This window comes from Acomys minous (genome assembly GCF_964271855.1).
Source record: "Acomys minous genome assembly, chromosome: 19".
Taxonomy (NCBI): Eukaryota; Metazoa; Chordata; class Mammalia; order Rodentia; family Muridae; genus Acomys; species Acomys minous.
Genome location: NC_140499.1, coordinates 48,389,047 through 48,461,135, shown reverse-complemented (window position 1 = coordinate 48,461,135; position 72,089 = coordinate 48,389,047). Strand labels below are relative to the sequence as shown.

The 72,089-nt window shown below is 36.8% G+C and overlaps 1 long non-coding RNA gene across 1 annotated transcript; it reads right to left on the bottom strand.

Moving 5' to 3' along the window:
• Nucleotides 1-29,180: 29,180 nt before the first annotated feature.
• On the bottom strand, nt 29,181-45,680 carry LOC311590181. Its single transcript, XR_014776798.1, has 3 exons — nt 45,618-45,680; nt 32,649-32,787; nt 29,181-29,245 (listed from the first exon to the last, which is right to left on the bottom strand). It is a non-coding gene; the product is annotated as an uncharacterized lncRNA (long non-coding RNA).
• Between the last annotated feature and the right edge of the window lie 26,409 nt (nt 45,681-72,089).

Here is a 72,089-nt window from a genome sequence, read left to right as displayed (position 1 = left end):
TTATGTATTCATGTATGTGCAATTTAGACTTTCTGTCTCTTTTACAAATGTGTGTGTCTTTTTTTTCCTTTTTTTATTAGTTTATTCTTGTTACATCTCAATGGTTATCCCATCCCTTGTATCCTCCCATTCTTCCCTCCCTCCCATTTTCCCCTTATTCCCCTCCCCTATGACTGTTCCTGAGGGGGATTACCTCCCCCTGTATATGCTCATAGGGTATAAAGTCTCTTCTTGGTAACCTGCTGTCCTTCCTCTGAGTGCCACCAGGTCTTGTTTTAACCATACATGTTCAGAATTGAAATGTCATCTTGGGTGAAGTTTTCATTTGATGAATATGAAGTACCCTTCCCTATCTCTTTTGATTAATGCTGGTTCGATGTCAACTTTGTTAGATATTAGAATGGCAAAACTAGCTTGTGACCTAGGTTTATTTGCTTAGAAAATATTTTTGAACCTTTTACTTAAGGTAATTTTTATCTGTGATGCTGAAGTGTGTTTCTTGTATGCAGAAGAATGGTGGAACATGTTTTTGCATCCATTCTGTTGGCCTGTGACTTTTTTATTAGGGCATTATTCTATTGATATTGAGATAAATTAATGACAAATCAATGTTAATCATTATTATTTTGCTGTTGATTGTAGGTGTGTGTGTGTGTGTGTGTGTGTGTGTGTGTGTGTGTGTGTGTGTATGTATGGTTCTGTGTAAATGTTGTTTTTAATTCTTCAGACTTGGGGATGATATTAGAATCAATTCTAAGCCATTCTACATCTTCCTGAACTCTCACTGACTGGTTCATCTCAGCTATTCTGGCCTAAACTCCTACTCAAGCTAATTGATGTAAACTGTCTTCCCTTGGTTTCTGACTGAATTTCCCTACATTTACTCAAACTAATTCTGACATTCTTCAATAAGTACAAATAAATTCTTTTTTTTTTCAGAGACACATTAGAAACACTATAGAGACATATCATATATACACAATAGACAATAGTTGAGTCAGAAACCAGAAAAAATTCAGGGAAAGTGTTTCATACTAGAATGTTTATCAGTTGTCAAAGGCAGTGTCCCTGAAAAAGGTAGTTGCTCTTCTAGTGAACAAACACCAGATGTACTTTAACAAGTCTGTTTCAAGCAGACAAACAGTGCACACCTTCATACAAGTTGTTTCACTTCCCACATTTGGGTCAAAATAATAACTTATTTACATCCACTGTAGTCCTTTATTTTCTTTTTTTGTCTACATTGAAGTTGTCAAAGATTCTGGCAGCATTTCCTCTTTGTGCTAACACACATAACTTTAAAATATAACACTTTATATTTTATAAAGTTATATATATATATATATAACTTTAAATAAACACATAAAAATAGTTTATTTTTTAATAAACTATTAAGAGTCAAATGCAGGAAAGTTGTTAAATGATACCATGGTGAGAGATGACTCAGTGAGCCTGTGACCCTGGATTATGTTCTTCAAAAATGTGAATTAGTTATTGGGCTTCTCTGACATATATATATATATATATATATATATATATATATATATATATATATATATATATATTTCAGAATTATAAATGTGTCTTGACATGTTACCAATTGATTGGTTAGGCTCTGGTAAAATAGATTATCTAAACACAAGATTTGTTGAGATGAGAATACTTGAGTATATTTCAAAGTTGTTGCTGATCCCCTTCAAGAGACATGAGCATCATAAGTGTTTTCTCTGCTTCTCGTCATGGTGTTTCTACAGGTAAAATGAAAAGGTGATTTTGATCCCTTTGAAGAATGGAAACTCCACACAACACACACACACACACACACACACACACACACACACACACACACAAAACACACATGCACACACCACCTTCATACACATAAAAATATTATTTAAATTGTAGTATAATGTCAATTACACTATTGATTTATCTACCCAGTGTGTGTCTGCACAGATATTATTGTTCTTGAGCTCTATTTGCTATAATTTTTTCATCTCCTCCAGTTTCTCTTTTGTTTCAGTTCTCACATAAATCTGAAAAAGAAATCTTTTTGAGCGTTCTTTCATTCAAATCTTTTTGCTTCTGTGAATCTTAGAGATGACTACCAAACTCAAATGCTTTATCAAAAGTCATGTTACTCTATTTAATTTTATTGCTTAATAACATTCCATTGTGTGGCCTTATATGCTAAAATTGTGGGATATTAGATTTATTCCTTTTCCTATTCTTCAGTAGATTCTGGACTATATTTTTTGGAGGATAACGCAAGCATGCATGGGTGGTTGCTCCTAGAGTCATTTTGATAGCACAATTACCATTGACTGTCATAACTATAGCGTAAGAAAAAGAAGCACTTGACTATGATGAGGCAAAAGTAAATTTGAGGGTTACTTATTGAAGAATTTATTTATTTTCTTATTCTTAATAATTCCTACACTCTGGTTATGTACACAACAACTGTCTCTTTAAGAGTAACAGGACAATAAAATGATTAGCAGAGTACAACAAACAAAACATACAATAATTTTGGAAAAGATATTTCTTATACATTACATGCTGGAATCATCTCAAGCATCAAATGCATGTGCTTTGTCATTAATAATGCAAAGATGACATTCGGGACAAGCAGTAGTTTGGCTTTGAGAGTAGTGATCCAAAGACTTCATCTCTCATTTCATTATATTTTCCCATATGGCACTAAGGAAAATAATGTCTTAAAATGTATCATTTCCACAAAGTAAAATATGTTGTTTAAAATACAAATATCCAGTATTATATTAGAAGGTTTTTAGAAGTTATTCATTAATGGGGTTTTTATAGGAGTTGTTCGTATCAGGGGATATATACACTGCTGCTTGTGTGAGTCATGTGAGAAAGGGAAAACCAGTTCTTTTCAGGGATGAGTCATCAACACCCCTCAATAGATTATTGAATGCTAAGACTTTGCCTTAGACAGTATGAGCAATACTGAATGAACTATGTAGGTTTTGTTTATGAATTTATGAAGGTATGCATATAAATGTATACGATTATCATAGAATAGGGGAGCAGCAACTTGAGAAGGAGCATGAAGGAAATGGAAGAAGTTGCAGGGAACAGGAGCAGGTAAGCTATGTAAATATCATCCTCGCATATGAAATTCTCAAAAATAAATTAAACTATAAAATAATACTGAATTGTTCAAGAAACAGTTAACTCAGAGATTGGCGAGATGGCTCAATGGTTAAGAGCATGTCTTGCACTTACGAAGTACCCCAGTTTGACTTCTAGCACCTAAATTAGGTGATTTGTAATGCCCTAAAGCTCTATCTCCATTAAAATGCTTGCTGTCCGTGCACACACACACACACACACACACACACACACACACACACACACACACTTTAATATAAAACTAAAATTTTCCATAAAAAAACTAAATTTGGAATTCTGTTGTTGCCACTTGGCCACCACTAGGGACCAACTGCAATTCAACAATTATTTTGTGAAGGAGGATATGTACTTTCTGTAGAAAGAATGACTGTGCTCCAAGACAACAAAGCCCCACTTTTGTGACCATGTTTTTTCTGTGGGGGGTTTACCAAGGATCAATATACTGTCTTGATAATTTCTAGATGCTGTGCACATTTTTTCTAATTTGTTTCCTTCTTTCAGCCCCTTTCGAACTCCTGACACCTGTCCACTGTGAGTTTGTACATTTTCCGCTCATTACCGGCAACACACTTCCAGATTCCCAATTGACTTTCCAAAGATGGCTTTCACTTTCTTCCTTCAAGGAACCTGGCACTCTCTGAAGACACTGCGGATGCTTGCTTTTTAAAAGGGTTTTGTGCCTTGTCTCTTTATGTCTAAGGGGAAAATGAAGGTAGGAGATGTGAGTAACTATATGTTCTTTGCTTCTTTTGCCCTCCTCACTACAACCCATCTGATTGGTTTTATAGTATTGGGACAGCATTGGCTTTAATTGCTGTAGTCACCTCTTAATTACTATAAGTCCCTACTCATATTTTGTGATATTACGTTATCTTCACAACCGTTCTACCCATTATTATCTCAGTTCTCCATTCATTTTTATTCTCTGCTCAATTGTAAATTTTTTTTTCAATTTACACTGGAGTGTCTTATCATTCCAAGATACTCCCCTTAATGCTACTACTTTGATGTATTTCTGTCACTCCAAGACATAAAATCCCCCTCAGTCACAGTCATAGGGGAGGGGAATAAGGGGAAAATGGGAGAGAGGGAAGAATGGGAGGATACAAGGGATGGGATAACCATTGAGAAGTAACAAGAATAAATTAATAAAAAAATTTTTTAAAAAGACATAAAATCTGCTAACCTTGCATGTTTTTAGTTTTTAAACGTATGATTATGTACATTTCTTGCTTAAATTGTACAGTAAATATTTATTTAGTCCCTTAATATGTCTTTGAACTTGGATATCTTACTTCTCCAAAAATATAACTCTTTAGGTTTTCCTTGCCTACTTGTCCAATTAAAACTGACAAGAATTTGTGTACAATAAAGGAATCTGACCATAAATTTATGTAGAGTTTTTAAAAACCTGGAGTTGTGGTATATGAGTGTGTGAAAGCATATTGTTATGTTTTCTTAACTTGAAGCTATTGCCCTTAGGAGACTCTACCTTCTTTTCCTTTGCTAGGATTAAAAGTGGGTGTGACAGTACCCCTTTAATAATTTATCTAAATATTTGTGATGGTTTATTTCATCTCCAGTATATTGTACATAATAGGAAGACACTCTAATACTAAGATAAACACTTAACCCTTGCTTTTTCTTAATATTCAACAGTTATTTCCTTTACATTTTACTACTTCTCTCCAGGAAGACAGTGCATTCTACTGTCCATCAAAATCAGTCCTACTTAAAAATAATATATAACAAGTTTTCATAAAAATATAGATTAGAAAACAGAGTTTTGATACAAAAGATTTAAAAGTTCAACAAACTGAACCATAAAGGTGATAGATCTTCTCTTAATTTATTCAATTTGCTACAAGGTATTTGTGAAATCAATAAGGTGTGAGGGCTAGTTTTAATTGCCAACTTGACAAAGGTGTCAAGCTCCTTGGGGAAAGAGTTTCATTTAGAGATAATGCAGATCACGCTGACATTTGAGCATGTTTGTTAAGGATTGTCTTCTTTTGTTAATTGAAATGGGAAGCCTCATGCACTCTGATGACACCATTCCATAAAGGAGGAAAAATATTTAACTATCTATGTGTAGGAAAGCTAAGCATACAGAGCAAAACCATCATAGATTAATTCTTTCCTTGCTGCTTCTTGACTAAAAATGGGAAGTAAACAGTTCTCTTGAGTTCCTGCCATAGTGACTTCCTTGAAATAATAGACTGCAACCTGAAACTCTAAGCTTAAATAAACATATTCTTCCAAGTCACTTTGTCAAGTTATCTCATTTTCTTCCTTCCTTCCTTCCTTCCTTCCTTCCTTCCTTTCTTCCTCCCTTCCTTCTTTTTCTTCTTTCCATCTTTCTTTCTTTCTTTCTTTCTTGTTGGAAGCCGCGCTCACATTCGCCATTACAAGATGGCGCTGACACCCTGTGTCCCATGCTGACAAACAACTAATCTGCTCATGTGCGAAGGGATTTTCCACTGTTGTGCTCTGCCTCTCCCGTGGCATCATCTCGCCCGATGAGCAACAGCCAATCAGGGACTGACACGTCCTAAGCGGAGGACAGTTTCCTATATAAGGGAGGGGTTTCTGCTGTTTGCTCTCTCTGTCTCCGTTTTTCGTGTTGTAAGCTTATGCTCTTCCTCTCAAGAGGCATTAAAGCTTTACTGCAGAAGGATCCTGTTTGTGTGTGCAGCGTCGTTCTTGCTGACGAGATGGTAACGCTAGCCACATATGGTGCCGAAACCCGGGAAGACCACACCATCGTCAGCACCTTCGGAGAGCCCCTGACTACAGGGAGGATTCAGAACTGCAGGGTTGGTAAGTTCAGAGAGGTATGCATATTTCTGAAATTCTTGGGCTGATTCTAGCTGTAATGTTTACTGCCGTAATTGTCAAGAGGGCAGTAGATGAAGGACAGGTCGCCCTAGAAGTTCAGGATAGCATGTCAGAAACCGAACGTAGTGAGAGGTTGGGTGCGGGCGGGAAGAAGAATGCCCATAAAAAGAAAAAAGTGGGCGGGAAGAAGAATGCCCGTAAAAAGAAAAAAGCTCAGGACCCTCCTGTAAAAGGAGTGCAACCCCCCTCAGGACCTAGTTCACCGCCAGGAAAAATATCGCAAAGGTTTTATCCTTTAAAGGATCTTGAGGCATTGGATATTGATAGCTCTACAAGCTTTAATACCTCTGACAATGAGACTCCTGATTCGGAGGAAGAAGCCGAATTAGAGGAAGAGGCAGTCAGGTATGAGGAAGAGAGATACCACCTAGATGAACGAGAGGGTAATAAAAAACCCTCCCTCAATTCATCTCGCAGGGTGGCACCCACTGCTCCTCCACCCTACGAGCTGCAGTCTGGATTTTCCTTCTGGCCGGAAAAGATTCGTAAAAAATTACATAATTTTTTTCCTGTGTTTGAAACAGAGAACGGGGGTCGAGTCCATGCGCCAGTGGAGTTCAATCTAATAAAGGACTTGGCTGAATCTGTTCGCAAATATGGGGTTAATGCAAATTTCACCCTGGTAATGTTAGAAAGAATTGGCGCTGGTGCCCTAACTCCTTCTGATTGGCAGATGGTGGCCAAGGCTGCACTTCCAGATATGGGCCATTATATGGAATGGAGAGCCCTGTGGTTTGAGGCCGCTCAAACACAGGCTCGGGCCAATGCCCTTGCACTTACCCCTGAACAGAGGGATTGGACCTTTGATTTGTTAACAGGTCAAGGTCAATTTACTGCAAATCAGATAAATTACCATTGGGGAGCTTATGCTCAGATGTCACAGACTACAATTAGACAAGTTTTTCAGTCCGTGGTAAAGCGGGGCACGTTCGGAGACCCTTTAAAAGTGGGAAACTCTTCATCATGTCTGATCAGGGCGGCTCAGAAAGGGCTGCTGAAAACTAAAGGATTGAGACTCATGCTAAAAATGGAGTCGCTCGCGCAGAAACAGCATGAGGAGGGTAGGAGGAGGAAGAAGGCGGAAGAGGCCGCGCCCAAACGAGATAATCCGCCATCTTGGCGTGCCTCGGAACTGGCACCGCCGCCTTATGCGGACACTTCACCTTTATCAGCACCACAGGGGAACTATCATTCTCTGTGCCCAGAGGTTTGGAAACAGGCTCGTGCCACCTTCCCAGTGTTTGAGGATGCCAACACCAATGGCCATGATTAATGGAGGAGCATTTGGTAATGCTACTCTCAGCTGGAATACATCTGACCTTTTTGAAACTTCTAACAGGTGATTCGGCTCAGATGCGAATGGAAATGTCAGGGTTATGCATTACATCTGTGCCATATAACAATTTTACACGTGCTGCTAATTTGTCTAAGAGTCTTTCAGCTTATCTCCAGGGGAACTGGTCCGCAGAGTTTGAACATACCCTAAGAGATCTGCGCCTCGCCATTGTCACTGTGAATTCCACTCCAGTACACATTACCACCGCTGAAGGCCTTGCCTCCTGGATTCAACAAGCTATGCATCATCTTAAGGAGTGGGCAGGTATCGGGGCTTTAGCTATGACCCTTCTGATTACCAGCTTCCTCTGCCTTGTGTTCCTTCGGCGCTTGGTCATATCCCGAAACAGAGACCGTGCCCTAATTGCACAAGCCTTCTATGCTATTGAGGCTGGACAGTCCCCTCAGGTTTGGCTGGCGGCCTTTAAGTCCTGATCCTCGTCACGTTCGGGGTGCAAGGCAAAGCACTGCACAGGAGGTACATTGTTTGCAGTTAATGGCTTCCTGGAGAGCACGTCTGATTGCATGTGGGCTGACACCCAAAATCCCACCTCCAGAAAAAGGTGTCGGTCGGGTCCAGAGCTAGGCTGGGGCCGAGCCCCTAGCTGAGTTCTGTTGTACATCAGTGGCCAAACTTCAGGGCGGGTTCCGCACATGATCAAGGTGAATAACCTGGGTTATGGGCGGTCATACATCAGTGCCCTCTGGAGATCAGACCTCTACTCTCACCCGTTTCGTACAAAATAAAACAGGGGGGACTGTGGAGAGCTGCGATGTGCCGTGCCTTAACAAGGCGCAGGTTTCCGCCATCCCGACGGTGAGCGCTCTCTAAGATAAACAAGTCCTTATATGGCAAAAGGCTGTGCAAGGGTAACTGGTGATCTGATGACGAGTAGCCCTGCTCTGACGTGGACCTATGAGGAGGTGACACCTGGCATGAGCTAATTGGCCCTTGAGTTGTACTTAAGCTTGGCCCTTCCTTTCTTCGGGGCCATTCCCACTGAGCTTAATCCTGAGTAAAGATCTCGAGTAGTCTGGTTGTTGGCGTCTTATTTCCGCTGGACAGTCCGGCGCCGACAAGTGGTTTTAACTGGCCCAACTGGGCTGTGAACAAAAATTCCCTGGATTATGTGTTATCTCGGTTCAATATGAAAATTTCACTATAGCAGCTAATCTGTCAAAGAGTCTCAGTTTATTTTACAGAATTGGACAGCGGAGTTTGAACAGACCTTAAGAGAATTGCGGACTGCTATCATTCAAGTCAATTCCACACGGCTGGATCTGTCACTTACTGAGGGATTCTCGTCGTGGATATCCTCAGCCTCCTTCTTTAAAGAATGGGTTGGGGTTGGATTGTTTGGAGCTGTAATCTGCTGTGGATTAGTGTTGACCCTATGGTTGGTCTGTAAACTCAGGGCTCAAAACAAAAAGAGACAAGGTGGTTATCACCCAAGCACTTGCTGCTTTAGAGTCTGGGACCTCCCCTGATATATGGTTAACCATGCTTAAGCAATAAGTCGCTGGCTGCTCAGCTCTTGCACCCTCAGAGTCTCATCTCATTGCACGAGGTAGAGTGAGTAAGCTTCAGCAGCCCTGGAGAGTTGCATAGCGCAGCATTGCAGTAGAATGGCTCTGCGGCATATATGAGCTAATTCTAGGGAGGCATGTCATCTTGCATGAAGGTTGCGTGCCCCAGTGTCCTTCCCCCAGAAAAAACGGCACAGGGCCAGGCTATGACCTCTCCGGGTGAAGAGCTTAGGGGAGAGTTGTGTATGCAGGCCTGATATTTTGTTTGGGGATTTGACCTCTGTCTTCACACTCCTTGTTGGGTGTCTTATTGCTTCTTAATAATAAGAAAAGGGGGAGATGTGGGAAGCCATGCTCACATTCGCCATTACAAGATGGCGCTGACACCCTGTGTCCCATGCTGACAAACAACTAATCTGCGCATGTGCGAAGGGATTTTCCTCTCGTTGTGCTCTGCCTCTCCCGTGGCATCATCTCGCCCGATGAGCAACAGCCAATCAGGGACTGACACGTCCTAAGCGGAGGACAGTTTCCTATATAAGGGAGGGGTTTCTGCTGTTTGCTCTCTCTGTCTCCGTTTTTCGTGTTGTAAGCTTATGCTCTTCCTTTCAAGAGGCATTAAAGCTTTACTGCAGAAGGATCCTGTTTGTGTGTGCAGCGTCGTTCTTGCTGACGAGACGGTAACGCTAGCCACACTTTCTTTCTTTCTTTCTTTCTTTCTTTCTTTCTTTTGAAAGCAATAAAGCCAAACCTAAGACAGCAGGGAAACCTTAGTTCGTGCCAGTAGGTTGATATCACAGGGAAGAAGAGTAGCTAGGGGTCACGGGACTGCTGTACACAGAGTCCAATTTCTACAACTGCAGAGGAAGGAAATTCCAGAAAGCTGTAAAACAAGCATTTGATAGAAGCACAGTAAACATTGCTTAATGCATGTAATAATATGCTCCCTTCAAACAAACAGGAAATACCATGTAATTTATGGTAAACAGCACAACACTTGAAAAGAGAGGTGTTTTTTCAAGTGACTGTAGGCAGCTCCAGAATAAAGTCTGTCCTGGTAAATATAATCCAGCAGTTCACAGCCTGAAACTAACATGGACTAAAGCTCTCTCTAGTAACTAAAATCACTTTAGAAACACATCTAAAGAATTAACATTAGATGTGTGGTACTATAAAAAGAAAAAATATAAATAAGCCAGGAGAAGAAGAGTACAATTTGAGAAGTAATGAGAAGTACATTCAAATAACTAAAATTGTCTCAGATCCAGTTAGATATTAAAGATACCAAACATATTTGTGTTTAGTCTCAAACAAAGGGAGAAATGGTTGAGGTTCATACTCAACTTATCAAAGCAGACCTGACCACCAGATTCTTCCAGCACTCCTTTGTCCACACCTGTTATAGAGCATGGCTGCCATACAGTGCCCTTTACCCTGAACACTAAAACCTAGGGCTTGGGTTGTCCCACCTCCAGATACTTTTCCCTTTACAATGCAGACATTCTGATTACCTGCCTCTCTTACTTTTGCCCTCTTGCCTGCTGCATATGGCTCACCTCTTTTTCCTCTCTTTCTCTCTCCCCTCTCTCCAGACATGGTTTGGAGGGTGCATTGGGAGAATACAAGAGAATACACTGTATTCTCCCAGGTTGTCTCTGCCTCTGACTGTGCTCTCCCTTTTATCTATAGCACACTTTCTCCAACACGGTTCCTAGGAATACTCATGTCCTTTCATTTTATTTTATTTTTTGATTCAATTAGAGTACTCTTAATAACTGAAGAGCACGTACTATATACAAATGTAGTTATTATAATTGCCTCGGTCATGGTTTTTATTCACAGCAATAGAATTGATAACAAAGACAGACGTTACGATCAGGGAGCAGGGCTTTGCTGTGGCAGGCCTGACTGCGTTGTTTACTCATAGGAATATGGAAGAATTTCAGACTTTGGACTAAAAGTAGTTGAAATTTTAAATGGGGCTTACTGGGCCGTCCTGAAAAAAAGTATTGAATATAGTTGTCTTGGGAGTGATGTAGATTATGATGGCCTGGATCCAGAAGCTTCAGACAGGGAGAAGATTAGTCAGAGGCCTAGAGACTGTTTTGTGATATTTGGAGAAGAATATAGCTTTTTTCTGCTCTTGTTCAAAAACTATGCCTAAAATGAAATGTTTAAGTTAACAGCACTGGCACAGAAGACAGCTTTCTGTTGACTATGCAGCAAGGTTATTATTGGTCACTCTCATGCAAATATATAAAGAAACAGAGAAAGCTAGATAAAGAGAAATACAACATGTACAATGTGAGGACAAAAGATTTACCAAGAAGTATGATGGAGCTAAGAAGGAAAAGAATGAACTAGAAGGGGCGTGTCCCACGGAAGCCTTCACTCAACAGGAAATGGGGACAGAGGGGAGGACATCCTAATGGGACTCAAGATGAGAGAAGCATGGGAGAATGGCAAAGTAGAAGGATCCAGAGGGTCCTAGAAACCTTCAAGTAGAACATTACGCTAGGCAGATTTGGGCCCAGGGGTCCCGCTCAAACTAAGGCACCAGCCAAGGACAATACAGGCGGTAAACCTTAAACCCCTACCCAGATCTAGCCAATGGACAGAACACTCTCCACAGTAGAGTGGAGAGTGGGATATTACTTTCTCACATACTCTGGTGCCTCACCTTTGACTATGTCCCCTGGAGGGGGAGACCTGGTGGCACTCAGAGGAAGGACAGCAGGTTACCAAGAATAGACTTGATACCCTATGAGCATATACAGGGGGAGGTAATCCCCCTCAGGAACAGTTATAGGGGAGGGGAATAAGGGGAAAATGGGAGGGAGGGAAGAATGGGAGGATACAAGGGATGGGATAACCATTGAGATGTAAAAAGAATAAATTAATAAAAAAAAAGAAAAAAGAGAAAAAAGAGAAAAAAAAAGAAAGTTTAAAGAAAAGTTTGATGATGAATGGAATAAAAAGGGTAGTGATCTCATGACAAGATCCCATCCAGCTAAGCTTCCAACTTATACAAAGAATCAAAGAAAGGCTTCAACAGTGAAGGAAACCCTCCAAAACAGAAAGCTGATACAAATATAATTAAACAAGGAGGCCATGTTCCAGCTTCACCAAATAGCAAAACTTTGGAGTGTCAGCCATATGGTTCTGCTTTTATAGTCGTGGACACAAGAAAGATGTTGTGTAACAGCCCAATGTCTAGAAAAACTGATGAGGTCATATATGTGTCAGGGGTGTCGTCTACAGATGCTCAGAAAGGTCATTACATGAAGCTGTTAAAGTAAAGCTTTAATTGTGCTTAAAACTCAAGGATATTGGAGATGATAATGTCATGAGATACCTGTCAAGGGAGGTTGCTAACAAGATGTGAAACCATCCCAAGAGAGGGAAGTATGTTGCAGTCAACAAAGCTAAAGGAGGTGGAATATCTGAAGAGCACATTGAAATCAAACACAGTGCTGCAGAGGTTGAAAGTTGCCCTCTTTGTTTTAGGTCTTGCTATGCCCCAATATTTCGTATTCTTTCTTTTCTCCCTTTTAGAATGCTAAGATATATTCTGTGCAATTTTATTTTAGAATTATGTGATCTGCTTTTTTATTTTTATTTTAGAGAGGGTGACCATTAAAAGATTGCCACAAGTATCAGAAGAGACCTTTAGACTTTTAAATCATGTAGAGTTTTAAACCATGTAAGTTACTGAGATCTTTGATGTTGGGATGAACATATTTTTTTTTGTCTTAGGATGTGACAACAAGCCTATTTGTACCAGGGAGTGGAATAGGGTGCTTTGAATGAAAACCTACCATACAAGCGCATATGTATTAACGCTCAGTCACCAAAGAATGGCATTATTTCAAAGGAAGGATTATGAGGCTAAGGTAAAAAATATTTATATTAAGTGCATATCAGTCAACTAAGCTGAAAGGAGTTGGAGATCTGAAGTATGTTTTGATATCAGTCATGGAGATACAAAGTTTGGAGTGTTCCAAGCTGGTTTTAAGTCTTGCTTTGGTCCAGCATTTCCTTACTACATTCCTTTTCCTACATTTTGGAATGGTATTTTATATGCTATGCCATTATATGAAAGAATTATGTGATCTGCTTTTTTATTTTGATTTTATAGGTGATTACAGTTAAGAGATTACATGAGTCAGAAGAAACTTTGAAATTTGGACTCTTAAGCAAGTTGCCAATTTTATAGACTATGGCAACATTTGAAATTGGACTAAATGCATGGTACATTATAATATAGTCACAAGATTATGGGACCAGGGAATGGAATGTGATTGTATTTGACATCCAGTTGACCTCAGTAATCACTTAGGGAGCTGCACTATTAGGAAATGCGGCCTTGTTGGAGTAGGAGTGGCCTTGTTGGAGGAAGTGTGTCACTGTGGAGGCAGGCTTTGATGTTACATATGCTCAAGCTATGACCAGCAACAGGGTCTCCTTAGGCTGCCTGAAAATAAAGATGTAGAACTCTCAGCTCCTAGAGTATCATGACTACCTGCATGTTGCTATGCTTCCCCCCATGATGCTAATGTACTGAAACTCTGAAACTGTAAGCCAGCCCCAATCAAATATTTTCCTTTATAAGAGTTGCCCTGGTCATGGTGTATATTCACAGTAATGGAAGCCTTTAGAAAGGCACTATGCCAAGACCAGTGTCTGCTGAGAATTAGGATGTAGCTCCCAACTATTTCTCCAGTTGCATACCTGCCATGTCATCTGTAATGGTTCCCAATAAACCAAACCTATAAAACTATATGTGAGTCTCTAATGAAATGCATTCTCTTATTACAGATGCTTTAGTCATGGTATCTCTTCACGGTAGTGACTAAAATAGCTATGCAATATGCAAAGAAGACCAAGACCAAACTTATAAAAGTATTTCCTGATATTAAAGTTATAATTACAGGGATTAAAAGCCATTTGAAAACATAAGTCGTGAATTGATACATACAGCCATAAAACCTATCTAAAATGATTATTATAAATTAAATAATTTGAATCATTTTAAAAGATCACTGAGCTGCTTGACAATGCAATGTATTAAATACATTGTCACTGCTCTATAGGCAGTGGGACCCAGGAGAATGGAGGCAATAAATGAAGTGGACTAAAGTCTTATGTTATAGCCAACTTTATTCAGTGCATCAGACACTTATACTCTAAGGCTTAAGCAAGGTCACCTGAGTAAAATTCTAAGTTCTTCAGGTAAAGTTACTCAAAGTTCTTGTCTTGTTTTCTTTAGGTTTTCTCACAAGCACTCAAACTTCTCGTATGATTCCATTCTTGTTCTGTGTTCAGACATCTCTCCTCTTATTTTTTAACAGCAAGCTATGCAGAGTTGTAGGCTTATATTTTTCAAAACCTACTTAATTCAGGATTCCTAAACATTTATATCTCCCTTCTAGCCCAATGACCAGAGACGAAGGTTAGTAAGAAAAGGGAGTTGTGGACCTGCTTAGAAGTAGTTCCTTAGATAAATTCCACTCTGAATTGTCAGGATACCAGGAGAGCACAATTAAATAGCAAACAACAAACAGCAACATGAATCACTACCAGATTCAGGATCCAAAAGAAAGAGCAAGGCTCTGCCAAATCTGCTTGAGTCAGTGAAAGCAGCCAGAATCAGCTGGAGTGCCATGAGGGGTTCTCTGGCATATTTCTATGAAATGCAAACCAGGGAAGACCAGTGAATCATTGCATGTCATAGCAATGCAAAAGTGTTGTCTAACTGTCTGTGAGGTTCTATTTATATTCTTTCTAAACATACCACATCCTTTCAGGTGTCTGATTCCAGAAAAACATCACATGCCCTCTCACAAGACAAATTCCAGAAAAACATCACATGCCACAACTGAATTTCTAAAGAAACCAGAAACTTCCACTTCATACGGTAATTGGAATTTGAAATGATGGATATATATTTAATTGTCATTTGATGCATAAATATCCTACAAGTGAGCACATAATAAATATAATGAATAACATTTGATTAATGAAAGCATTTTCAATTTTATTGGTTATTATTATATTGATCAGAAAAAGTCTAGAGAATAGATTGAAAAGGGACTCACATAGGATTAGTAGTTATTGTAGCTTGTAGAATGTAAACTGATATTTGCCTGCAATAGAAATATAGATGTTATGATATCCTATGCAAATAGAAAATGAATAAAATCCCAAGCAAATAATAAATGTAGTCGATTTTCCAGATGAATGAATGAGTCTATTACAGTCTCAAGATTTAATCGGAAGTACAGATTTATTATAAAAAATAACAGGAGCTGGGTCTATCTAATATAGAAGTTTAACAAAGGAGGATGAGAAATATGAGATCTATATAGTTGTTCAGAGGCACTTATTGCAGATCTACAGGACAAAGCAGATAACATTGCTGAAGTGAGACTTCCTTGTGACATGAAGCTCTGTGTTTTGTACAATAATATGTTCCTTACTAGGGCCTTATCTTGGCTCCAGCTGAGAAGACTTGACTTCTGATAATATAGTAGACGTCACATTTTGCTGTTTAAATGGAGGTTTACTACCTTTCTGTAACTCCCACTGTCTTCTCACCCTACTCTTTTGTCCATGATGAACCAAGGATGGAGGACTGGAAGAGAAATCCATACTTTTTCAATGAATCCAACTTTTTAAACTATCCCATCATTCATCTACAGTTCATTATTTTGAAAACCCAGGATTACAAATCATTAATACTTGAAAGCAATCTAACAGTTGTGATTTTAATACTTTTGTCCCTCTCCTTTCTTTAAAGAATTATACACAATCTTGATGAAAAGCAAAGGGTGCCCTTTCTGCCCTTCTCTGAGAGTCTCTACTCTTCTCTCTTATCTGACTTCAGCCTCCTACTCATGTGGCACTGGTTTACTGATCCAGAGGCAGCAGGACGTGGGAGGATGGAGCCAGTAATAAGGCAGACTAAAGTCCCATGCAATTGCCAACTTTATTCCAACCATAAGATAATTTATATTATAAGAGCTAAGCAAGGTTATCTGAGGAAATTTTTTATGAGTTTAAATTATATACAATCAAAAGGATAAGCAGCACTAGCAAAAATATGTTTTTATATAGACATATTTGAAAAACATAAGCAAGAATTATGAGTAATCTGAAGTGAACTCATTCTTATCTGCTACACCAGATTTGCACACACAAATATCTCAAGAACAATTCCTTGTTCTGAGGAAACTGAGATCACAGGACTCTTGTCTTGTTTGCTTGGAGTTTTCTCACAAGCACTCATAATTCTTCTCACATGTCTGCATTTTTGGATCCTGTGCCAATGATACATGGACAAATTTTCAATGAATATAATGTGCCCAACAAAACAAAATAAGATTGGAGACCTAGGAATGAATCTTATATAAGCACATTGATTTTTTTTTACTTCATCATAAAATTATGTGTGAACCAATTGGGAATGAACTAAAATTGTTACTCTATACTGTGGTATACTCTTAAGCATGGCTTTAACTTTGTTGTTTAGGAAATTAATTCATATTTCTATATCAAGGTAAATGAATTAGATATTTAAAGAATCCTTATGTATATATTTTAGTGATACTTAAAAATATGTTTTATCATCTATATAATCAATATTTGTTTAAAATATTTATATAACCATCCATATGTATATATGTGTGTGTATTTATATGAAGATAATTATACAGAGAGCTAGTTTTTTCTATATACAAATGCATCAAATTATTGGGTAAAATTAGCAAACCAATGTAAATTAGGCTTAAATTTAAACTTGAACCTATAAAATTCTAAAATTATCAGGTAAAATATAAAAATACTTCTGAATTCTCTGAAACGTTAGATCATGGACTTAGTTTAAAAACCCTGCATAATAATATGCCAGAGGTGAAATGCACAATGATTTAATACATTCATTTTAGTAGAAAAGCTCTATGAATTAGAGCTCATGTTTCATGTTCTATAATTAGTCATTAACAAAAGACTCTCTCAGAAGGAGGAAATATTAGTGTTTGGAATGTCTTACACCAAAGCTTAACAAAGGGTAAAGCATGTCTTATGCTAAACACAGCATGCCAGAAATGCATAAAATCTCTAGTCTTCAAGAGTACCATTTGAACAAGCCATTTAAATACCCAAGTACAAATTGTTTAAGTTTTTAATCTTATTGAATATTAAGACTCTTATTCAGTATAGGAGTAGGGCTGCCTTTTGCACATGGGCATTAACTTCAAGAAGTTCATGTTAGATACAGAAAATAACATGTCAAGCAATAATTTGTTTAGAAACAGACGTAAACACAATAAATGATCGCCGGTGCTAGATACAAGTAAATTCATGTGAGCATGATTAGACTTACTCCTTCTTGTCTTGCCTTCAGCCCTATTCACTTACAGTATTTCCTTCTCCCCCAGCCCATGTTTTTTGTTTTTTTTTTTGTTTTTTTTTGTTTTTGTTTTTGTTTTTTTTTTGCTATGAGCTGAAAGGAAAAAGGTTTATCCTCAGATATGTGCATCATATCTGTTTCCCCAAATTAATGCTTTTTGCTGCCTGTATTCATAAAATTAAGAATGCCACTGTCTATGCAAAATTAATAGTATAACTTTTCAGAACATAGATCTGAAGTAAAATTGGGTATGTTAATTTAACCAATAGTAATCTGTATTCATTGTAGGGTAGGAGGCAGAGTTCTCTCCTCCCCTGACCTGGGATCCCCAGATACTCTCAGGTGAATTACATAGCCCTTAGGTAAGATTATAGACCTTACTCAACCCTTTCCTGCTAAGAAACCTGTTCTCCATCCTAATTTTCTCCATGCTCCCTCTCCTTCTCCTACCTCATCCCCTTTCTTTATTCTTTTCATTATATTCTATTTCCTCTTCTGAGTGAGGTTCAAACATCTTCTCTTGTGTCCTCCTTCTTACTTATCTCAAGACCCAGCTAGTCCACTCCTGGCCATATACTCTAAAGATGCTCCACCACACAACAAGGACACTAGCTCCATTATATTCATAACATCTTTATTCATTATAACCACAATCTGGAAACAACCTAGATGCCCCTCAACTGAAGAATGGATAAAGAAACTGTGGAACATTTACACAATGGAATATTGCTCAGATATTAAAAACAAGGACATCATGACATTTTTCAGGCAGTGGATGAAATTAGAAATGACCACCCTGAGTGAAGTAAGCCAGACCCAGAAAGACACACATGGTATGTGCTCAGTTACAAGTGGATTTTAGGTACATAGTACAGGACAAACATACTGCAGTTCTCAATTTTCTGGGAAAGCACCAGGTTGATTTCCAAAGTTGTTGTATAAATTTGCAATCCCAACAACAATGGTGGAGTAGTCTCTTTTCTCCACAAGCTTGCCAGCATGTGCTGTACCTTCAGTTTTTGATCTTAGCATTTTGATGGGTATAAGATAGAATCTCAGAGTCATTTGGATTTGCATTTTCCTGAGGACTAAGGACTTTGAGCATTTCTTTAAGTGCTTCTCTGCCATTAGAGAGTCCTCTGTTGAGAATCCTTTGTTTAGCTCTGTACTCCGTGTTTAAATTGGATTATTTGTGTTTGATTTCTTTAGTTTTTAAATATATTTTGGATATTAGCCCTCTGTTGGACTTACAGAAGCTTATCAGTTATGTGACGTCCCACTTATTTTTTTAAAGATTTATTTATTTTATTTATTGCATATGAGTGCTTTATCTGCAGAAGAGGGTATCAGATTACATTATACATGGTTGTGAGCCACCATGTAGTTGCTGGGAATTGAACTCAGGACCTCTGGAAGAGCAGGTGGCACTCTTAACCACTGAGCCACCTCTCCAGCCCCATCGTTCCATTTATTAATAGTTGGCCTTAGAGTTTTAGCTGTTGGTGTTCTGTTAACTATGTTATCTCTTAAAAACATTTAAAAATATTCCTGTGGCTCAAGTATATAATCCCAATACTTAGGAGGTTTAAGTAAGAGGATTACAACAATTTTGCAAGCCTATCTGCATTGCAGAGTATAAACTTGTATATAAACAAACAAACAGAAACCTAAAATAACAAAGAACACTCAAAAATTTGTCATAATTATTATCAGATCATTAATCATGTGTATATAAATAATATTTTCTGTTAACATTTCTAGTTTCTTTGAAATATCAATATTTATTTAACTTTAAAGGGGAAAAATTGGTAAATTACACAATTAAAACTCAAGTTTACTGTTTTACTATTCTTCATGGAAAGATAGCATTTTAAACAATGTAAGAGAAACAATAATCAACATTTGGACATAGAAATGAGCAAATAAACGTGTAATTTTTCAAAGCTGTTAACTGAATTAAAAACAGATGAGCTGTTTTATTGTTGCAAGAGAAATAAAAACAATATATCAATGCCATATTTAAAATTTTATTCTGAAATAGAAATTTTATTATAGTATCAATTAGTCAAGTTATGTGGTTTAATCAGTTTTCAGAACAGTAAAATATTTGAAAGAATCCTCTCCTAACAACCATCTTTATTATGTCTGGTGTGGGATAGGTTCAGGCGATACTCTGTCTAGACTCTTCATGCAAGGACTTCCTCTTTCTAAATAAGGAAATTATCACAAGGGCATATAGCTCTTCTGAAGGAACAGCCAGAATTTGTTCTACTTCTATATCACTTGTGTTCTGCTTGGTGTGAGGGATGAAGCCACGGCCTCATCAGAACCCCTTCCTCCAATAAATGCCTTTAAAAAATTAGCTACCAAACCTTCTCGCCTATGCTCTCTGATTACTTTACCTATCTGTGCTATGGCTGAGAGGAATGTGTTTTAAGATTTATTTATTATTATGTATACAGATCACATGTGGGTGCTGGGGAATTGAACTCAGGACCTCTGGAAGAGCAGGTGGTGCTCTTAACCACTGAGCCATCTATCCAGCCCTGGCTGAGAGAAATTAATGAGATAAAAACAACTACTGGACACTCCCTTTAACACATATTTTGTATTTCACATTTATTCCATCTTCATGTCTTGATTAAAGGTTCAAAGTATAAGCATGACATGGAAATACTATGTAAGAGATTAAAAAAAAAAACTTTAGGAAGTGACGTTTATGAAGAAAGGGCAATGGCCATGAAAAAGAAGCCTCAGAAACCTGCTTTTTCTTCTTCTGAACTTGAGAACTATCAAAGAGGACCTTAGAGGATAAAAACAGAGACTTAATTAGGGGGTAAATATCCCAGTCCTCAGAACAGGGACCTTCTAATCTCCAGGAATATGAGCAATTTTTTGTCTTTTATTTTTTGTAAGTTATCTAGTATAACTCACTGTATTATAACAGTCCAGTGCTATCATGTAGAGGTCACTCAGGAAATAACACGAATTTCTCAGCTCTAGCATTTTCTCTCTTCATGCTGAGCATTGCTGTGTCCTGACCATGTCACCCAGTCTATATGCAGTTGGGTATCTCCCAGGAACAATCTGAAGATATTATGTGGCTTCTGACTTTGATATAATGAGTTACTTTCATATCAGTCCCAAAGTTTTTGTTTGTTCCTCATATGGACACATACACACAGGCAATCTGTATAGGTAAACAGATTGTATAAATTATGTATAAATTATTAACTATAATTTTTATTATTTCAAAGATAAAGATTTGTTCGTAAGTACTATATGGTAAGCAATGAGCTGTTTATAGCATAACTTGAAGATGTATGTTAATAGAATTTTTCCACATTATATTATATCTTAAAATGATAAATTTGTCAAAGTCATTCAACTTTATAAAAATGTCATAAGGGAAAAATGGGAGGGAGAGAGGAATGGGAGTTTACAAGGGATGGGATAACCATTGAGATGTAACAAGAATAAATTAATAAAAAAAAGTCAGAAATTTGTTTATTTCCTAAGTGTTTATAATGTCATCAAATTTTCATATTTTGGATAAAATACTGCTGTCCCATCTTAACTATTAACAGTTATGCAAGTTAGTAACAGATAAGGTTTATAGACTACAATTTACATTTCTACAAACTATAAATGAAATAATGCAACGTGAACATAGACACACACACACGTGTGTGTGTGTGTGTGTGTGTGTGTGTGTGTGTGTGTGCTTCTATATGCATGTGAAGATGTACTTAAAGGAATGCTTAAAAAATACTTGTAGGATATTTATATATACAGCTGCAATATATTGGCAGAATCCATTGCTTGATTTTAAGGTGATATCAAATTATAGATTCCTATATTAATGTGACATTTTTCTCATATTTACAAAGCCTTCCATTCAAGCTCAAGCATTGTAAAATTATAAGCACTGAAGCAAAATAGAGAAAATTATGAATTCATATACTGCTCATTTATTTTTGACGATGTTACATAATAAACTTAAGATAATGGCAAGGCCTCTTATTTAATGTTGCTGAGGCCACTTGGTAATACTGTCTTCTTCTCCCCACATTGCACACTTCTAGGTCTGTGTCTGGAGTATATAAAAATACTAGCTAATATTTTCAAAATTAATCACATTTTTGTGTGTATGAATTTTAACTCACTAGAATTCAGTAGTAATATATTAATTATGAAGCAACATTTTTAAACAGAAAAAGTTATGAGTTTCATAGTCTGATCAAACTGGGTTTAAGATAAAACCTTTATCAGGACTATAATTATTAAATTTAATTGTTCTCTTAGAGGTCCAATTATATTTTTACAAAACTATGAAAACCATTCCTATTTCATAGGTAACAATATATTTAAGGGGAATCATTTCTGTGGACTATAATTTAAAAATTATAATGAGTCTGTGTTGTGTATTAGTATATTAGGTGTTTCAATTCTTTTGTGCCTTAGGCAGCACAGTCTCTTTGTGAGTCCCACAATATGAGGAGGATGGACTACTTCTGACATGGACTCTGGCCTCCTAATGTTGATCACTTCCCCCTGGCAGGGTGGTAATGCCAGGCCACAAAGGTAGAAGACACAGGTAGTACAGATGATACTTGATAGGCTAAGGTCAGATGTGAGGGGAGGAGGGCTCCCCTTTCTGAGGAGTAGGGAGGAGAAGGAGAGGGAGATCAGAGGCAATGGAGGATGGGGCCCTAATCTGGATATGTAGAATTCATACTGCAGAATAAACAGGTCACTTATATTGATAATCCCTCTATGTTATAATAGCTCTGAGACTCTGAGACTGGCTGAGACATGAATGTCTATGCTTAGATAATTGTTTCTTATTGGTTACAGAACACCTGTGATTTATTATTAGATGACATTCTTCATATGGTATGAATGAAGATTTACATATGTCTTTCTTCTGCTCATACAAAGAGCAGAGAGCTGGCCTGAATTGTTCTGTGCATCACACACATCTCCTTCATTTAAAACTTTAGGACTGTATAATGCTTGTGAGAAATTATATGTTTTCAGTACAAAAGAAACAGACACTGATGCTGGATCAGACCTGACAGGATTCATTCCTCTCAGCATGCAGGGCACTGACATCCTGCATCCTTCATGTTCCAGCACAAAATGCTTCAGTCGGCTTGTCATCAGAACAAGACAACTCCTAGGACAGCTTCAAAGAAAGCTTCCAATCCCGATTGGCCCACATTTCAGACAGTCCTTCAAAAGGCTCTAATTAAGTCTGCAATTTGTCAACATTTAGAAACTGAACCACAAATGCTATTCCTAGCTTGCTTAACCATTTCCACAATTTTATTTGGGCCCCTACAAAGATATTATTCATCCCGTTTAGGATAAGTTAGTTATACAAGTAAATATTTAGTTGATCAAATCATGGTTGTATTAATTGCTATTCTATTTTTATCACAAGAATATACATCCTAGGTGTAACAAATAGATATGATTCTATAGATAGATAAGGTAAAGTAGTTAGATAAGAATTCAAAAACCTCAAAGACATATGGAATATGGCATTTAAAGATCTTTTTATTATTTTAAATATTCATTGACAATGATGCAGGTAAACTTCTGGCAATACCCAGCCAACCTCAAAGAGGAGATAGCTTCAAATATGGCAAACAAGCAATTGAGAAAAATGTTTTTGTTTCTACCAGAGACAGAATTCTGCCTAATAAAGAGCAAGCTTGGTTGCAGGCATTGTGGACAGCTGAATTCTGCCAAGACAAGGTTAGCAAGTCCTCAATAATTCCTTCCTCACAAGTACATCTGTCAGATATATTAGTCCAGAAGGCTGAAGATGATGCTCCAACGTTATAGAGAGTTTTGGGTGACTGTGCAGGCTGCAGACTGTCTCTGTCATCCTCATATTTGGGAAGGTGCTTACCTGTACTCCCTGTATACTCAGGTAATTAATTTTATTCTATTTCAGGTCTCTGATGGGGATTAAGACCAGATAGTTTATTTTAAAAATTAATCTTAGTTCTTCAGGGGTTAAGAGGAATTTAAGTCAAGATAGATATTTTAAGTTGACAATGATGAGATATGATAGATATTGATTTACATTCAGAACTTTAGAGTCACCAAGATAGGAAAGATATTTTTTTCAAGGTTGCCAGATACAAATAGCCAAAACACTATGAATGTAACATTTATATGATTCATGATTTTTTCATGGTTCTTCTTGTGGTATGTAATTTATTTTATTCATGTGTAATAATATAAACACATATTTAAAAAAGAACTATAATAAAAAAAGAAAAAAGAAATGTATCATAAGCAACCCTCCCTCCACATTCAACATGAAAAAATGAAGGATAAAGAAATTGAGGAACATGTTTATATTAATAAATTGATAACTGTTAGCACTAGAATGCAGGTCTTACTGAAAGATATCTTTGAGAATTAATTACTTTGTGTCAAATTAACATAGTGATATACTTCAGTAATGTGTGTTTAGTATATAAATAAGAGTATGTATAACTTGTTTATGACATTATCTACCATGAATTGTTTTCCAAAAATATTACTTAAAATTCTGTTATAAATCAGCATTATTGAAATTTATTTACTATTTTTAATGTAACTTTTAAACTGGTATAGATTATTTTTAACTAATCATGGCATGAGATGTGTTATTTGGGACTTTATTATATTCTCTTTTTTTCCTTCAGTTTATCACTTAATCTGCTAATTGTTGCATTTGTTGCATCATATTATATCTTAATAAAATCTCTTTTGTCTTTCAAGGACTTTTCTCACTTATATGCCCAAACATACAATTTAAACTTTATAATATTAGTAATTATTATATATCATGGAGATCATTTTATATAGGGTCCATTAAATTACCTTGTTTTGAGTGGATTTATCGACTTTGAATTTTTTCCTGATAAAGCCTGACAATATAATGTAGGTGTAATAAGCCACAATTGATTTAAGAACAAGCCATCTTTAAAGAGTGAAGGTCATTAAAAATATTTTTTATGTACATGAGTGTGTTTGCCTGGATGTGTATATGTGCACCATTCGTAAAGATGGTGTTCACAAAGGTCAGAATAGGGCATCAAATTCGCTGGAAATGGAATTACAGAAAATTGCAAGCTGCTATGTGGGTTCTGATGATCAAACCTGGCTTCTCTAGGAAAGTAGGAAAGCAGCCAGAGCTATTAACAAGTAAACCATCTATCCAGCTCCTTAGAACACATTCTTAACAGCAGTAAGTTTTACTACTTATATTCTAATGGAAATAACCCTGTGAAATTAAATTACCTATCAAAGAAACTCTCCATCTTACGATAACTTCTTGTGTTCTTAGTGTTAGGTAGTCTTATTTCGCTAAAGCCTCAAAAGGTGTTTCTAAAGAAAATGAAATTTTTAGGGGGAATACAAGAGAGCAGAGGGCTAATAACTGACATGGACAACTTGAGTTTTCAATCTGTATTTTTACATTAATATTATTACAATCATGAAAAATACTAATTAAAAAGAAAATACTAATTAAAAATGTATAGTGGGAGTTATTTTTGAAACTTTCTAACTACTGAGTTACGATTGTACATCAAGATTTCAAATATCATTCAGTTTTATTTATATCTAGCATGCAATACTTTAATGTTCTATGTAGTGTTTTGCAGTGAAAAGATAAATTATTTCATGTCTAGTCTCTTAAGTTAACCTAACATACAGATACAATATTTCTGAAGACTAATAACTCTATCACAGAATACTCTGCTTTAAAAGGAATATTTTAGAGTAATTTCAGTGACAGAATTGGTAGATTTCTCCCATGATTCTCCTCTACAATGACTGGAAATGGCTCTAGAAAATGTACCTAAAAGTGTAAAAGTATTAGACGCTATTATTGCTTAATTCAATGTAAATATTGTACTCAATGTGTAAAATTAATTTTCCAATAAAATTTAAGGAATGCTCATGAATGTTTTATTTGGACTATAGACTTGTTCAATTTTCAATTTTCAAAATATTCTTCTGAATCAAATAGTTAATTCATACACACAAAGTAAAATTCAACAAGTATGTGGGGAGGGGAAATGGCTTTTCTTCAAATATAAGTTGTATTGAGGCAACAATACAATAATTTATCATCCATTAATAAAAATAAGCACAGTTCAGAGTAATAAAATAAGTGATACAACTATTTTATTGATTTTTTACTGTGTCTACTTAATTGAGAAATATTAAAAACTTAGTCATGGTTTTTACTCCTCAGGCCATCAATGTAAGTGAAGGATTAAGTCGCCAACTTCTATGGGAGAAGTGTATAAATGAGCACTGAACATAAGACGATGTTCTGTTAAACATGGTATGATTATAATTTTGTAGAAGATCTCCCCTACTGTTCTGTAGATAAATTCTTCACTCATAATCCATTGTCAGTTACTCTGGGAAAAGCAGAAAAGACGGACCGATAAAATCTCTTTGTGAACTTGATCAGAAAATTCCTCCCCCCCCCAAAAAAAAATGGCATTATCTATGTGAATCTGGTCTATTGGGAGCTGTGGAAACTGACAATCTATCAGTTAATGGAAATGACTTCAGAAGAAAAGCCGGCATAGTACTTCTTATGGTGGAAGGTGGAATGGGGAAGGGTTACCTCATGTTAGGATGGAGCACTGGGCCTGCTGGACTGTTGTATTAAAGGGAATGGGGGAGATGGGGCCAGTAGTTAATGGTGCTCACAGAATTTGTTTTGCAGTAGTGGCAGTGGGGTGGGGAGGTAGGGAAGAGCTGTGTATTGAATTGGTCCTAAGCGCTGGCAGATCATGTTTAACATGAATGAAAATTAAGGAGATGTTTTTCCTCCATGACTCTCTCTATTTTGAGAGAGAGAAGCAACTTGAGGTCATGTGTAAGAGTCATAAATAATACAGCTGCTCATAAAGAGGCACTATTTGGATTAATTCCCCCCCCCCCAAATGAGGAAATCTCTTTTGGATTAATTCTTCCACAAATGAGGAAATCTCTTTTTTGGCCAATATTATGCCCCAGCCTTTTAGGAGGTTATGTACTATCTTAACCTGAGGTTTTTCCTCTGCGATGTATTGGAAGTGTCACTAATGATGGTCAGTGTTCTCCAGGCACATTTGCCAGGAGGGATTGGCACTCCTCACCAGACACAAGCCTGACCTCAGATGTAAGAGCCTATCAACCATCCTAATGACTTTAACATGGTCGCTGCATTACCAGTTGTTGTTGTTTAGAGAGACTATAAAGTCATTACCTACACCCAGTTGGGCTGTCAGGGTTAGGAGATAGGGTTAAAGGAACCTTAGGTCTATATGAGGGAATGCCCTGACCAGGAGGCTTCAATTATTTCACAAACCCTATCTGGTTCCTCTTGAGGGAGCTTCGAAGGAGGACCAGGCAAACTGGATGAACAGATGTCAGGGGTCACTGTATCCTAGAGTTTAGGATTATATGGAACACTGTTGCGACTCTCCTGGAGGGAGTGCAGGGTTTTACCAGGATTTGCACTCTCCAACAGAATGAATCCAGGGTTTTACCATGGTTCTTACACCTCTCTAAGGGAAGCAGCTCATGCAGTTTCTCTTAAGCATGGAGGGAAGATAGGGCTTGGAAAGTGCAGAAAGTGCAGCCACCAGAATCACGAGCCGGAAAGAAGTAGTTGGAAAAGCTAGAAGCATAGCACATTAGTTATAGAAGAGTCAAAGCTAACCCAAAAGCTAAAAACAAAAAGGGACCACAAAGGCAGGACAAACAACCCAGCTGCCCACAGTGCTCCATCATAACATAAATAAATATCTTGTCTTGGGAAGGGAAAACAGCCCTTGGCAATCTGGAGGTGGCTTTGACGGTTTAATTAGAGCAGGACCAGGTCTCTGACACCTTATCAGATGGGATTTACAGGCCTGGTTGGATCAAAAGGGAGTCGCCCTCTTTTCTCAGTGCTTTAGAATGGGTAACCAGAGGAGGGTGGACCTCTATAAGCAATGCCCCACAGAACCTCATCGGGATTCCTCTTAGATATCTTTTTACTACCCTGTGTCTTAGAGGGTTTACTACCCTGTGTCTTAGAGAGATTCTAAAGTTTGGATCTGCAGTACCAGCCTCTTCATGCAGTCCAGTAGTTTATAGATGGGGTGGGCCAATTCGAAGCCTTGCATCTTGGCCTGAGACATATCTGAACTGCTCAACCCAGATGCTATCCCACTCTCACACCCCTGAGGGTCAGGTCTACTTTGTTGGCCAGGCAAGGTGCAGGGCAGTTCTCCTGCCTGCCTCTGGTGGTGGGGAAGGCAAAATGTGGGAGGTGATTTCTCTCTTGCCCATGCCACTACATAGAGGACAAGAGACAGGATAGCTCTCCCACACATACACACTTGGCTCAGGATCACTGAAAACCCCCACATCGAGGGCCAGTTCCACTGTGCTGCCCAGGTGAGGGGCAGGGCCTATTCTCCAGCTGGTGAGGGGCAGAAATAGCTCTCCTGCTCTCATGACTCCAGGGACATATTTCTCTCCTGCCTGAATGTGTTTAGGTTTGACTGAGGTGGAAAGTATCTCTTTCCTGTCCACACCATCTAATAGGAGGTGAGTGGTAGTGCCAACTATTTGATGCTCTTGTCCTCAGGCCAGGCCACTTGCATCTCTGATAAAGTGCAGGGACTGCCCTTCTGAGTACTGCAGCTAACTAGGGGCAGGGTCAGCTCTCCTGTTTTCATGCCCTCAGGGACATCTCTCCTAAGAAGCCCAGGTGAGGAGCAGATCCAGTTCTGTACAGGCTCAGACATCAACATCACCCCAGGCTGCAGCCCAGATTAGGTATACTCGCAGGCATTTGGTGATAACAGACTTCTGTTGCTAGAAGTCCGCAGACCCAAACCTATACTCCAGTGACAGCACAGGCCAGAGCCCCACCATGGTCCAAGGTGGCATCACTGGCTACTCACATTAGTCTTTTCCTCACTACCCTCATGTCTCCAATTTTGTCATTTTTTGTTGTGCCCAAATCCTTCTGTATCTCCTTCTCTTCCATTTCTTCACCACCAACTTTCCCTTCTTAGTGCTGCCCTAAGTCTCTGAGTGTCTGGGGTCATCTCTGGAGTGGTCTCAGGAGTGCTATGCCCCACTTATGCATTATGGTAGCTGGCAGGCGTCATCTCAAGTGTCATCTGCTCCTGAGTCCTGCACACTGCCCAACTCATGGTCATCCAGGCTCACTCTCTGTGTCGTCCCAGTGGTTCTGCTCTAGTGATAGTCTTTGTGCTTAATTCTTGCCCAGCATGCCTGAATTGCCTCATGCAATTGTCATCTGTCTTGGTCTTATTCTTCCTGCGGCTCAGCAGAGTGACACAGCAGCCACATGTGACACAGCAACAATGCCTGCACTGTCTCTAGGGGAAGGGAAACTTTTAATTTTTTAAACAAATGAAATGCAGCATGGCATGAAACCTGGACCAGAAGTTGAACTGGGAAGGCTATTAGAAAATATGTTTTTTTTCCTCATTAGTTAATTAATTACTTTACATCCCAGTACTATGTTCCCCTCATTCCTCTTCACCCAGTCCCTACCTCACCTCCCCTACTCTCCTCCCAGTCACACCTTCTCACTTCCAATTTTCTCCACGTACCCCACCACCTCTCTTCTCAGAGGAAGATACCCATGGGTACCAACCCATGGTGTCATATCAAGTAGGATATCAAGGGCCTATCTTCTTCTATTGAGGCTAGACAAGGCTGCCCAGTTAGGGTAAAGGGATCCAAAGTTAGGCAACAGAATGAGAGGCAGCTCCCGCTTCTTCTGGTAGAGGTCCCACAGGAGGACCAAGCTGTACATCTGTTACATATAGGGGAAGAGTCCAGAAGGGTCCCATGGATGCTGTCTGGTTGGTGGTTCAATCTCTGTAGGAAAATTGAGACAGATTTATGTATGTAGAAAAAGGCTCAAAGTTTTTTATTTTACTAAATCAGAACAAAAAGATAGATAGAAAAACAAGAAATGGTGATGTTCAAAAAAACATAATCAACATATTTTAAACGGAGTGTGTAACATCCAGATCCAAGTTAGATGGTATTCATTATGAATCACTGATGAAGAAGCTTTCCATAAGAGGCAGTGGTAGGTAGAGTTTGATTTCACCAGATTGCTGGAGAGACATTGACTTTCTTTATAAAGTATCTTTAAATTTCTAACCATACCCTAGAGACTGATGGTTTCTGATTTAATTTCTTAGTGAATTCTTCTCTTTTCCCACCATTGTTCAGTATGGTAAAGTTTATATATAAAAATATATATCTCGTGAGTGAATGCTGAGATATGACATTATGTTCAATAGTAAGCAGACAAGCAGCATTCTATATCCTTTGTGTCTTTCTAAAGAATCTCAGTGGCTTTTTGCTGAGGAGTATATTATTGTTTGACACTCCACAACTACTTTCGCATTCTTCTTGAAGGTAACAATCAGAAACAACTATTTGGCCCCTCAGTACCACCTGCCAGGCTTGTTTGTCTGAGACCTTGTTTCTCAGCAGGTCCCAAGTAGTTATGTTGTTTGAAGGCATGCTTCAGTGAGTTCTGAAAATATCTCTCCTGCCTTCAATAGACACAAAGAATGGCTTTAGAAAGAAGCACATTTTTTTTTGTTTTGTGCCATGATTGAACATAGTAGAGATTCCCTTTATTATTTTATAATGTGCTTCATTCTAATTTTTGTACATATCCATAAATGTATGGTGCTAATCAGAGTTAATTTACAAGCTCATAATTTAAAAGGGAAAAGTCAAAGAAACTTACCATACTTACTATAGGATAAAATTCAGAGAAACTTACTATAATTTAAACTCAAATTAGTGTCAAAAGAATAAATAATCCAGACAAGAAAAACAACTTAGTGAGAAAAGCCATTTACCACAAAGCCTTTTGACCAGATCTAAATTCCTGGAACCTACATAGTAGGACAGATTCAAGGCCCTCAGATTGTGTTCTAACTTCTACATACATGACACATATCATGTACCACACTCACGAGACAAATAAATAACATTTACCAGAAACATATTAAAATAACAAAATTTTAAAACCATAAGGCATGAATGATTAATAAGATTACTTTTTATTATCTTCTGGGCTGGGGAAAATGGCTCAAGCTTAAGCTTATTGTGTAATTCTGAGAAACTGAATCCAGATTCCAGGTACCACATCTAGCTGGACATGCTAATGCATGTTCCTAATCTCAACATTGCTATTGAAAGATAGGAGATAGAAAAAGGAGAATCCCCACAAGTTTGCATGCCAGCTACCCTAACATACACAGTGGAAAATAGAAGACCCTGACTAAAACAAACTCCAAAGTGAAAAACACCATCACATGTTGTGTTCCAACTTTTATATGAACACTGTACCATGTACACATAAACATGTATACATATTATAAGTGTTTTTTCTTTAAGAATGAAAATGTCCTTTTGAAGCTATATTTCTGAATTCTAAAATGAAGATAATCTTCTTCTTCTTCTTCTTCTTCTTCTTCTTCTTCTTCTTCTTCTTCTTCTCTTTCTCCTTCTCCTTCTCCTCCTCCTCCTCCTTCTCCTCCTCCTCCTCCTCCTCCTCCTCCTCCTCCTCCTCCTCCTCCTCCTCCTTCTTCTTCTTCTTCTTCTTCTTCTTCTTCTTCTTTCTCTCTCTCTCTCTCTCTCTCTCTCTCTCTCTCTCTCTCTCTCTCTCTCTCTCTCTCCAACACATTTTGGCCACATTTTCTTCCTCCTTCCCACCTCCCAGGCCACTATATTTCTCCCAGCTCCCAGTCTTCTTCCACAACTCCCTTCTCTCCCAAATCTACTGTTTTTTATCAGAAAAGAAGAGGACTCTTAGAGATATGCACTGAACAGGGCATAATAAGATACAATAACTCTAGGTACATAGGCACAACCTCTCATTTCAACGCTGGTCAAAGCAACCCATTAGGAGTAGAAGGATCCCAAGAGCAGATGAAGGAGTCAGTGCTACCTTCATTCTCACTGTTAGAAGTCCCACAAAATACCATACTAAAAACCATAGCATATATTCAGAGGTCTTAGTGCAGACCCAGGCAGGCTCCATGTTTTCAGCTTCACTCTATGTGACTCCCTATGAGTTCAAATTAGTTGATGTATCTGGACCTATTCTTTACTGATATCCTTGACCCTTCTGGCTCCTATGCTTTTTCCTACCTCTCCTCCACGGGGTTCCCTTGGCTGCAAGGTGCGGGTACTACTAGAGATCTCCAGGTTGGGCTATCTATCAGTTTAACATTTTGGTGAGGGTCTCTGTATCTCCTACCACCAGGACGAGGTCTGAGGAAGTCTCTCTTCCAGGCAAGGTACCAATCTATAAGTATATAAAACTATCATTAACAATTATTTTGTTGATTATTTCTCTATCATAGTTCCCTGAACTCTCCAGCCTCTGGTTCCTGGTCATCCAGGCAGTGTCAGCCATGGGCTCCCTTTTGTGGTGTGGGGCTAAATTAGATCAGTCAATGGTTGGTCAATCTCATACGTTTTGAAAATACATTGTCCAACCAATCGTACAGGCTGGATAGATAGTAGGTTGACAACCTGGCTCATGAACTTACTTTGGAAATATATTTTATATTTCTTTAGTTTTAAAAGGCATTAACAAAAAATTAGAAAGAAAATGAATGAAGAACTGATGGTCTCAGGTCACCTCTTGGCACTCAAGGACAGTTTTAGCAAAAACATTAAAAAGATTATTTGAGGGTTACATGAATGGGAAGGCTTGAATCAGGTGGGTATGTTTCTGCCTTCTCATAAGAATAATTTATTTGACAGTTTGATACTTTTAAAGAATCTCTCATAGATAAGGCAAAAGGATGGAGAAATACTCTCTTCTTTCTTCTTTCTGTCCTCACCATTTTTATTATAAATATCTACAAACATAAATATACATATGTTAACATTAAATTGTTGTATAACATTCTTCATTATCACATATATGTCAGTATCAACATTTTTTATTTAATTTTAAACAGTAAGCTTAATAATTCTTACAGAATATCATATAACATATTTACCCCACCCACTGTCTTTTTTAATAGAGAGGACTCTGTAGCTCTGATTCTCTGCCTATTTGCTGTGTAGCATAAGATATTTCATATTCCCAATTCTACTCTTGTTCCTAAACACTGCTGTTACATATGTATACTATCACAATGGCACATGGAACTGAATCCAAGTCTTTATGCATACTCTGTAATCACTCTACCAACAGTGCTTCTTCACCAGCATCATTATAATGATGTAATCTCACCTCATTAACACCACTGTATGTAGAAATTGATGATATCTTCTTGTCAAAATGTGAGGTCTGGGTGTTAAATGTTCTTACAAAGCAATATGAATTGCAGGATTCGGCTCTCAAGTAATCGATGATCAGCTGCGGGTACTTTCTAGGTGGAAGGAACATAAAGATTCTAACACCACCTATGAATTAAACCATTAACAGAGTAGTAATACTTAAAAGTGTTAAGCACATGACTAATTTATAATCATTAATCATACCTACTATTATTACTATTATATTATATTAATAATTCATTGTTTCTCTCTGTACTTCATGGTAAAACCCTGAAACAAGTAGAAAAATTTGCTTACAAACAGCTCCATCAGCATGTAGGACTAAGAAACAGTTATTTTTCACATCTTACGTGTTCATAACTATGAGTTGGTGAAGAGATTATTTAAAACTTCTGCAATTTTGTGTTTGAACTAAAATACAAGGCAATTAGTCAAAGACTGACTGTACAAGAATAAAGAAAATTAAATAGAGTTCTTTAGTTCCCAAAGAAACTATAGGGATTCATCAGTAGATACTAGAGAGTCAGCCCCTCGTTAAATCGGTCACTTCTAATACATTTCTGAATAATCAGCTGTCAGGACAGCGTAATGATAGATTATGATATTCATTTTCACCGGACGTTTTCCCTGTCCCTGACCTTCATAAGTATTTTGTTCAGAAAGTAAATGAATGACTGGCTTGTCAGAAAAAAGAAGTAAAAGAAGAGACATGTGTGTAGAGAGTAATGGTTTTAGATGTAGAAGTGGAGCTGTTTCAGAAGGTGTGAAGGTCCTATTCTCAAACCAAACGTTCTGAGGGAGCTATGTGATGACTATTCAAGAAGTTTGAATAGCTGAAAGTAAGAGAACACAACTATTCCTGGCTTTGGAAGAAGCACCTCTGACATCCAAAACTTTTATTTTCCAGATGCAATAATATAGACCTATCAAAGAAGGACCAAGCACCTACCTCACCCAAACCTACGAATTAGTTTGAAGCCAAGCAAACATAGTAAGTCTTTGCAGAGAGTTTAGTGCTTAAATGAGGTAACTATGTAACTGGATTCAGTCTTAACCCTATGAGAGCAAGAGCATCAATTTGGGAGTTTGCTAATAATTAGGTTGGTGTAGATCTATCTGAATGTCAATGAAAAAAATGATGGATCTGTAACGTTTTTAGTTAATAGTGTCCCACAAGTAAATACATGGCTAACAAAATGAGGCAATGAACAAAACTACATGTAAAGTGTTTACTGTTATACAGAAATAATGAATGTGCAATAAAGTTCTTCTGTCATGATAAATAACATTGTCTTCGTCAAACTCAAAATATGAATGAATTTATATTAATTGGATCATTGTAAAACATGATCAACATCCAGAAATGTGTTCTCTGTTTTAGTTATATTATCAAACAGACATTGCATACACTCTATTCACTTTAGCTTCTCTTTAAATCTTCTTAATTAATTAGCCATTTGATATAGTGAAAGTCACTTGAAATGTTCAACTGCTCACTTAATTTCTAAGACCTAACACCATGCTCTTACAATATGATTTATTCTTCCTGGATCATTACACCCTGTATCAGTGATTTCTGTGATCATCCAGGACTCATACTCTTATCTTTTTCCTATAAATGGTGATTTAGCCTTACAGATGATGTACGTTGACAGAAGTACAATGTCAGTTACCAGGACAAGTGAAGAAGAAGATGACATTGGCAGAGCTATTATTTTCATATTATAGTTTTTTTCTAAATATTGTCAATATACTCTAAAAGTTGATTTTATTTTCTCAAATGAGGGTATGAGCTGAGAGACATTCCAAACCCTTTCAAACTTTTTCTGAACTCTGACTGGCTGGTTCAACTCAGCTGTTCTAGCCTAAACTCCTCTCCAAGACGACTGATTCAAGCTAACATCTCTCGGCTTCTGACTGAATTGTTCTGCATGGCCTCAAACGAATTCTGGCAGTATGTTTTAATCTTCTGGCTCCTTCTCAATCTATGGCTCATTCTATCTTTACCAGTGTCTAGCTTTTCTACCTGGAACTTGTCTCTATAAAACTATCCTGGTTAAAGAAAAAACAAACCTCTCCCCGTGTACTGCTCTTAATGTAGTCTCTCCTTTCTGTCCTGTTCTTGTGAGAGTTGGGCAAGTCATATCTCTGACTCATTCTAACAGGTCTTTCTCTGGTTCATTACTTTTCTTGCCCCTCAAATAGATATCACTTTCAAGCATGGCTGCTTCCTTCTAAAAATTAACCTTGCCATCATTGTTAGGGATTGAAGGTGTGTGCTAAGGCTGTGTCTCTACTCCAGCCATATTACACTACTAGATTAATCGATTAATCTCAGAATTATGTGGCATCTGATCTGATTCTGTTCTTAGGAGAAACCCAACCAGATTTCTGTGATCTAATGTTAGAATCACTAATGAAGATGATTTACAGACCAAAATTCGAATCTACTGAACCACCTGATCAGTCAGCAAGTCCAGAAATCATTACATTAGTGCCTAAAGAAATTCTTCAGAACTGCTATTGATGTTATAAATTCTAAACAAACATATTATATCTAAAGTACAAAACACATGAGAAAAACATAAATTTAGCAAGATTTTATTCCTCAGAGATAAGATTTTATTTTTCCTGATAACTACTGAAACAATCTTTCTGAAATTAGAAAGTTATTCTCAAGAAATAAAGTTTTAAGGTTAAAATAAAGGAAATATTAATGCAACCATAGCCCACATATGTTTACCCATTCTTTTTCTTTTTTTCCATTTTTTTTGGTGTATTACTTTGCAGTATATCACATCATTACTATTTAATCAGCTTTCAGAACTTTTGCAAGTCTACTGTAGAATGATTAAAAGCATTTTTTAATCTGAGGGGAAATGCACCTTAGCAAATGTGATATATTCACATTAGAATTCATTAAACTTTTTCATTATCTCAGCTGTTGAAACTTGCCTCTGTACTTGGTCAATAAATCTATGTTATTTAAAATTTAAACTAATGATCATCTTTTGACTTTTCTCTGTAGAATATCTTACTGATTAATAACTAGTACCTCATTCCTGTCCCTCCAGGATCACCTCTTATCTGCCTTGGCAATTAACAAGTCTGCTGGGTAATTATGGTTTTATCCACCTACTCCCAGTAAATTTTTAAAAGCAGTTTTATATAAGAACTTTCATATCAGAGAAATAAATGTGGGTACATGGCATACCTCTAGATAAATTTAAATCTCCCAAATTTAAATTTAAGTGAAAAAATATTTTGTCTTCATTACAAGTTGATAACAACTATTCATATACAAACAGAAAATTTAGGTATAACAGTAGAAATGAATCACATTCAGCAGAATATATATATATATATATATATATATATATGTGTGTGTGTGTGTGTGTGTGTGTGTGTGTGTGTGTGTGTGTAAAAATTGTAACATAGATGTTTTATTTTATAAATGTACATATACAGTTTTAATGAACTTTTCTCATATGGACTAATAACACTCCCTCCAAAGATAAAAGAGACAAAGGAAGTCTAATAACAACAACAATGATAACAACAACAAGCTAATACCAGACAGGAGAAACCTTCTTTTTAAGTTGTTGGCCAGAGCTTTCTAAGAGACTCCGAAAACCTACATCTTATTGCTGTGGCCCTAGTTAACTCCCAGAAGTAGGAGACAAGTCACTATTGCTGAAGACACCACCTACTTTCAGAAACAAAACTCAAAGAACCCTGAGCAGGAACTGACCTGAAAGTACCATTCATGAGAAATAGGTTTAATGAATGGTACGAGAAAGTGCCAAGCAGGCTTCCAAAGAGAGGCAACTAATAGTCCCACCAACCCATGATGCATCTAAGCCACATCAATGGCCAGCATGGCATACTAACCACATGTACACAATAGTGGAACAAATATCTGTACAGTGTCCAATGGCTCTCTACTACAACTTAAGGCCTGCTATCAGGGAGTGTAGAATGTTATTACTGGAAACCTAGCTAACATATTAAAGCTAGTGTAATAACAATTACCGGAGTAGAAACTACAACCACTAATTTACTAAACCAGCACAACTCTTAACTAAAATCTATAAGCATTTTTCTTTATACCCACAGATAAGTGTAGTCTTAATCGCTCATTAAGGAAACTTCTTTTTGTGACAGAGACCACTATAGAAAACCACAACCAAATCAATATGCAGAGTTAGGGAGCAAAGTCCCAGGGGATACATCAGTGAAACAGTCTCATATCTATGGCTGGGGGAAACTTGGAAGATGACGAAATTGAATTATAAGAGGCAGAGTATCAGGGAGTTTTTCTGTGAGCTGTGTCTCCTAGTAACATCAGAAGCTATAACCCTAAGAACTCACCAACACGACCTCCCAATTGTGAGCAAAACAAGGAGGATGACAATGGACATGGCAAAATGCACAAAGGTAAGCTAATAAAGCCTCTACTCTACACAAATTAGTACAGACAATTGGGTATATCTGGAAGCATGAGAGATGCCACTGCCCAGGAAAGAACACACTGATTGTTTATCCAGTGTCAAAGGTCAGCCTGAAAACATAAAACAAGAAATAATGTATGAGATCAGAGGTCATACTTGGGAATTCATGTTTATATACAAATACATATACACATGCAATAACAATTGATAAAAATAAAAAGCATGCCTTTAAAGGAGAGTGTAGAAAGATATACTGGAGTGTTTGGATAGAGGTAAGAAATGAGATAAATGTAACTAAAATACACTCTCAAAATTATGGGGAGGCCTAGAGGCACTCAGAGGAAGGATAGCAGGCTGCCAAGAAGAGACTTGATACCCTATGAGCATATACAGGGGGAGGAAGTTCCCCTCAGTCACAGTCATAGAGGAAAGAAGAAATCTCTTAATTCATGAAAAGCACAGTCTACACAGAGTCTTTTTTTTTTTTTCGAAAGAGAAGGCTAGAGAGTGAGGCCTTGTCTCTAAAGGAAGAGAGAGAGATAGAGAGAGAGAAAGAGAGAAAGAGAAAGAGAGATAGAGAGAGAGAGAGAGAAAGAGGGAAAGAGAAAGAGAGAGAGAGAGAGAGAGAGAGAGAGAGAGAGAGAGAGAGAGAGAGAGAGAGAAGAGATGTTATCTAGAGAATTATATAAACACACTAGGTGGCAAAGACACAACTGCATTGCTTTTACAAATCCCACATAGTTTGATCATCATATCAGTTGTAATTTAGAAAGATTCATAACTCAGAGCAGAACAAGATTCTTGAGAATGATGAAGGCAAGTTAAAGATATGATTGATGAGATTCACAGAATACAAATGAAATTTACCTAAGCACATTGCCCGCCATTCAGAAGAGGGCATATTTTCCAAATCAATGTCCATAATCTCAAATGTCACTCATTGAAGGCCTATCTAAGTACAAAGAACAATAAACACTGGCATTTGCTCAAAGCCTCCCTTAGTTCTAGGAAATGATAAATTATTATTTTCTGGCCATGTCAGACATCTGGGCCAGTTTTAACATGTCTGGTAAGTGAGTGGAAGCTCTGATTTGATGACTCAATGCCACAAGAGACACTTGTAATGTGATCAATAAATGCCAATAACTCACTTCACTGAACATGCCTTTGCATACCAAGCCACCAATGAAGACTCCCTGCTTCTAAGAGCTAAGCAATTAAAAACTGATTATTTTATGAATACCATGCAATTAGAAGCCATCTTGTTCTATAAAAAAGTTGTGGCAAACATCCTCCTGTATAATTTACCTATCATTGGATATATTTACACCAAAAATCTACTGTAAACCAAGAATTTTCACAGATTCTGTGTGATAAAATTCTTTTAAATTTTTTATATAATATATTCTAGATTCTATTTTTATGTAATTATAAGTAAAGAATTTTGTCATTTTATAATTCTGGGAGTTATACTAAAGTCAGGGGAGACTACTGCTTAAGAAACCTTTTAAAAGACACTTGAACACACACACACACACACACACACACACACACACACACACACACACACAGCACTTTTGTCCACATTTCAGATTTTCTTTTTAAGATACAGACTTAAGAACAAATTGATATTCTTCTATAAGAATTTTAAAAAATTAGTGTGTTTGTTGCTTATTATTAGCATTAAAATTTTACATGTTATATTATACATTAATTGAAAAAACTCCACATGCCATTCCATACAATTGTGTATCGCTGCTTGAAAACTACACAGTTAGAATTTTAGTTGAGGAACTATCCCAAGGTCACATACACACTCAACAAAGAATTTATAAACAGACAGTATCCCAAGCCAGTTTCTAGTTTTGCTTTCTTCCTCCCGATTCATGATACTTGTAACTTTGTTATTGAATTGAAAAGATGTAAGTTGGATGACCACACAGAATATTGTTACCAATTCTGGTTTCTATAACCTGGCCAAATGCATCTTATTCTCACACACAGCTATAAAATCAGGCACAGTTTAAAAAGATTTATTTTATTTTCAAATTTTAGGTAAGACTTTAGGTAACTTGAACATAGTTACTTCTCCTTCTTATTTCCTATTCTCTTTCTCATAATTTGCATGTTCTATAGAGGACCAAAACATCACAAGTTTTGTAAAGGACACCAAAGCTTGGAATTTAAAATAACATTAATGTAGGACATAAGGAAAAAGCATGTTAGTTAAAAATGTAATATGCTGAACAATTGGTAGGAATTGTATTGTTAAGACACTACACACATTTTCTTATGGAAAACTAGAAGTTAATAAAATATACAAAATATAATCTTTTTTGTTAAAATTTTATTACTTATTTAATGTAGATGCGTATTCTTCTATGTTCACTTTGGTACCTGTGAATCCATGTGCGTGTGCATGTGCATGTATGAATGCATCTGTGCTTGTGACTATGTATTTTCATAAGCTAGTTCATCTTGAGTCTCAATCTCTTTTCTTTTTATTTTTGCATCAGTCTTGTAAGTGAACCTGAAATCCACTAATTTGTCTAGAATGGTTAATCAGCAACTACAGGTATCCTCTTGCCTAAGCCTTTCCAGTATTGAAATTATGGGAACATATGGTACCTGGTGGCCTCTAAAACATATATTCTTATTAGATTTTGCCTTGCATCTCAGGTTCATTCCTATTGATTTTTGCAGTTGCTCCCCTCTCCGTTCCTGAAGCAGCCAATGTGTTCAGCTTATCTAAGGAAGTGAGGATTTTCAGGAAATTTGCATGCTGCAGGGGACAAGCTTGTGGTGATGGACTTCTCCTCCACATGGTATGAAACTTGTTGTATGACCAAGCCCATTGTCCATTTTAGGAAAAGAATTCCAATGTGGGTTCCTTGAGAAAGGTGTGAACAACTGTGAGCATTTTGCTACAGACTGTGAAATCAAATTACATGTTGAACTTCTACGTTTATAAAATGGAAAGGTGGATAGATTTTCTAAAGTGGCAAGGACAAACTTGAAACTACTTTTTAATAAATGTGCCTAATTGTGTTCTTAAAAACATAAACATCTGCATGCTGTTACAAACCTGTAAATTTAAAAACATGCTAAAAAGTATGAAGTATGGAGATTGTATATTTAATTTCTATCTGACAACAAGTGATAAAATATTAATTATACATTTTAAACACATTATTGTTGTTATGAGCAATAATGTGTATGTGTATGTGTATGTGTGTGGATGTGGGTGTGGGCTTGGGTGTGGTGTGTAGTGTACCTGTGTGGATAAATATAGATAAGCAATAGTGTTCCTGAGAAGGTCACTATCCATCTTTTAGGAGACAAGTCTCTCAACTGACTCCAGGTCCCTGGGATCCAACTCAAGTCATCATGCTTGTGTAGCAAGTAATTTACCACTGAGCTATCTCAAAGTCTTTGTATGCTTTTTTGTTTTTGTTTTTTGTTGTTTTGTGGCCCACAATTTTGTGAATCAGACCCAGGTCCTCATGCTTGCATAATGAGTCCTTTTTTTTTTTTTCTTTTTTAACCCATTGAACCAGATCCCCAAATCCCTTTATACTTTTGAAAATTATTTTTGTTCATGAGTGCTTTGAGATGGTTTTGGCTGTTTTTATAAAATACAATGACCAAAGCAAGTGTGGGCAAAAAAGGATTCACTTAAGCTTGTAGTGCCACATTGTAGACCATCATCAAAAGAAGCAAGGTGGACTGAAGGTAGAAACTGAAGCAGAGGCCATGGATGAATGCTGCTAACTGGCTTGTTACTTATGGTGTGTTCAGCCTGCTTTATTATATGATTCAGTGCCACGGCAGAGGGCACTTCCACAGCAATTATGGATTAAAAGAGACCTACAGACTTTTCTTTAGGCAAACCTGGTTTTGCTTAATTTCGTTTTGTTTTGTTTTAAGACAAAGTCTCTCTGTATCCTTGGCTATCTTGGAATTCACTCTGTAGTCCAGGCTGGCCTCAAATTCAGACATCTGCCTGCCTCTGCCTCCTGAGTGTTGGGATTAAAGGCACATGCCACCACTGCCTGGCTCTATAGGAAAATTTTATAGAGGTATTTTCTCTGTCAATATTTCCTTTTCCAGGATACGTCTGGGTTTGTATAAATGGACAAAACCCAAACAGTGCAGCTGATATAATATAATTAAAAGGAAATGGTATAACTTGAATCAAATCTATATTTTTTTAAACTGTCATTGAAGTAATAATATTTTTAAAAAGATTTCTAAGATGAATATATTTTGATAAAGAAAAAGAATGAGTCATCACAATGATATATGATAATATTAAATTTTGTGATTTAAGTCTGGTAATTTTGATATTCTTTCTTTTTTTCTGTTTAAACATTTTATTTATTTTTCAAATCTAATGTTTTTATTGATTCTTTCGAGATTTCACATTTTACACTCCTATCATATTTACTTTCCAGTCCTTTCCTGTCCACTCTTCCACTGTCACTCCACACATGTCACCTCCTCCTCCAGAAAAAAAAAACTAAGCCCAATTTAGGTACTCATTGGGGCATGGGCAACCTCTCAGTGACCTGCCCCTCAATAGAGCTGAGTCTTTCACTCCTGTATCCTTGCTGGAAGTCGTCTACTGTGGAGGGTGAGAGCGCAGCATCCTATCATGGTTTTAAAGAGTTCTTTTCAATGGCTTCCTGTCTACGTTCTTATTATTGGGGCACGTGGATTGGGGTGGAGGTAGGGGTTGCCACAGAATTCTCCCATGTCCCTCTTTCTCAAATGTTCATCTACAATCATCAGTATCATTGCAAAAGTAGTTCATTTCCTCCTTATAGTCTGGAGAAGCACGGATCATGGTTTCTGGCATTAGCTCAAACCACAAACAGGGCTCCCAAATGAAGTAGGGGCACAGAGACAGATGAGGCCCTCTGATGATGCAGCTGGGATCTCAGATATCGACTTAGCTTCTGACCCCAGCACAGACCACATGCATAGCATTCATTGGTAACAAGGGCCAGGAACATCAACACAGACATGGCCACACTAAGACCATGGACCCAGGCATGGCCCTTTATCTTAAGCACAGACCTGATCATCACCAGGGCCCCAGCTGCCAGAATAGGCTGCCCACATTGATGTGGCTCTGGTGGCAGCATTGTCCATGGACATCTTGCTTTCATGCCACAGCGTAGGCTGTGGGTAGCCTTATGGCCTTCGAAGGGAGCACAATTCACAGGCATAAACACAATGAATTTCATTCTTATGATTTAAATTTTTGGAATTTCTGATATTTTCTATTGTTTGAAAGTTATGTTTGACACTATATAATTCTAAGGATGTTTATCAGTACATGAACATGGATAGTATGACTCATGGAAACATCAGGGAAATAGTAGTGATTGTGAATTGTCAGTAATGATTTTTGAGGAAAAGTTTTCAAAGTAATTTTCCAAAATAGCAAGTAGGTGGCATTGCATTCCTGCTCTTAACATTCATTAGTTACAAATTCAAAAAGAATTCTTCGAAAATTACTGTTAAATTCAAAAGTAAATAAGATCATTCTTTTTCAATAGTCTTGCCACCTGAGTGGCCCTGGATCAAACTATTGCATTTCTAGTGATTATAGTGAAATAGTTACTTTATAATCTTAACTTAATTTTAAAAAATTCTTATGTGGAAAGTAAAAGTCTCAAAAAGGAAATAAAATTACTCTAACCCCATACAAATTTGTACAAATCCTGGAGTCAAAGGGAAGAAGCCCAGTTTTCATTTCTATCACACCCTGTCATTCTTTTCAGGTGCTCTGAGGTTCACAGTTCTGCCACTCAAAGAAGTGCCAGTGTGACAGACTTCTAGTGGACTCCTGCATCTGTTAGATAAACAGTACATCAGTGAATCTACAGGAATAAAGATGAGCTATTGTGCATCAGAACTGAATACGACTGGTATGGGAGATAAACATGTTCACAGTAAAGGGGCAGGGATAACACATAGCTTGATGCTTTCTAGCAACATCTTACAGGTGTTATATGTATGAAGACATGGAGAGAAGTCCTGTCATCCAAGCCCGTGGAGGATAAAAATGTCAAACGTTTAACCTCCGGTGAGGGAAGTATTGCTTCACACTATCAAACAAGCCACCAAGCACTGACCAGGTAATAATACTGGAGAAACTTAGGGAAAGCAAACACGAGGAGGAAGACAATATTGGCATGTCACCCTGAGTTTAATTTGGACAGCCGAGGATCTAAGTCTTAGTAACTTCTCTTAGTAACTTCTCTTTGGACTTTTCCCTCAAAAGGAGCAGAATAAGAGCTGTTCTCCACTATGGGGTGGAGAAGTGGGGTGGATTGTAATGATTATGCAAACGTTTGCCCCAGGTCTTAGGGGAAAGATTACATAATTGATGAGTTGGTTTGGTTTATGTCTCCAGAGCATGCCATCTTGATGCCAAGGATCCTGCTGCTAAGGGGCTGTTTCCATGCAGTGACAAGAAGCAGCAGGGCCTGGAAAGCAGCCTCCTTAGAAAGATGGGGCAATTCCTCTACCTGAACCTCATCAGCAATTACCAGAACCTGGATGTGCTAGGTTCTTCCTACCAAAGCTTTATCACTTCACACTCCCCTTCAAATGACTTAGTCCTTATGTCGGCTTCTTCTCTGGACTCCATCCCTTTGTCTTTAGCCAAATCTTTTTGAACTCTGAAAGTGCTCTCCTATTTTTCTTTTTGTATGTCTTGGGCTAAGACGAAATTGTTGCACCTTTGGCAGTTTTTTGAGTTCTTATACAACCTGAACAATTTTTCAAACTCTTGATTTCCATAATAACTTTGCTTTTCAAACACACACGTACGCGCACACACATGCAAACACACACACACACACAATGCATACTGTAGTACGTGTGTGTGTGTGTGTGTGTGTGTGTGTGTGTGTGTGTGTGTGTGTGTTTTGGAAGAATTAGGAGGTGGAACTTTGTTAGAGGAGGTGTGTCACTGAGGGTAAGCTTTGAGGTTTCAAAAGACTCCTGCTCTTCCACTCTGCCTCCTGATTGAAGAATATGATGCGAGTTCTCTGTTACTCTTGCCATCATACCTATTGCTTGCTGGCCTGCTGCTGACACACATGATGAACTCAACCCTCATAAATTGTAATGCCAATTAAATGCCTTATATTTTTAAGTTGCCTTGACCATAATGGTTTATAAAAGCACTAGAAATGTAACTAAGACGTACGTACGTATGAGCAAATTATTCACAATAAGTGAACTTGAATATGAGATCATAAATGCCTAGCAGGTACTGAAGTGATTAGTTAACAAAAATAGTATGGATAATAAAATTAAAAAAAAAACAGAAAAAACTTTTTCATAACCCCTAAAGTGTGTAAAATTATTACAGAAAATTTTCTTAGAATATGTTAATATTATTAAAGAAAATACTTAACAATCAAATAGACTAAGTCATTCAACCACTAATGTATTTAATGAAATGATAGAATTCACAAATATTTTGTGTTTGTATATAGAAAGCCAAAAGTGATTTTATTTTTATTTTGAGGAAGTAAAAATAAATTACTTGATGCTCCTTTTGTTGACAAAAATACTGCTTCCAAAGATTTAAAATTGTTATTATTTGTTTGTTTTGTTTTGGTTGGTTTGGTTTTGTTTTTTGGGGTTTTTTGTTGTTGTTGTTGTTTTGTTGTTTGTTTTGTTTTGTTTTGTTTTTTTGCTTCAACGTGTTGAAGAAGTGGAGAATGCAGTTACATGATTCTTTCACTGGAAAGTTTTGTTGCTAAAAGTTATTGCAAAGTATTTGTATCTGGATCAGAATCAACAGGATGTGAAGAAAAGCACTCTGATTGAAAGTTCCTGAATAGATAAGCCAGGCATTTCCAGATCATATTCCAGGGCAAATGTTTTTCCTAACATATAAGTAAGCCAGAATACCCAAACATGTAGAACTGTTTTAGGAAATCCCATGCTTGTAAAAGAACAAGCACAAAAAGTTGTGTGTGTTTAACAAATTTTGCATATGTATGTTTGTGGTATCTGCAAGTGAGTATGTGTGTGTGTGTGTGTGTGTGTGTGTGTATGTGTGTGTGTGTGTGTGTGTGTGTGTGTGAAGGCCACTGGTTGACTTCAAGTATCTTTGTGGATCATTTTGTATTTTATTTGCAGAGGCCAGGTCTCTCTATGAAGCTGTACCTTAGGAATTTGCCTAGCCTAACTATTCCTCTTGGCAGATTTCATGTTTGCCTTTTTTTGTGAGTGCTAGGGTTAGGAACACCAACATCAACACCAAACTTTAGGTATAATCACTTAGAGCCGTCTTCTCAGCATGTTTTGCTCATCTTAATATTTAATTAACTCACTTGAAGCAACCCATGTGGTAATCAATAGAGAGCTTTCAGTTGAGAAACTACAAGAAAGTTAATCCAGCAACATGAAATACATTAAACAAGAAGAAAACTGGAACTTACCCCAGACTCCAGTGAAGGGAAACAGTTCTCTTGTTATGAGAGAGGCAGGCTTGGCAAGGCTATTTCTCATCAAGAGGGAGTCAAAGCAATCCTTTTTATGTTTATGTGCTTTGTTATATGAGCAAAGATCTAAATTATTAGTAGTAATTCTTAAAGAAAGTTTTGCATCTTGACTTTTCAGCTGTGTTTCTTTCCAGTTTCCTTAATCTTAAAGTCCCATTCATTGTGTACTGTGGAGATCCACAGATAGCAGCGCCCCCTTTTGTGCATGCGCAGTGAGTAATCCCTATGCGCATGCGCAGTGAGCAAGCCCCTTATGCGCATGCCTGAAGGCATGGTGTGACGTGGCATGATTCAAACAAGCCATAGCGTCAGGTGGTGTGATCTGACAAGGCATGGCGTGAGGTGGTGTGATCTGAATGCACCAACCAGGAGTGGCGACGTAGCAGTTTCTGATAGGACAGGCACACTATAAAAGGTTCTGTGGGAGCTTTTCCTGGGGTCACTCCAGGATCCTGAATAAAAACTGCTGCAAGAAGAATTCCCGGTGTTGGTGTCTTTCCTGCTGGACAGGAGCGGCATCGGCAGTGTACAATCTGAATGGAATTATTAATTTTCTCAATATAGTTCATAGTTAATGATACATAGAAGATGGAATTTTTTTAAAAAATCAGATAAAATTGAATTTAAAAAGTAGTTTGTGAACATATGAGCCTTAAATATGATTTATGGACATTTCAGGAAAGAATAATGAATATCAGGGAAATCCATTCTTAACAAAAGCAGCTATAAATCAACAAAGAAGACAGTTTCCATGGGATTTAAATGCCATGACTGACTTATCAGACCTAAATGTATCATTAGATCTTAACTTCATTTTGTTCTTGAAGCCTGTGTTCTGCTGGCGTCTCTAGTCAGGTCACCATTTTCTTTCTGTTCATTCCTGCTGATTATTTCAGGTAGAAACAATCCATATTTTTTAATTGAAACTTTCTTTAAAACCCATATGCCTAGCTCATGAAACTTAAGTTTAAAATGGATCATAAAATTTCCAAAACTACCTACCCAGTATAAGTCACTCAGCAAGGTCCAAGTCAGATGAAGGGGTGAAGCAGTCCTTAGATTGTAGCCTAACCCTTGGTGGTGCACACTATACAGGGTATATGAGGTGTGGCCAGGACGGAATGAAGGCTGCAGGGGGGCTGCTTGCTGTAAATACATTCAAACATTTGCCTCCAACTTATATTTTAGAAATAAAAGTACAGTCACGTATTGATCTTAGGGGCTTATTTTGGACACTCCGTGAGTAGCAATTAGGCACATCACAAGGCTTCATATTCATCATGTTTCTACTGAAAGGAATTTCCAGGCATCTGTAAGAGAAAAGAAAAGAAAAGAATATTTTACTTAGGAAAATTTCTCATCTCAAAATAGTTTTTCTTGCTTTTCCTTCTTTTTTTTTTTCCCCAGAGGCGTCCCTAGACCACATACACTAATACTTCCTGGGAGGTAGAAGGTCTGTGATAATGATAGATTAAAGTATGTGCATAAACAATAACTTAATGGTCAGATCATGTAGATTCAATGCCATCACAATCTTTTTTTTTTTTTTTTTGTCGTCAGGTCTTGGCACTTGGTATGCGGTCCAGCCCAACTTAGCCTTGAATTTGTGGTAATCTTGTTTCAACCTTGAAAGTTGTAGGCTTTTAGCCATAACCCATCATGCCCAGCTTTGTATAACATTAATTGTGATAATTATCATCAGTTAGCTTTCATTAATATACTATGTAATTAATATGACAAGAAGTTTTTTTTCTGAAATAATTTTATGGATTACATTTATATTTTAAAACTATCTTTTATTTTACCTAAAACAAAAGCACCTACATTTTATAAATTTAAAATATACTTATTATTGAGAAGTGTGCGTGTGCGTGTGCATGTGTATGTGTGTGTGTGTGATGAATATATACCCATGCCATGACACACATGCAGAAATCATAGTGCAATGATGTGAGATTTTTTTCTCACTCTCTTCCTTTACATTGATCCCATGGATCAAACTAAGCTCTTCAGCTTCTATGGTGAGCTTCCTCATGTACTGAGTTCTCACCAGCCCATGGTCTGATTTTACAAAAACTGGTCAGTGGTTAAATGAATAGAATCATCTGTAGATTTCTTAATATTTCATTTTAAATTAATATTTTATTGTTTAAATTATATTAAACAGTAACAGGTTTCCATAGATAAAATAAGATAATTTCTTCTGTTTTGTTTTCTAATCTCACCACCCCCTTTCTAAATTCTTTTCGTTTATCTGTGTTATTCCTCCATGGATACACATTTAACAGTTGGAAGCTGATATTTAATCATTAAGGAGAACATAGTATGTTCTTATCTTTCCTTCTTTTTACTTTTTCTTCATTAATTAATTAATTTACTTTACATCCCAAATGGAGCTTCCGTTTTCTCCTCTCCTTCTAGTCCCTCCCTCTCACCTCTCTTCCCTCTATGGCCCCTTCAATATTTCATCAGAGAAGGTGAGACCACCCATGGATATTAAGGTTCCTAGTCATATCAAGTTGTAGGAGGACTGGACACATCTTCTTCCCTTGAGGCTAGAAAAGGCCATTAAGTTAGGGGAAAGGAATCCAGTGGCAGACAACAGAATCAGAGGCAACAGCTCCTGCTCTGGCTGGTAGGGGTTCCATATGAGCACCAGGATGTATCTATCTGTTATGTAGGTCTAGGGGCCTAGATCCATTTCACCAATGCTCTCTGGTTTGTGGCTCAGTTTCTGTGAACCCCTACTAGCCCAGGTTAATTGATTCTGTATGTTTTATTGTAGTATCCTTGATCTCTCTGGGTTCATCCCCCTCTTCCATGTGATTCCCCAAAATCAACATAATAATTTGGCTGTGGGTGTCTGCATCTGTTTCTATCAGCTGGTGGATGAAGCCTCTCAGAAGACAGTCATGCTAGGCTCCTATATGCAAGTACAGCAGAAAATGATTAGTAGTGTGAGAAGTTTCTCATGGCATGGCACTCAAGTTGTGCCGGTGATTGGTTGAACATCCCTTCGCTTTCTGCTCCATTTTTAATCCTGTACCTATTACAGCCAGGAGAAATTGTTGGTCAAAGGTTTTTTTTGGATGCGTTCCTACGCCTATCCCTTCATTGGGAGTCTTGCCTCCTAACAGAAAGTGACTGTTTCATGTTTCCTATACCTTATTGCTAGGAGTCTTAGCTACGTTAGCCTTATAGATTCATGGGCGTTTCTGTTATCTTAGGTTTCTGGCTTGTCTTGGAGATACCCCTGCCTCCCCTCCCGCCCATTGATTTCAGTTTCTTTGCAGCCATCCTTCCCACACTTATTCTCCGCTGTTCATCTCCTCATCCTCTCTCCCCTTCCAATTCCTTCCTCCATCCTCCAAAGATGTCAGTTTTCTTTCCTTTTCTCAGAGTGACTCAAGCATCCTACTCTGGGCCTTACTTGTTACTTAGCTTCTTTAGGACTGTAGGTTGTAGCATGGTTACCCTGTAGCTTACGGCTAATATCTACCTGTAAGTGAGCTCATACCATGTGTGTCTTTCTGGGTTTGGATTACCCCAGGATGATCTTTTCTAGATCCACCAATTTCCCTGCAAATTTCTTGATGTCCTTGGTATTGACCTAAAAAAAGACAGACAGATCAATGGAAATTAATACACTTATGGAAACTTGATTTTGACAATGAGGCCAAAACTATACAATAGAACAACAACAACAAAAAAGGCATCTTCAGGAAATGGTGCTGGTCTAACTGAATGTCTATATGTAGAATAATGCAAATAGATGCAAATTTATCAATCTACATAAAGCTCAAGGCCAAGTGCATCAAAGATTGCAACATAAACCTGGATACACTAAGTCTGATAGAAAAGGAAAGTGAGGAATAGTGTTGAAAGAATTGGCATGAGAGAACTTTCCGGAAAGTAGAATGTTTTCTTACCAAGCACTTATTTCTATAGAACACACTGTTTGGATGGTTCTAGGTCATTAATTCCATATGTAAACTGTTCCTATTATCTGTGAAATCACTGTAACATGATGAACAAAAAAGGGGGTAGACTTTCAAATATAGGGCTAACTCTGAATTAATGAATTTTCTGTAGACTTACGATATCACTCTCACTGCCTGAAACTAAATGCAAGTGATGATCTTTTCATTGTATGCTGCAGATTCTTAAGCAAATACATTGGCATTTGGTTATTTTCTTTTTCTACTTGCTTCACTAGGTAGTATATTAATAATTCTTGGATTGGTGTGGTAAAAAAAAAAAAACCATTACCAGAGCAATTTAAGGTAGCAAGTATATTTTGATTTATAATTCCTGAGGACTAAGAGGTAATCATGGCAGGAAGACATGGCAGCAGGAATCAGGCACGGCTCCAGTATCAAGAACCGTAGAGATTACATGTTAACTGCAAACAGGAATCAGACACACCAAAGTAGAAGCAGGGTGAATCTATTAATTCTCGAGCCCACCCCTAGTGACACATTCCCTCCAACAAAGCTATACTCCCTAAAAGTTCCATAGCCTTGCTAAGACATGCTACAAAGTATCCTACACATAAATCTATAGTGGATACTTCGCATTCAAACCACTCTAATAACCATTTATCCGTGAATTATTAACTAATTAGTTAATATGACATGGAGATTGAAGTGGAGGTCTCCGGTTTCTTTGAAGATTTAGTTGTTTTCCCTGGTGTTTTGCTGAAAGCTGTTTTGTGAAAGGGCGCATGATGCTTCTCTGGAAGAGAGGGCATGTGGTGTTTTGCTGGGAGCAGACATGGGAGAGGGCATGTGATGGTGGGAGTGAGTATAAAAAGAATCATGGACATTCCGTGGAACTTCCTGTGGTTCTCTGGCTGATTCTGGCTGCTTCCATGGACTTGTGCTAAGTCGGCTGAGTCTTGCTGTTGGCTATTGGACTGGAGTGATGGTATCCTGACAAAACAGAATGGAAATGGCCCAAGAAACTATGTCTAAACAGGTCCACAACCCCTTTTTCCTCTTAGCATTCTTTTACCCACTCCTCTGGTGGATGGGTCAGAAGTGAGTTGAAGTGTTTCAAAACCCTAAATAAAGTAGGTTTGGAAAACTCTAACCCCACCTGAGGTTGCCACAAACCAGTCATCCAAGAATAGAACATTACAAAATATATAAGCCAATGCTCTATAAATGATAGTGTGGAATATATTTTGTATTAATAAAATAAGAAAAGGGAACACAAAAAAAATCAAAATGCATGAAGTACAGAAAAATATGAAATAGGACTAAAGAAACACGGAAAGGGGCAAATGTATGGTTGTTTAAGAAATTCAAGAATGTACAACAATAAATTTTGAAATGTTTTTGAAATATAATGTATTAGCTTCAAAAATAATTACTCCATTGTACAATTGATCTCAGTGCAAATTATTCATTTTAACACGTAGTTTTCTTGCTTCTATAAACAATTATTCTTGCTTATTTTGATTGATAACTGAGTCACAGCTTTAAGTACTGTTGCTTATTACACAGGATTATATGTTCATGTAAGGGCTCTATTATATGTCTGTGCTTTTTGTTGCCTCTAAGCATTTACACTGGTTACATATATTTTGGACTTGCTATTTGTAAAATATAGTCTATCTAAAAAGATTGCATTGTTATCCCATCCAAATTGGTTTTATATGTGTTTGTATTTAAATATATGTCTGTTTGCAGGAATTCATGTTGTACTGTGTGCTAGCAAGTGCCCATGGAGGAAAAAGAGGTGTTTGATTCCAGGAGCGGTATTTAAAGATGGTTGTGAGGCACCATGTGGGTGCAGGGAAGCAAAGCTAAGCCTCTGTAAGAGCAGTAAGTTGGTATGGGTGTGCAGGGGTTCATATATATGTCACAACTCAAATGTGGAAGACAGAGAACAATTATGTGGATTGTATTGTTTTATTCTCTCACAGGCCTTTTTATATTATTCATAAATGTTTGCTTGATTACCTAGTCATTTTATTATATTGAGTTTTATTAATGCTAACATTAAATAAAAAGTAATTTTACCTGACTTAAAATAATGGTGTACCCATATACAGAAAAATACCATAAATTCTTTCTCCTCTGTGAATATTAGCTTCTGTTAAAAATGTGCATCTAGTTAGAGGGATATATAAAGAAAAGTCAGGGAACTAGACAGGGGCCCATATGACTGAAAAAAACAAAAAACAAAAAACAAAAACAAAAACAAAAAAGGCCTTAAGAGAGCATTTGAAAAAACAATATAGGTAATTGAGAGGAGAAAATACTGGGGAAAGTGAACAGTAAAAATGGGGCTTAAAAATTAATCAAAATAAAATGTGTATGAAATTTTTGAACTGAAACTTATTGCTTTGAAAACAAATTCAAGGAATAAAAATTAAACTAACAATATGGAATTTATCAAAGTTGAGATTTATATTAAATTAAACATTGCACACTTAATTATGACAGCAATATGCTACCATGAGTATTCATTAAAGCAATATAAAATCTGGTCCTTTTGTTTTGTTTTGGTTTTGTTTGTTTGGCTTGGTTTGGTTTGGTTTGGTTTTTTGAGACAGAGTTCTATCTGTGTAGCCTTGGCTGCCCTGGACTTGTTATGTAAACCACACTTGCCTGGAATTCACAGTGATCCACCTGCCTCTGCTTCCCTGGCATTAAAGGGATTAAAGGCCTGTGCCCACACCTCCTGGGTTTTTTCTTTATTTCCATCCAGGATTAATTCAAACATACTCTGTGTTCACTGAATGATAGCTACAAAGAAAATAACAGGTATCTGTCATCAGTCTAATTGTGTTAGTTATTACCCTAGGATGTCTAACTTTTATTTATAAATCACTACAGAACAGCAGACAAGTTTTGGTTATATTATATGTGTGTGTTCTATACACATAAAGTAACCACATACATATTTTATGGAATAAACAATTAAAAGGTTAACTCATCCACCAGATTATTGATACTAACCTCTATAAGCTAGATTTTACTTTATTAATAAAATACAATTTAATAATTCTAGCTAAAACCAGTGTTTAAAGAATAGTTTGTTAAAATGCCAAAGACCAAAACAATATAAACTTTAACTATAGTTAGATTAGGTAAATTGACTTTATATAACATAAATTTCCTTTATGTTATTGTTGTTTTTAATTAAATATATAGTAGGGTTTTCTTTTTCTTTTCTCTTTCTTTCTTTCTTTCTTTCTTTCTATCTATTTTTTTTTTTTTTTTTTTTTTTTTTTTTAGACAGGGTTTCTTTGTGTAGCCTTGGCTGTCCTGGACTCACTGTGTAGAAAAGGCTAGCTTCAAACTCACAGGGATATAACTGCCTCTGCCTCTCTGACTGTTGGAATTAAAGGTTTGTTTCACCATGCCCAGCTTTTTAAATACAATTTACAATAAAATATAATTATAAAGTATATTTCATTTTTTCTTTCTGTGTGTGATCGCCAACCTTTTTTGCTTCTCCCTTCTTTAACCTTTCCCTCCCATGTCTCCCCTATATTTTTTCCCAATCCTTGTCTCCCTCTCAAAGATTTCATCACATTTCTCCATGTGGGAGCTGGATTGTTTTTCTGCTTGCATGAAAATTGTCATGAGAAAATATTGTGTTAGATTTAGAACGTAGCCATCTTGGTAATAGTAAAACATCTTCATAGGAAACTGGACAGTTTGCACTGTGCATTTCTGTGATTCCCTGATCCTGATTCAAAATCTTCACCAATATAAAGCAAAAACAAAAGAGAGAAGAACTTACAGAGAACAGAAAGGGCTTGAAAGAAAGAATCTCTAAAGGGCATATTTCATTGACCCTAGCATTGACAACATGGTGCAGCAGGGAACTAAAGCAACCAAGGGTAGGGAATTGTAACTGGGACCACTGTGCAATTAAGTTGCAATTACTCATTGCTAGATATTTATGTAACTTTGAACTCCCTGAGAACACAGAACAAAAGATGCCCCTGTGAGTTGGCGAGAAAGAAAAATACTAATTTTTAAAATATTTAGTTTTTAAATAATACTTCATTTTTAACTTCTTATTAATTCTTTGTGAATTTCACATCATGCACCCCTTTCACTCACCTCTCTGTCCCTCCATACCTTCCCTCAGCCTTTGCAACCTCCCTATACCACCAAAACAAAACAAAAACAAAAAACAAAACAACACAACACAACAACAACAACCAAAATAACGGCTCGCCTTGGAAGCTGCGGTGTTTCAGGATGAGACTCACAGCACACCCTTTTGCCTGAACAGCTTTACTTGCAGATGTTCATGGCAAGGAGTCCTTGATCTGGTGTGAGGGTCCAGTTTCTACTATATCATCATAACCTCTCAGATAATCTGTTGTTTTCCTCTGTCATGGCATACAAGAAAACTTGAAATTTTGCATTTTATTGGGTCACATTAAATTTTTGGTAGCTCCAGCCAAGGACAATACAGGCCATAAACTTCAAACCCCTACCCAGATCTAGTCAATGGACAGGTCATTCTCCACAGTTGAATGGAGAGTGGGGTCTGACATTCAAACGTACTCTGGTTCCTCATATTTGACCAAGTCCTCTGAATGGGGAGACCTGGTGGCACTCAGAGGAAGGATAACAGGCTATCAAGAAGAGACTTGATACCCTATGAGCATATACAGGGGAAGGAAGTCCCCCTCAGTCACAGACATAGGGTAGGGGAGTAAGGGGAAAATGGGAGGGAGGGAGGAATGGGAGGATACAAGGGATGGCCTAACAATTGAGATGTAATATGAATAAATTAATAAAATCTATTTTAAAAAAAGAAGAAGATAAAAATCCTGGTCAGGCTGCAGCTCAGACAGTCTCAGAGGCCTTTGCAGACTAAAAGTCACATGTGTCTAGCCCGGGATGAATCAAAGTTTTGTATTCAGAACCAGAATGCTGTCAGTTGACAAAGCTCGCGTTAGAGCGTGAGGGAGTGCTGCAGAATTTCTGTTTCGTAATGCGACACTGAACATTTCCTCAAGAAATTCCTTTGCCTAAAATAAGACCTTCAACTTCAGTTGATTGCTGGGTCACAGACATTCGGGAAGCCTGTGTTAAATTTTATCACAAAGATAATTTAAAAATGTCACAAGAATTTTCTTTCTACAGCTGTTTCTGGAGCTCTGGCACCTGCCACTTACCTCCCACCTCCTGATGTCACTGATCTTACTGATTGAAAAGGCCTCAAAATGTAAAAATGTGTGTGTCTCACCCTCTACATGTGTTTCTTCAGCTTTTTCATCGGCTGTTTTTTTTTTTTTTTTTAACTTCTGTTCTTTTCTTTTTGTCCTATACTGACTTCTTTTTTCTTTTATCTAATAAATATATTATGCTGGTTTTTAAAATCATATTGTTACTTCTATGCCTATTTATATTCTAATTAGAGAAGAAAGGGCCTGGATTTGAATAGAAGGGGAAATGAGGATCTGGGAGAACATTGGAGGAGGGACGCATAATAAAAATACCATGTGTTAAAAATCTACTTTCAGTAAATATATACCTCCAAAAATATGCTGCCCCCTTCTCTCTCGCTCTCTCTCTCTCTCTCTCTCTCTCTCTCTCTCTCTCTCTCTCTCTCTCTCTCTCACACACACACACACACACACACACACACATTTGTACTTCATATGAATGCCCTTGAAACAGAGCACTGTGCCAAACTATGCTGCTTTGCCTGAAGGGATTGAGAAGGAAGTTTGTTTTCTAAATTTTTCTACAGAGTACGCCTTGCCTTCTCTTTTACTTTGAAAATCCTCCATCACATGCAGAGGGTTTTTGTTGTAAATCTTATTTAACAGCATGGTGAGACCAGCTATTTTAGGGTTTACACATCTCCCTCATAATCATTTTGCAGTAGATTTTTTTTTCAAGCATACAGTTATTTGAAAAGCATACTTTACAATGGTTTCAGGACCATGCTTCTATCATACTATAAAATCACACATGGTTTACTTTTTAAAATTATTTATTACCTTTAAATCCTGAAGGTATCCCCCTCCCTTCTGTCTACCCGGTCCACGCTCCTTTGTCTTCCCCCACGCCCCCTCCCCTATTTTCAGAAAAGAGGAACCTCCCCTAATCCCCCGCCCTAGCTCATTATATCATCTAAGCATATCTTCTTCCCTTGTGGCTAGTCAAGACATCCCCACGAGGGAGAAGTGATCAAATATCAAGCAACAGAGTCCATGTTAGAGACCCCTTACTAGGGGACACACAAGGAGCCTGAGATGCCCATTGGCTACATCTGTGTAGGGGCCCTCCGTCCAGTCCGTGCATGGTCCTTGGTTGGTTCTTCAGTCTCCACAAGCCCTTCTGTCCCTGGATAGTTGGCTCTGTTGATCTTCTTGTGGAGCTCTTGTGCCTCCAGGTCCTTCTATCCTTTCCTCCACTTACCCCAAGACTCCCTATGCATCACCCAAAGTTTGGCTGTGAGCCTCAGCATTGGTTTGGATTCTTTTTTATAGACTAGACACACATATAAACCTTGATTTATTTATGAAAAGCCTTAGGATCAAGACAGTGCCCACCAACATCACTTTACAAGTCTTAGGATTTATGACCTCCATATATTTCAACATCACCCACATTGACTACGTTGAAGCATTCTTTTTGTTTTTATTACATTGTAATACCATGGTTATAGAACAGTGATGGATGGAAGGAGATATTATATGAAGATTAGTAAAAATGACTTGGGAGTGCCATTATAGAACAGCAATGCACAAACGGCAAACATGTACGTGTGTAAAAAAGAAAAAGAAAAGCACTCTAGTGTTTTTAAAGTTTTTTCATCTCTATTTCCTATTTTTGTAATTGTTATTATGTAGTCATTTAAATAATAATCATGTTAAGATAACTTTTTATAGTAATGTTATACTCATCCAGGGGAGAAATAGCAAAGCTTTTAATTCAGATTATTTTATTCTAAATCATAGAGATTGGTGTCAAGCACATGCTATGGTACTCCTGAATATGAGAATTATAAGAGTTTATATATTTGAAGAATGGGTACTAAACTAAAAACTTTCCCTGAATCAATAATAAATACATTTTATTTTTAAAATTTTTGTATATGTACGCATTGGGAGAAAAGTATGTGCATATTAGTTCAGGTGTCCACAGAAGTCATAGGCCTTGGGTACCAGTGGAGCTAGTTGGTTGAAATATACCCAATGTGGTTGATGGAAACAAACTTCAGTTGTTTTGCATGAACAGCTCTCAATCACTGAGCCATCTCTCTAGTTCCATCTTAAACAATTTTTAACCAATTACAAATTATACCTCTGTTGATTACTTATAACCTGACTGAAATTAAATAATTCTAATATAAAATATATTATCATTATAATTTTACTACATATTTGAGTTATATGAATATAGTTTTTAATACATGAAGCTAGTAATTATAATCAGTAAAATTGCTTTTTTCAGGTTTCAGTATATTGCTTACATTTTCCTTCTAAAGGAAAATTACTTGCTTGATGATGATATTTTATTATATAATATGTTTGAGTTTTATCTTGTTTAAGACCACATAATAAGTGGCTATATACATAAAACTGAGTAAGCTGATGGTGAAAATTTCTTCAAGTAATGTATAGCAGAAAATATTAGAAAGTTTTTCCCCTCTCTGTTTAGTGTGAAGAAATACCCTTATTTGGATTAGAATTTTATATCTCAAAATTATCTGGAAAAAGCATATACTATAAAATGTTGCAGGATACGTGATCACACCGTGAGCCTAGAGACTGTGAACTGGAGAAACCTGTGTCATGTTTTGGTGTAGCTGTGCCCTGGCACACACTTAACCCAAGAGTTTTTTGTTTACTGTAAACAAGTAGTTGTAGTGTGGCTCATACTTAGTACACACCTTTAACCCAAGAACTTTTGGTAAACAACAGCTAAATAAAGTCAACCATGTAAGATTGGGAAAAAAACAGAGCGAGAGGGGCTGTTTTTTTCTGGGACATGTCCTGAGTAGGAAGGTAAGCTGCTGTTTTCTCTGCTTCTCTGAGCTAGCAGGTTTTCAACCCAGCATCTGGCTCCTGAGTCTTTACTGATAATGTCAAACATTTGGGATTTTGTTTTTAAATAACAATAAACGTTTATAGACCTTAATTTATGTTACATCTCTTTATTTATTCTGTTTTTACTTTCAAGCAAGAAAGTTTCTTTAGGTTTGTTCCTATCTGTTGAGATAATTAATGTGTGTATAATCTCTATATTTTGAGATAATTGATAGTAGTAGAGAGATTAAAAGGAGAAGACAGTAGAGATCAAGAGGGGAGAATGAGGTTTCACACATCTGGAATAAAGAGTAGTTATTTTGTCTTCATCTTCAATGCCCACAGGTATTAATTCAGATGGGTAAAGGAAGCTAACATCTGGCTAAAGGAAGCCATTGGAGGTTTTCTGTGGAACTCCTCAGGGGTTTTTATGTTTTGTTTTTTTTTTTCATTGAGATTTTTCATATTCTTTCCTGGGCCATTCAATTTGAATTACCCTCTGTTTCTGAAAAGTCAATCCAACATTATTCTATTTTTACTATATGAAAAAAGTATTTCCCCATTCAATTGAAAATAGACTTCTCTTATAAAATAAGATCTAGTTACAATTGTTCCTTTCTCTACTCCTCTTAGTTTCTTTTTACCTCCGCTCATGTCTTATACAAATCCAAACCCTTTCTTTCTCTGATTAAAAAAACAAAAACAGAACAAAACTAACAAATAAAAACCCACAAAACAAAACGGCAAACACTATGAGACATAAGACAAACAAACAAACAACCCCACCACCACCAACAAACAAGCAAACCTCCCAAAATATCACTACTCTGTTTTGTGTTGGTAATCTACTGTAGGTGTGAGCATAGACTGGACTTAAGAGTGGTTCCTGTATTCAGTGAGATGCCCCTGGAGAAAACTACAGTAAAAAGAAATTTATTTGCCTGCTATAATTGTTGTCTTAGAAGATTATTACCTCTGTCTGCTAACCTAGGCCTAGTCCTAGAAGTTTCTCACCTCTGTACAATCTAATGTAGACCTAGAAGGTTTTCAGCCTCTAAGACTTGCTGCTTAATAAGCTCACCCTTTCTTGTTTTTACTAAGCTCTGTGCTGGCTAGTTCTACTCAGCTGTTTTGGCTCAAAGTTTTCTTTTAACTTCTTCAATCTGCTGTCTCTCTTGGCTCCTGAATTGCTCTGGTTGGCCTCAAACTAACTCCAGCAATCCAGTCTAATCTCCCAGCTCCTTTCCATTCTCTGGGATATTCTGTCTTCATCTGTGTCTAACTTGTTCTGTCCTTCCACCTCTCTCTCTAAAACTTTCCCCATAGAACTGACTCCTCTCCCTTACTGCATTGTCTCTAAGTAGCTTCCCTTTCCTCTCTCTTCTTGTGAGAGTTGGGCATATCCTGTTCTGTCAAATCTTCTCTGATTCATCACTTTTTCTGCTACTCAATTAGACATCACTTTCAAACATGGATATGTCATTCTACAAACTAACTTTACCTTCATTGTTTGGGACTACAAGTGTGTATGTACCACCATGCCTGGACCTAAGCTTTTTTTTTTTTTAACCTGAGTCTTACTCTAAACCAGCTGGCCTTGAATTCAAATCTGCTTGCCTCTGTCTCCTGGATTAAAGGTGTGTTTGTACTTCAGCCAATCTCATAGAGCTAGAAGGTATTGGGATGTGAGCTCTTGTTAGAGCAGCCGTGTTCTAAATTCGAATCCCTATACAAACTACATTTTATTACTGAGTGGTTTTCAATTGGAGAAAGTTCTGCATTAGGGATGTGATCTTTGTCCATTTCTCAGCACTAAGACCTATACAAGTCCTTTGCATACAACCACCGATGGTGAGCTCATATGTATGAGTTAGTACTGCTCTGTTTAGAAGGCCTTATTCATTTGGCTCTTAAATTTTTTCTTCTTTTTTGTTCATGGATTTCTGAGGCTTTGATGCAGACATTTCATTAGCGATTAAAGGTTCTAAGGGAAATAAGGAAGATTTGAGAAGAGTTTTAGGAAGGAAAAATCATAGTCAAAATATATTGTGTAGAAAAAAATTATTTTTCAATAAAAAAGGAAATTAACTTTGTTAACCAGGTGGGGTAGAACATGCCTTTAATTCAAGTATTCAGTGACAGAGAGGCAGGTGGGATTGTTGTGAGTTCCAGGCCAGCCTTCTCTAAAAAGGGAGTACACAGAGAAACCCTGTCGTGAAAAACCAAAATAAATAAATAAATAAATAAGGAGAAGACCCAAAACAACAACAAATCCCAAACACAAAATCAGCAAAAATTTGTTAATCAGCTGACATTTAAATTGGTAAAGTTTTCCAAAGAATGTAAGAAAACATAATATGATTGTAAGGGATCTTAGCACTGTCAGGAGAGAAAACTAGAGATAGAATAACCCTGATGTTTGGACTTTTTCCCCTGGATTTCAAGTTGAACCAAGACAGTTAAGAGCCTATTCCTTAAAACAGGTCAATTCATGAAGCTGAAAAGTCAAGAAAATAGTTTACTCACTAGATTTTCCAGAAATATTGCAACCAGTTTCGTGCTTGCCTGGCACAATACTTTTTGCACTGTTGGCCTATAGAAGTCTAAGGCAATAAATTTGTTCCTTAAGCCACTGAATTTGTGGTAATTTTCTAGAGTAACAGTAGGAAACTAATACACAGGGTGATGTTGAAATGCTAGTGTTTAATAGCAAATGCTGGCAGAAAAAAAATCAAAATCGGGCATCAAAACTTCCAGGAATGTACTGTACAAGGTAGACAAACATAGAAATATTGTGCTTGTTGGAGTGTTTACAGAATGAATATTTATCACACCAGAAAGATATTTCCTGATGATTAGGACTGCCTTTATTAAGAAAGTCATTGATTGCTTTATTAAGGCTTGCTAATGTTTAAAATAATTCCAAAATTGAAGAGATATTATGTGTTATCATTTTGAAAATAATCAGATTGTAGTGTGCTCAAATCTTGTAGACTGAGTTATCCTATGAGAGGCAAAATCACAATGGCAGCCAGAAATGCCATGGTAACCAAACCTCTCATGTGGTCTTCGTAATGGCAAGGTGAATGCACACTCAGTGAGGTACTATCCCTTCATAATAGTCAAAAGAGAGAAAAAGACTCGGATATCAAAGGTAGATTATCAAGGAAGATGTTTCAAAAGATAGCTTGGTTCCTTATGAAACGTTTAGGGCTGAACTCACACATATTGTCTGGTGGAACAGTCAGAACTCCATGAGCATGAAATGGAAACTCAACAGCAAATACAGTGACAATTCCTCTACAAAGAGATTTGGATAATTACATAAGGGGTTGGCATGCAAAGGGTAGAGGGGGAGAACTAACAAAGTATTTTAAATGCTTTGTTGAGGGACTTACCTGAAATTGATATCAGGCTCTCAACCTTTCCTTTTGACCTCTGAGTCAGATTGGATTACTAATAAACTCTCTCTGTCTCAGAAGGACCTCACGTCCAATGGTCCAGTAATGCTGAGGACACATCAATTTATCATTCTTTATACGCCAAACACATATACTTGACACCTGTATGACTTGTGCTTTCCTGTTTAGCCTTTGTAGAGTGAGGGATACCAGAGTGAAGAAGAGCAAATGAACCCATTAAATCTCCTCCCTGCCTTGCGATATAGCAAATGTAAAATACCAATTCTGGAAATGGAGTCAGAGCAAGCACGCAAATGTGCTCAGCTAAGGACTGGCATTGGAACACTTTCATTTTATCTTTAGATAATTAATAAGCCTGCCCTTAAAGTAGCCTGACATTTATGACAAACCTAATCTTGTGATCTCATTACTGTTCACTAAGGAGTGAACAACACCCATCCCAACACACAGCCTTGCCAAAATGGTGTTCTGTCTTAAAACATGAGGCCAAATGTCATTGCACTGAATTTTTTTTTTTTTTGCCAAAATAAATACTTCCCCTTTTAGTCTGTTTCTCTTAGAACCCTTAGTGGATGCTTAGCCAGAATGAAGGGTGATCACTGGAGCAGATTACCTCAGCCATAAATGTACACATTGAGTTATGTTGTTACTATTTTTGTCCAAATCCAAATAAGGAACTTGCATTTGTTTGGGTTGCGAAGAGCTTGGAGTCATCTGGAAGGACTCACTTTGTTATATAGGGCACAGGGTAATGTGCCCAGGACTTGAATCCCAGCTGGTGATGCTATTTTGGTAGATTCTGGAAAGTTTAGGAGGTGGTAGACACTGGGACCAGGGCCTTGGAAGTAGAGGCAGAATACACATTCTGCTTATCACTGGCTTTCTCTTGTCCCTCATGAAATGAGCAGCTCTCTCCTCTAACATGCTTTTGCCAGCATTATGTTCAATTCAAGCATGATAGACCAAATGATAATGGATATCCAAAATCAATCTTTCATTTTTAACATTGTTTCTGTTAGATATTTTTTCTTCGCAGCAACAACAAAAATATAACACAGACTTTTATGTACTTGTTGAGAGGTATGGTAATGATTTTTATCACTCGTCTCAGATGATTTAAGTAACTTGAACAAAAACAAAATATCCTTCAGAGTATCACATGAGCTATTAGGTCAAAGCAATTTACTAAAATAGCTGGAGACGTAAGTGAAATGGGTAGTACCTAATTGGTCACTTTAGAAATATGTCCTGAAGAGTGTTAAACACACACACACACACACACACACACACACACACACACACACACACACACCCCACACTCGTTCTTCATGAAGCACATGGTATCATTATTAGATGCAGTATATACCAAAAAGGTTTACTACTTTCAAAAAAATGATAAAATACCAGAGCATTCGAAGAGTTTCTAGCCTCTAACATTGTACATGTTATACAAAGAATGCCTTAAATTATAGAGTCTGATTGGCAGCTTTGATAGAGCCTAGAAGAAGAACAGATGGCATAGTACATCATGATTATGAAAACAGAACAAACCTCTGTTACCTGGGCAGTTTAAATATGCCCATATTAAGTTAGCAGATGATACAGGAAGAATGGCATACATGTATAACAGGAAATAATACAACTTCCAAAAATTTATTACTATTCTTTTGAAGAAACCTTAAACATATTATTTCCAGTTGTTACCAGGATAAACTGTCAAACATGACTTGTTGTTGTCAGATATATTAAATTATGGATCATACAGTATTAGCAACAGCTTTACAAACCACAGTAAGACAAGAGTGACATAGCATGTTTTATAGACTTTGTCTTAAAATATATTGGCAATATATGGACTTCTTGGTGGACAGGGAGTAGCTTATGGGTTAAAGTGCTTGCAATTCAAGTTTGAAAACCAGAGTTTGCATACCAAAACCCAAGAACATATTGAATCATATTAGGAGCCCACCAGTAGATCCAATGATAAGAATATTTTATTTGACTCTTTCACTTTTTCCAACTACTAGCTTGCCCCAAACCAGCCTTGATATAGAGATTTGCTCCTGGTCTTATGCTAGGTTTGTGTGATATGTCTGGGATATGTCTGATGGGAAATGAAGGAAGAATGAATCTAGGGAGAGAGGAGGTAAGTAAAACTAGAAGGAGTTGGAGGTAGAGAAACTGTGGTCAGGATGTAATGTATGAGAAAAGAATAAGTAATACAAAAATTACAAGCCATTAAATAAAAATGTATACATGAGCAGGGAGTCAAAGAAAGGGTATCAATGGAGAAGGTTGATTAGCCGGGTGAGCTTTATTTGTGAGCTGTGAGTTCAACTGAGAGCCTGTAATCACAATGAAGACAGTAGAGATTAATCAAGGAAGATCCAAAATCCAACCTGGTACCTCCACATGTGTCCATCCATGTGAATGCACACTTAGACTAAAGCATTGGCACACACAAAATAACATTCACAGATACATACATGTATACTGGGGAAAGATAAAGAGCTGTCATCTCAATGACAAGAACTGTATTATTGAGAGATTATCCACTTTGAAGAGGGAGAAACTCAAATTAAAAATAACACTTGAAATCTTGAAATGATAAATTATAATAAATGCTTTGGACGGCTGATTAAACAAGGCACAGATTGGAATTTTGCAAGATTTAGGACTTAGGGAGGAGAGATTTTCCTAGGGGTGATCCTATCTGCTAATGGATATATAAAGGAACTTCTAACAACTTGTTCTTATACCCATATATAAATGCATCACCATCAAACTCTTATCAGATAAGTGTTTGTAAGATTTTATGTATTTGCAATAACTGCTGATTAACAGAGAAACTTATACTGGCCAAGGGCCATAAAATAAGACTCTGCAGAATGCTGAGTTCAAGTGTCAGAGCAAAACAGCATCTTCTGTGTCCAAAGCCCAGGGATTAAAATTCGATGAGAAGCAGAAAGAGTGTAAGAACCAATGGTAGTAAATAAATTCAAGAAAACAGTATGCTCCACACTCAACAGGGCAGCTGTAGATTCAGGAGGATTTAGGGGATGGTGTGAATATGGTAAAATCTCATTGTGCAAAATTCTCAAAGACCTAAGAAAAGAAATACTTCATTTTTTCTAAAACAAAATTAAAAAAACTTCATTATTGAACAATATCATTTTGTTCCCTGTCTAACCTAGTGATGCATATTTTATTAATTTCATCTAATTTTTGTATTATTGGGATAAAATCAAAAGTTTTACACATGCTAGGAAACGCTGCTCCCACACTACATATCTAATTATTTATATTTTAATACGGATTGTCTCTGAAGTAGAAGCATGTGATTTAATGATTTTCTCACTTTATGATGATCTGAAAAACTTACTACTTATGGAAATTATTCTCAATATTTGGACTTTATTCCTTTTTTATTTGAACATTTTAGATACAATATTTGGTCTTAATACTGTGAAGCAATAAGTAGCTTTGGTTTGATCAAACATGTGACCAAAAATTAAAACAACAGCTAAACACCTGATAATCTAGAATCTATTGCATTGGTAAACTATATTTGTAGATTAATATAAATTACTTTAAATTATTTTAGAATTCATGACTTTTACTTTGTTATTCATTCTGTTGAATGGGACCCTTTCATAAAACAAGGATCGTCAATATAACATATGGTTAATTCAAAAATTTAACCTGGAGAAAACTGGCATAAGTAAATGATATATACCTTATCACATAGAAAAAATTACAAAGCAAACTGAAAATCATTACATGGAAACAAATTCTACACACAAGGATTAAAATTTCTGAGCTGGAGTCTAAAGGAATAATTCAAAGAATAAATGAAATAAATATTAGGTTCTTCTAAATGATAAACTTCTTCTCTACAAACATTTTATTTACAAACATTTGTACCATCTAAACAAAAAGGCCCAAATTAATAATATTATAATGAAAATGGGCCATTTCAACAGATCTTGGGCATCAATATCATTTCCTGCTGCAGAAAGCTTGGGTCATAGACATCAACCAGGTTCCTTGAAGGATCACAGACATCAACTATTTTTCTGCTGGCAGACTGGATCACTGACTCCTTTTACTACATTCTGATGCTTACAGACTAGCTACACTCAGCAGCCAGGATTTTCTGAGAGGCGATCCACACATATCTCTTCATCTTCATGATAGTGTGCATATTCAATTCTAAATCACTACAAAATAGAATTTTCATGAGAAAGTGTTACTTAGAATGCTTAAGAATCAAATAGATTGAAACATTAGGTTTGGCTCAATATTAATCATTTTGTGATTATTTTACATGCCAAATATTATTGTAGAAAGCAACACATACTCATGTCCATATTTTATGACTTTTATGACCTTTGAGGGTAACGTGAAAATTCTCAGGAAGCTGGAGCCTTAAAATTGCTGACTAGGTAGGTACACAAGGGATTGGTTGGACTGCTGTGAGATACACACCGTCTTTAGGTCACAAACTGTCCTCTTCTAAAAACCCCTTTTGGTAGCTGACTGTGAGGAACAATATTGTTTAGGAAAAAGATGCTTTTATGAGTGAAAATTCCTGCATCGAAACCACATTTCACTTTTGACCTTTTCCAAGGGGTAGTAACTGATTAAAACTGCATTGACTATGGAGCACTTGCAATGTTTCAGACCGAGAACATAATTACAATTTATTTCATGTTCTCTTTAGTGATCAATTCTGTCTGTGGCACAACACACTTGTTATTATCCAATAAAACCATTTTACTGTATTAATTTAGCTGGTTACTACCCTCTACCAAGTCAAAACATAGGAATGACATCTGAAAGCACCTAAGACATATCTCAGAGGTACCCCTGCTTTACTTTAATCTATTAACCAGATATTTTCACTAAAACATTTCAAAAATGTCTTGATTTATGATTATATTTGTTCTGTTACAGAGCTTCATGAAATTGTTGCTAAATTAGAACATGAATTTGGTTGTAACCTGAATTTGCGTCCCTGCATCATAGTCACACATCATTGATTTTTAAAATAAACTATTATTTGTTATGTTAGAGCTGGTACCCTCATGTATTCATTTACGGAACAACAAAACAAAACAAAACAAAATCCAATTTTGAACAAAGCACATGAGATGGAAGGCAACTCAAGTTGAATTACCATAATATTGTCAATATGCAAATTTGATCAACAAATTTTTTTTTTAAATTACCAATGTTATATACTAGTTACCATGGTGACTGGTAGGAATAAGGAAATTATTCATATATTAATTATCTTTTCTTGAGCCACTTGACATGTATCTTCTAAGGAGTCGTAAACTTAAACAAATATATAAATGGGATGGGTTCAGGAAGTGCTGAGTTCTGAAAAAGAGTCAGCCGATTATATTAATAGTATTTTCTCAGAAGAAGCTAGCTAAGGGCAAAGTGGAGTAGGGAATGTTCGAAGATGAGAGAGAGGGGGGGGTCAAATGTGATGTGGCTGGTGTATAATTGATCATTAATAATCCTGCCAACCACAAGAAGTAAAATGAACAGAGGCTATAAGTAATAGGGAGGCTGATACTGTGTTTATATTGAATTTTAAGAAAAACGAAGAACTTTCTGTCCTTCTTTATTGAAAACTAGATCCCTTTCTCACACAATAGATGCTGATTACAGCTTTCCTCTCCTCTCCTCCTTCCAGTTTTCCCCACCTTCATTGCCATCTGAATTCACCTATTTTCTGTCTCTTCTTAGGAGATAACAGGCTTCTCAGAAACAACAGCAAAACATAGCAAAACAAAATAAAGCCAAAAAAAAAAATCACATAGAAGTTAGACAAGGAAAACCAACAGTAGGAAAGAACCCAGAAAAACACACAAGAAATAGAGACACATTCGTCTCCACACTCAGGATTCGCACAAAAAATGTTAAACCGAAGCTATAATATGTACTTAGAAGACCAGATGAAGACTTTTGTTGAAATTTGATTTGTGTTATTTTAAGAGCTTACCAAATATACATTTCATATAAACTTAAAAAATATGTATTCACTTTACATCTCTATTGCAGCCCATCCATCTTCTCCTCCCAACCCCACCCCCTCCCACTTCTCCCTTCTCCTCAGAAAATGGGAGCTGCCCAATTCACCCAGGCACATTAAGTCTCATCAAACCTAAGTGCATCCTCTTCTCCTGAGGCTCAACAAAGCACTTTGGAAAGTATCCAAAAGCAGGCAACAGAGTCCATGTTAGAGACAGGTTCCACTCTAATTTCTAGAGGACCCTCATGAAGACCAGGCTGCCCATGAGTTACATGTGTATAGAGGATTAAGTTCCAGTTCATGCACACTCGTTGGTTGGTAGTTCTGTCTCTCTGAGCCCCCATGGTCATCGGTTATTGTCTGTTGGTCTTCTTGTGGAGTTCTTGTCCACTTCTGACTCCTCCTTCCTTCCCACAGCTCTTCCATAGGACTTTTCAAACTCTGCCAAATGTTTGACATGGGTCTCTGCGTCTGTTTTTTTTTTTTTAATCACACTACTGTATAAATAAATACTTTTAATAAGAGAAGATTCAAGATTGTCAATTAAAACCAATTTAAAAGTGTTAGCGTGATGCATATGATACCTTATCTGAATTATATATATATATATATTCAGAATATATATATATATATATATATATATATATATATATATATATATATTAGATTACACACAAGATTCTACATATGGAAGAATTCATGAGGAATTTCCATTTTGTGAATAAAAAAGAGTGTATTTGTTTTAGATATTAAGAATTCTGTTGTAAACACATCTGACTGAAAACCATGATGAAGTGCTTCTAATTTTATGTTCATCTGTATACACATGATAAACAAAGTTACATAGACTTTGACATATGTAAAAATAGTAAAACTGTCTATAAATAAGTAACTGAAAATATCACTACCCAAACATGAATTAACAAAGTGTTTCTTTGTATATTAACTGTGATTTATTCATCTGTAGTTTCTAAGTGAACTGCAACTTGAAAGTTATACTGTTCCATTTCATAAGAGAAAAACTGCTTACTGAAAACCAAGATATTTTCTTATATTTTGACTTACAGACTAAGAATTCTAGAGCATTAATGAGAATAGTGATCACAGCCATATTACATTATATTGAAATATACTGGGAAACACTACATATTACACAAAGGGTTTTATTTTTATTTTAAATATTTTAATTCTAATTTATGTGTGTTGGTGTGAGGGTGTCAGATTTTGGAGTTACAGACAGTTGTGAGCTGCCATGTGGATTCTGGAATTGAACCCAGGTCCTTTGGAAGAGCCCTCAGGGCTTGTAACCACTGAGCCTTCTCTCCAGCCATGCAAAGGGTTTTATGAGACTGCATACTCTGTGCTTTCACAATGTTCAAAAGGCAATTAGTATTTGCTTAAAATTTCCCACTTTCAACAACAACAAAAAAAAATGCCTTCTCCTCTTTACTCTTTATACTGCAAATGCAGTCTTAGGTTGTCCAATTTAGTTTCGCTCCTCATTCTGCTAAATTGTGGTAACCTGGAGAAAGGTATGGTATGTTGTTTGGGTGAGAAAAATATGAGGAATAAATATCCCTAAACAATGAAATATGTAGTACATTTCTTCTTTTGTTACTAAAATGAATATAAGCGAGCATCATTTTTATCAAATTATAAGTGTGCTTCAAATACCCACATATTACACTAGCAAAAACTGGGTGCATTTCATTCCCAATAAACCAGAAGACAGATAGATTAATTTACTACAAAACCATGACTGTTAATGGAAATAGAAACAACTTGTCAGTCTAGTATATATTTTTCATTCTAGGCCAAAAAAAAAAAAAAAAAAAAAAAAAAGAGAGAGAGAGAGAAACAAAATTGGAATCAATATAATGCTTTGTAAGCATGAAATTAGAACAAAGAGTTTGTTCTATGACTTAACAGATAACATAACGATAGGCTAGATTGATATATCATAAAAAAGATACATATATACAAGCAACTGATATTTAACAAGTATAATCATTGAGTTAGAAGGATCTCTTAACAGTATTTAGAGTGTTACTTCTAATATTTAACTCTTACTGTGGTGTTCTGAACATGGTCTTGCATCACCTCCCAACCATGTACTTTCATTTAATTCCTTCACAATATTGAAACATGGTGATGAATTTTCAGAACGCAAATGAAAATAGGCTGATATACAATCTTCCTAACCAAGAGAAAAAACTGTTAAAACTTTCTTAATATTATTTCCATATATATTCATGATATTTTCCAAGTCAATATAATAGTATATTTTCAAATCATACTGTTGCATCTTTTTCAGTAGCACATGTAATTTAACTATATTATACCACTTCATAAGAATATTACATATAAATGAGGTAGACAAATTTATGGAAAAGATAAGTAATATTCAAGGGAAGGATAGTATAAAAACATGGCCTCTTAATTTTATGAATGTTGTATTTATTGAAAAACGGGGCTCTTGTTGATAGATTGATAGTGACAGCTTTTCTCAAGGCAGAAGTGCATATCCAATGATTGATATCAGCATGATGTGTTTAGAGTATATATATATATATATATATATATATATATATATATATATATATATAAGTTGAGAACTTAATGTAAGTCAATGAATTCAACTCAACAATAATGCTCAAAAGGACCACATTTTAAAAGACAAATATAGCTTATATACTTTTAAATCATTTATATTTTATAAACAAATTCTTACTTTTATAAAATAGTTATACAATTATTTATTACTTAATATAAATTATTTATCATGATAAAACCTAGTCAGACATCTTTTTTGTGTATGTCAGAGTGTGAGGGACTCCAGATAATATAATCATTAAGGTTTACTCTTATGTTCATGTTTACTTATTGGTAAATACGTATATGGTGTGATATGGTCATCATTTTAAAAATTTTAAAGTTTTATATATATTTTATCAAGATGCCATATCAAAATCATATCATTATTTAGTATCATACAAATGAAATAATGAAAAGTAATTGATTAGATCCTATAATAGAAATGGTGAAGCTAATTCAGAAAATTAAACCACCGATTAATATTACATAGTACAATATAATTGTATTGTATTATAATATATTATACTAATTGCTTGCTTTATTTTATTATATTATATATAATATGCTATTATATTACCCAGGAAACACTACAAATTAAGTAATTTATACTTTAAAGGTATGTACTATATATCAATAGATTCAGTTGTGTAGCTTGGGTATAGCATTATACCCAGAACCTCTTACTGTGGTATCTCAGAGCATATGTGTTTTAGGAGATTATTGCTGTGGAGAGAAACTGTGAACATAGCAACACTTATAAAGGAAAATGTTTCATTGGGGCTGGCTAACAGTTCAGAGGTTTACTCCATTATTATTACGGCAGTAAGCATGGTGCCATATCGGCAGACCTGCTGCTAGTGAAGGAGCAGAAAACTTTATACCTGACAGGTGTCAGAAAGAACTGTGAGCCACTAGATGTGGTTTGAGCTTCTGAGACCTCAAAGCCCACTCCTTAGTGACTAGTAATGCACTTTCTCTAACAAGGCCACACCTACTCCAGGAAGGCCACACCTCCTATAACGGCCACCCCTTAAGAGCCTATAGGGATATGTTTTATTCAAACTACTACATTCTATTTCCTGGCCTCTGTAGGCTTGTAGTCATATCACAAGGCAAAAATCATTTAGTGTACCTTTCAAAGTCTCCATCATCTATAACAATCTCAAATTTGTTAAAAAGTGCAAAAGTCCAAAGGCTCTTCTGAGATTCATGCACTCTTTTAAGCATGTAAAATCAAATTGAATAGGAGACCATATACTTCTAACATACAATGGCACAGAATATACATTACCTTTCCAAAAGGGAGCATAATATGGAAATACCAGACCAAAGCAAGAATGAAAACCAGGTGGGCAAACTCCAAAGTCTGTATCTCCATGTCTGATGTCAAAATGCTTTTAGATCTCAAAATCCTTTCCTCTTTGTTGACTGCAACACACTTCTTTCTCTTGGGCTATTTTCACTTCCTGTTAGCAGCACTATTCAGCATGGATCCCATGACTCTAGAATCCCCAAGAGGATGGCCAAGTAAAAAGCACTGAAAGCATACAATTTTTTTTTTAGAATTCTGCCTTTTTCTTTTTTTATACTTTATTTATTTATTTATTTATTTATTTATTTATTTATTTATTTATTTATATTAATTTATTCTTGTTACATCTCAATGGTTATCCCATCCCTTGTATCCTCCCGTTCTTCCCTCCCTCTCATTTTCCCCTTATTCCCCTCCCCTATGACTGTTCCTGAGGGGGACTTCCTCCCCCTGTATATGCTCATAGGGTATCAAGTCTCTTCTTGGTAAACTGCTGTCCTTCCTCTGAGTGCCACCAGGTCCCCCCTCCAGGGGACATGGTCAAATGTGAGGCACCAGAATACGTGAGAAAGTCCTATCCCACTCTCCACTCAACTGTGGAGAATGTTCTGACCATTGGCTAGATCTGGGGCTATTCTACTCCTTGGAATATATCCAGAAGATGCTCCAGCACACAACAAGAAAATTTGCTCAACCATGTTCATAGCAGCCTTATTCATAATAGCCAGATCATGGAAACAGCCTAAGTGTCCCTCAGTAGAAGACTGGATAAAGAAACTGTAGTATATATACACTATGGAATACTACTCAGCTATTAAAAACAAGGAATTCCCAAAATTTGTGGACAAATGGATTGAGCTAGAAATGATCATAATGAGTGAGTTAACCCAGAAGCAGAAAGACTCAAATGGTATATACTCACTTATATCTGCATACTAGCCCAACTCCTTTTCTAATCTGAAGTGCCAAAGCCTATGTTTTTTCTAAACAAAAGCATGGTCAGGCCTATGACAGC